Here is a 72,089-nt window from a genome sequence, read left to right on the forward strand (position 1 = left end):
GTGAAAAATATGAAAACTTAGAGCTTAGCCCGAGCATTCTCTGTACTCACATCGCACTTGAAAGCGATAAGGCCGCCCGTTGCCTTATCGCTTTCAAGTGATTTCTTTGTTACCAGTTTTTTTTTGTTATGTGTATGTTTTTTAATAAGGTAATAAATAAATAAAATAAATAAATAAAAATCATACAATCGTGTTTGCGCTACCACACTATTGCGTCTACAACCAAAGTTGTGCAGTTGTGAATTGTTTTGACGCCAAGATGTGCAAGCGAGCTGTCACTCTGTTAAGGTGCGTGCACGGGAGGCTTAACAGCATCCTGGGGTGATAGCGGAAAAGCTGAATTGACCTAAAATGACCCAAAGGACTTCATATGCCATTTATAACTTTATGATAATAGTTATGGCAATATTGTATCTCACACATTCATAACCATATGAATATATGACTGTCAGCTTGAATGAATAAATTAATTTTATTATATAAAATCAAATCAATGAAACAGACGAACTTTTAAATATATACGTGCTTATATTAACATTGTTGTAAATTTTCAAACACATAATCTTCATCGCAATGCAGGATATTATGTAAATATCTACATTCTACGTGCCTCGCTACCATTACCAAGTGTTACCGCGCCCATACAAGATACATCATTAAGATTTGGGGTGAATTAAACAAATTTTCTTTATTCCAAACACTCTTCCAGCTACGATTACAACATACAACACTAAGATACTTGAAGAATCAACTACGAGGCAAATATGAAATATGTCTAGTAAAGTATGTATGGTGTCTTGTAAACCGTACCGAAACTAAATGTGTATAAAAAATAATTTATATGTCTACCTACATTTTTGTTGCTGTTTTGTTTTGTAATTTTATATTATACGTAGCTACATCTGTGCGCTAATATTAATAATTATGCGCTCTAATAATTATTTATCTTAGTTTATATTGTTTCTCAGTAAATGAATTATGTATGCAATTATTATGAGAAATAAAGTTATTCTTAACCTTATTTATGTAAAATTTGATGCAATTTTTTCATGTTGCTTTGATAAAAAAACCTAATCAGGATCGTAATAAAATATATCGAACATAAAATTATTTCTTTAAATAGCAGATTAAATTTTTAGGGTGAAGGATAAATTGAGTCTTCATCTCGCTTCTTAAATGAAACTTCTCATGATATAATTCTGCATGAATGTAGTATCTTCTGTATCAACTTCAAAAAGTCTGAAGGATGTGTATTTTTAGCAAACATTTTTTTATTTCTATTCGCTCAGTCAACATTCGGTAAAGTCAAACATCCGAATATCGACTAAATGCCAGCACAAAAGCCTTCTCTATGAATGGTATTATAATCAAAGACAAAGATGTGCAATCTGAGACTATAAGGTACAAGGTTGTAGCGCCACTGGAGTAGTAAATAGCAGATTAATCATAATTACTACAAAGTTCTCGCTATTAAATGTGATATACAGATGTTAGTTATTTCGACTATGATTTGCGTGGTGTTCCCACGAAAATGTAAGTGCGTGCTCCTATTTCACCGTGCCTCCTGATGATAGAGGACGAATTTAAAAAAAATAATATTTTATATGATTAACTATTAATTACTGAAGAAGTCATGTGGAACTGAGCTGAGCTGCAACTATTAGACTATCTAATAGTTGCAGCTCCCTTCATACATTGTGTAATTTTTTTTTTATAGAACAGGGGGCAAACGGGCAGGAGGCTCACCTGATGTTAAGTGATACCGCCGCCCATGGACACTCTCGACGCCAAAGGGCTCGCGAGTGCATTGCCGGCCTTTTAAGAATCGGTACGCTCTTTTCTTAAAGGACCCTAAGTCGAATTGGTTCGGAAATACTTCAGTGGGCAGGTTCAAAAAAAATGCGCAGTTGTTGAACAAAAAAACTTGGCGATTAAAAAGAGTGGCGGAGAGTCTATTATCACGTATTTTCTTCGGTTCGACGCCCTAGATTTGAGAACATGTTACGGCACGTTTTGGCGGTCAACATTAAGGTCATTAAAATTATCCCAAAGTGGTTAAAAATAATTTGTAACTCCGTTGAACCTCGTTGAGAAATTGATTTACTTTTAACAACGGAATTTAATTTGATTTGTGGCTACTTGCACGATTGGAAATTTCGTACAGAAATTTTACAAAGCTGTATTTGGAAATTCCAAATTAATTAAAAAATACTTTTGTTTTAAAGAAAACAATGGAACTCTGGCAATCCCGGACAAACATGAAGCAATAAAATATTTTGTATTACTCGTTTGGATTATTTGACTTTAATTTAATTTATGGCAACATTTTGTGTTTGCTTAATAAGACATAATTTCGTTTGCCGTTATTTTATACCCTTGCCTTATCTTTTTTAGTACGTGGGTTTTCTCGTAATAATAATAGCCTTTATTTAAAAAAAAAAACTTAAAGATTTAGGGATGTTTTATCATTTAGTTCAGTTTTGGTTTGTCCACCGTTGGACATAGGCCTCTTCCATCCGGTTCCACTCGCGTCTGTCGCGACCCAGGCGCGGCCAGGTAACCCCAAGGGTTTTCTCTTAGTATGAATAAATTGGCTTCGAAAATTATGAATTTGGTGTTACAAATGAAATTTAACTTTTAAAGAATTGTGAGTCGTTCAACTGTCCAGAGGATTTAGCAACAGTATTAAAAGACGAGATCGACAAGAAAACTATGCACAAAACCGAGAGATTAGCGCTTTGCGGTGAGGCATTGAAAGGTGTCAAGTGTGGACCTGAATTAAAGTCTCGAAGAAGTTAGTTTGTGGAATGCTTCAGTTTGTTCAAAACTGTGCTTCATGTCTTCTGAAGGATTAGAATAAAGTATTGTTTTCTAATGAAGCTAGAATTGTGGGTAGCAACAATCAACGACGTCAGTAATTGCTGCGATGTGTGTTTCGAATAAATCACTCCATTTGGCGTAAACTCCGATTCAAACTTTGTGTGTGTTAAGTGTCTTATTATGTTTTAAAGATGTAAATGACTAATATACACATTTTCACAAGTCTCTCAATTAGTACAAAAATTATATATGATACCACGTATCATGCAACACCCGTCAAAAAAGTCCTTCTGTATTTTTAAACGCTTTAGGAATAAAAAATAAATCTTATAATTAATCAGTTTGATATAGATATATACCTCTTGTATTTGATGTAAAAAGGAAAAGTTAGAATGCTTCAAGTAACATGTCAATACATGAATAAAAACCAAACTCTCTCTTGTAATATTTAAAAAAGCGTTTTGCAAAAGATATTATATATTCTGTACTACTCGCTTAAACCAAAGAAGAAAAAGATTTAAACATATACATTATAAGAATCGCAGATGAGTAGCATAACCATTTCTGTGCATAAATACACTAAGAAAGAAATAATAATAATAAAAGTCCTTTATTCGCTGACCTTGTTAACTTACATGCTATTCTTATGAAACAGTATTATTCTTAAATCTAATTAACATAGCGAAAATAATAATTTATTATCAACCATTTTCCTCCCCAAATTGTTTCCACGTCTCCTCTATCCTTGGCAGACCTTCTCCATCTGTTTGGTAGATCATCCTCTCATCTTTTAATTTGACCTACTCGTTCTCTTTTCCCGTTCTTCATTGCACCCTTAGTCCATTTTTGCTGCCACTAAGAAAGAAAGAAGAAAATATATTCAAATCATTTCAGTTATTCTTTACACTATAGAAGTATACCATATACAGTCGGACCTTACAACAGTACAATTAAAAAAAAGATGTGTGTGTCAGCTCCGACGCATGAATATGAACTGGTAAATTAACAAATTAATGAAAATAATATACATATATAAATATATATTTATTCATTTTATATACATTTATTATAACTAATCGGCGAAATATTTTACATTAAACTTTTCACGATAGTCAATTTCAGATGTGCACAAATATTTCATTAGAAATGTTAATAAATTATGTAATTATAATTATCTGACAATTATCATTTATTTTTTAAAATAATCCAACCAAATTAGAAAGTTGCACACCTCAGTAGATTTTACCTGTCATATTTTTCTCATACCGGGCGCCTTATATATGAAAATCGATTCTTAAGGAGTAGACTCAAAAAAAAAATGTCAGAACTATTTCGATCTTTTTTTGGATCATTTGAATTAGTAGCATTTACGACGTTTTATCTATATATCCCAACCAACGATTATTCATATTATATTTAACTTATATGACGCAAGAAATTATAATATGTCTATTATAAAATTCTTATAAGATAGTGAAATATTGTTGTATTTCTCGAAAATCTTATTATTACTGATTTATCTCATAAAAATTCAAAGTGCTATCTATTCGGGCTCAGCCTTCGAACATAGTCTAGATACCTAGATGGGACCCAGAGGATACGCGCAGAATATACTGCTCCTTTTGAAAATATATTTTCTGTATTCAACGACATCGCACACTACATAAATAATTCAAAACTTTGTCGAAAATATGTTTTTTTTTCAAAGTATTACTTGAAATGTTAGCACTACTTATAAATACAAAGTAAGTTAATTGTACTTAATGAAACCACAAATATGGATAGTTTTTTATAAAATACCTGAAGTAAACTATGCAAATCGTATGAAAAATCGATATTTTTTGCAATCAAATTGTCTTATTGTCTTAATAATAAACAAATCTCATTTTCTTATTAAGATAATAATATTTACAATAATTAGTGACTTTTATGCTTCACTTATCATGGAAAAATAAACATTTGCGGAGAACCAGTCGGATAGTTAAAATGTTACTTACATTTTATATTGATAAATATAAACCTTATTAGGTATATTCTATTAAAAGTTATCTTATATATTTATGAATTAAGAGATACAATCATTAAAGAGGTGAATTTAGTTAGAGAAAGCATTGAAAAAGCATATAAACAACTTTGCTTCGTCAAACGTGTTTGCAAATCTTTCAATATAATTGACTGCCCTGAATTGTTATCGCGTTAACTTTTTAAGACCCCTTCATCACACAATAAAAGGCAAATCCAATAATTCGAAATTCCTCGTTCTAAGACCAACTATTTACGAAATTCGGTTATGTATCGCATACCTACAGATAACAACATCAATAACCAGCAAATCGATATATTTAATGTGAATAAAAAAAATTAAAAAAAAAAATATTTAAAAAACTGTGGTATCTTTTACTAATAATAGCTTTGTTTGTTCCTTCATATTAAATATAATATTTTAATCCACCAATCAATCAATCTTACAAATGTGCTTTATGTTTCTGTTTCAATGTGTATTCCGTTTTTGGCTTTTATGTATAATGTAATTGTTTGGATATTGCTAAGTGAATAGCTGTAAGAATACTTAAATCAATAAAATAGAATAGAACAGAACAGAATAGAATAGAATAGAAGAGAACATAATAAAACCGAAAAGAACAGAACAGAATAGAAGAAAAGAATAGAACAGAAGAGAAGAGAACAGAACAGAACAGAGAATAATAGAATAGAAGAGAACCGAACAGAACAGAAAAGAACAGAATAGATCAGAACAGAATAGAACAGAATAGAATAGATAAATATTTTAGGTCAAACCATATTATTATTTTTTTGTAGAAAACCGAACACTAGAGCAAAGGTGTGTATTTTACTACGACGACGCCAATGGAATGTGTACACTTAGAAGAAAATATGTCTTTTGTTATAAAGAAAATGTAATTTGGCTCATACTACGTCAAAAGGCGAGAATAATAGATTTAGCTCACTATAATATTTTCACACGTAATTCACATTGATATTTACTAAAAGACATTTAAGAGAGAAAAAACATCAACCTAAAATAACATACGTTTCATCCAATACACTTTTGACGCAGTTTAACTTAGCGCTGAGTTTTGAAGTATTATCCTCCGAATACTTCATTAAATTATATCTAATCGTTAATATCTACAGAATAGTGTAGTTGAGATATGAATTGAGTGGCCGATTGAAGAAAGCAGTGTAATAAAATTTAACTTTTGATTTACAGTGAAATTTATTAAATCTTTACTAAATCACCACCTAACTTCTTATTAACACTGCGTAACAAATATATTATAACGTACGTAAATACCTGTAGTACTTTAGTTATCACAAATTGTAAATACAATCTACATAACTCCTTTAATTATTATATATTCAAATAAATACATCCAAAGCATATTGAAAAACAAAGCATAATATGGCGTGTAAGAAAACGATAATTGTGCTTATATTTACGCATTGGTAGCGGATTTTATATTAGAAATACAAATGAACAGACCCGGAAATGCAGTTGTCCCATGCCCCATCAACTCGTAACGAGGTTACTTCAGGTTAAACTGTGATTTCTAGTAATTTTCTAAAACTATTATTAGTTATAAAAAATCTTAATCCATTAGATTAAGTTTTTTTTATGAATAGTTTTTACTATTTATCAAATGATGTTGAAACTTCAAAAATAATTTAGTTTTTTTTGTCACGTATACGAAAAGAGGCTCAGTTAATTAAAAACATCAGTTAGCTTTTTATAGAGAGCGGTTTTATTTGGACCTTGTGTAAATTGTGAAAATCTTGTAAGCCGCGTAAGCCTTCAGTGTTCTAACAACCCTCGCTCGGTTCACGCGTCTAGAGGGTGGGTTTCCCGCGCTTTCGAACTTCCTGTCGAAGTGTTGTGAATTTTTCGTTTCAATTTTTCAATGCAATTTTAAAGGTAAGGCATTTAGGGACAATAAAATTATATACTTTTACGAAAAATTCAACTATTAAAAAAATATCAAGCGTAAGCTAAACGATTCGTTATCAAATAATTTAAATTATATCGAAATTAAACTCTTTTATAGACTAAAATATCTTGCGTGGTCTTTATAATGTGGTATATCAACATACATATTATTAATTACGTACCTACAAATTTATATACAAATTTTACAAAGAAAATAATTTTCTTTTGGTAAATTAAGTGTTGTATTCTAAAGTTCATCATTAATGTCGTTAATTTTAAATATGTTTAATTAGTATACTGCCGTTTATTAAATATAAAACTTAACTTACATAACTAACGAATTTTTGACCCCTGCTTAGATTTAGTATACTTTGGCAAGGCTGGCCTCTGCGAACAAAATCATTTAAGATAAAACAATCACGAATACATCCTTCAACTAAACCCTTTTTTCGGATTTACGATAGCTGTAGGTGAAACGTAATAAAGTCTGTTTAGTACTACATATTTAACTTTGTTAATAAAATAAATAATTTCTTTTTACTTGTACGAGATAATATAATATATTGAAATTTTGCTACATTTCAAGGCTTATTCGAGGATTGCTTAAAAATATATTAATTGCTTATTTATGTAAATGTTTAATAAAATCTTTATCATTCACTCATACAACGGCACAAGGACTAGGATATTGCTCGAAGCCCTGAAAGTGAATCCAATTGAATTCTATAGAACTCTCAAGTTTCACTAAGACGATTACTTGGTTGGCTTTAATTAACTAACTGAATGGAAACTGAAAGTCACTCTAACCTTGAACTCCTTGTATATTATCTTGTTAAAATACTATCAAAGCTTTATTACTATATTTCTATAGTATTAAATTCTATATAAAAATTCTATACATTTAGAATAGCGTTGTATAGTGTGCAGAGTTAATAAGGTTCCTAGGCCCCAGTGCTGATCACCAGGGAACGAAATGGATATTAAACCTTACACACAAATTATAAAAAAACTTTCCCTTAACTTTAATTGGTAAGTCTAATTTAATGATCCGTTACGGCCTTATTATACTAAGGGGATCAAAACACAACGATCTAGATGAAAAGTATAATGTCAACTGTAATCCTATGAAAAAGTGGAATTGGATTAGAAGAATGTCGTTGGATACATCTGGTGTTGAGAAATGTGTTGAAACAGAAGTAATTAAGCGAAAAACCGCAAACCAATCAGCCGAATGGCAGCTGTGTGCGGTTGTGTCTTGATTTCAGACTTGATTGCAAGAGCTTACATACTTAGTTTTTTGTTAGATAGATCTTTTTTTACATTACTTCCTTAAACCTGGTTATGTAAGTACGATAGGTGCCTATTTAAATATTGTTTATTCTGGCTCAAACTCAACTCAAAATATCTTTATTCATATAGGTAAACATGTACACTAATGAACGTCAAAAATTTCATATAATGGCTAATTGAAATATATGTACTTTAAAATGCTGCCTACGTAACTAATAAAATCATTTGAAGTTTTATCCTAGGATTATCGGTTGAATTCCTACCAAAAATATTATTAGTTTGGGTTGGTATTAATTTTCTATTTTTTTTTAATAAATATAATTTAAAATAAAGGATATAGATTAGGGTATGTAGATTGTTCTGTTCTACGGCTATGGAAGTTCAAGCAAACAACTTATAAATACTAAATTTAAGGTAAATAATGAATAGACAATACTTGCTTACTAATGAAATACTTTGTACTTATGACTGACGTGTTGTTTTTCAAATATATAAGCGTGACGAAACCTCATTAAATACGTTCACAATGATTGTTTTACTAATTAAATATGTACTTTAATTAGTTAAAGAATTTTTCAAACACATGTTATGTTTATTAACTAAAATATTTAAATTAATCCGTCAAATATCTAGAATAAAATGAATTAATTATTTTAATAAATATAAATTAATATTCTTTATTAAAGAATGTGTAGCTAACCTTGCGTCTGGAGATATTAGATGAACTTATACTCCGAACAACAATCAAAAATTAGAAAATTTTTTTATACACAACGCAATTATGTTTATAAATTGTATATATTACAGTGTAGACAAGAATAGGATACCAGACACCAGTTTCACTAAAAACACCGAAAATTTAAAGAAGTGATATGGGATTCATAAATTGCCACAGATAAAGTTAAGGGCATTAGCAAGTCATGCATACTAATATGTATCGTACAGATTAAAGACTTTCCGATAAGCTTTCAGAAAACGATAAACAGCGCAGCGCTTGACTTAAAGCTCTGCTGAGTGGGTTCCGCTTCCGGCCGTTTAGCTTCTACTCTCAACTTTCCAGTGTTTCAATAGACTTCGTAGCTGCCAACATCCCTTTGTTTACATAAAAAGGCGTTTTGTGCAAGATAAAGTAATGAGAATAGACCTAATTCTTCCATACTTTTTTCTTACGAATTTATGTTCTAGACTATATTGTATAGTATTTTGTAGCGTCATGAGATAAGCATAAAATCAATCAAATTAAACTTAAGCTCTATAATTAGAAGTACAGTTAAAATATCAAAGATATTAAGAATCCCTTCAGTTATATTTAATTCCAAAGTAATTGAATACTTAATGAAAAATAAGTCATATTGACTTATTAAAAGGCTATTGACAAATTGAATTCCTTAAGCCAATAAGCTCTTAGGAATCTCTTAAGTAAATAATATATTACTAAAAACACAGCTCCAAAGAAAATTCCATTAATTCTCTCGTCTTTGATTAGGATATAGCGGTATTTAGCAAAAGAAGTCAAGTTTTGTAAATAATGTAAAAAATGTAAGTACAAATTAAGTGTATTTTAATTGATAATTATAATTGACACAGATAATAAAATTAAGTTCTAGCTGCCCCCGCGAACATCATTTCCTCTAAATATGGATTTTTTTACTTAGCCTACCTTTTTAGTAGCCATACCAACACCTGGAACAGTTAATTATACTACCCCATAGAGACTGTTCGCTTTTCCGGAATAAAAAGCTAAGTACTAAAAGAACCAAAATTTCAATTGTTTGATATTCTTCTCAACAAATACCTTCCTCAGAGTTCAAAGAATTAATTTAAAAAAAAACAACATATTTAACGATTCATTTTTTTTTCATCAATATATATACTAATTAATTCATTCTGGAATGTCGTGTTATATTTTGGTTATCAGTGTCAAGTAATTTAAATAAAAAATATTCAGGGGATGTAGATGTGCATTGACACTCCTACGCCGCTTTTGAAAAAATTGGCGAGTGAAAAATTCAAATACACAATACCGGCAGAACTTTATTTTCATTACTCCATTTACCTGGGGACACTGTATTAACTCAATTAAAACGCGGGATAATGAATACTGAAAGGCTTTTGTAACTTGCGTGAATATTTAAAACTATCAGGAAACTTCATTTGCGGGCTCAGGCATAACAATAAAAGGTATTAAAATTTAATCATCCGACTAGTGAAGTGGTCACGTACGGATTCTATTCGCTTTAACTACTCTTCGGAATTAATTGGAACTTCTGTTAGTCTAGATCCAGCACAAAAAAATGTTTCCAGTACAAGTTGTAAACATTGTATTAGACCTAGATTTGTAAGACTGCGACTAGCTTTCGTGACTTATATTAGTGCCGGTTACCTTACGGTGTTTTACTTTATTATATAGGTAAGTTTTACTATTATATAGTAAGTACTATTTTTATTAAATAAAGTAAATCAGTGGCGCTACAACCTCTTTAGGTCTTGGACTCAGATTTCTGAATCTGTTTCATGATCATTTTTAAATCTGTTAGGCAAGTAGGTGATCAGCCTCCAGTGCCTGACACATGCCGTTTCCTCACGATGTTTTTCTTCACCGTTCGCAAATGCTAAATGCGCATATAGAAAGAAACTCCATTCGTGCACAGCCGGGGATCGAACCTACGTCCTCAGGCATGAGAGTCGCACGCTGAAGCCACTAGGCCAACACTGGTATTTTTATTAGTGCTTAGAATTTACAAGCCCAATAAGTTAAACATTTATAAAATTGTATTTGTTTAATTTGTAAGACTTCTGAACAGTACTTCTTACGTTAAGGTATGACAGAAATATTTTAGTTATTGAATCATGTTTACCTCTCCCAACTATTAATGATTTATTATGCGCTATATGCTGTGTGCTTATCTAGTTCCCACCTGGTACAGAACAAACAAATCAATATTGGATTAACATTATTGGTGGAGTCCATAGATTTACATTTCTATTTGGCGGAAATTAATTTCAGCTTTTGTTCCACAAATAGCAGTTGAAATAGGTAATGAAACACTGCTATAAGAAACTATATTTATTTTTTATTGGCTATTACTTATATTATCATTTAACCCACCATTATTATATAAGTAAGGTGATTTTTAATTTGTATATATAATCTTCAAGTAGCAATTTTAAGATAAATGTATAAAAACTGACTAGTTCTAAAATGAAAACATGTGCTTTAAATGATATCAGATATAACTAACCCTTCTAATCAATGCCTAAAGTGAATCCTCGCGTCGTTAACAGGGAATGCGTAAATGCATTTCCATCTTTTGTTAACAATAGTATAAAATCCTATGTAGATTTAGTATATACTACTTGTTATGATTGATGTGGAATTATATATTCAAACTCAAACATTCAAATTCAAATATATATTCAAACAACCAAACATACACACAATGAACATATTGTATTCCCGGCATTCGGCATTCTTAAAATGAGTTTCGACCATTGCAAATATACAAAATTTTACAATTTCCACAGCGAAAGTAAGCCAATTCATTCCTATTATTTTGCTAAAGTAAAGTAACTGTAGCTTTGTATGTTAGGCTTAATAATTAAATTCTAAAGGTGCTGTGCTAATTAATTATTTATGAAATAATGTCTGCAGTGTCCCTGAATTAACGCTTACACTATGAAATTATGAGGGACCCGTAATATACCTCATTTTGTACAACCTTGTTTTAATGACGCCTTCGTGGTTAATTCTACAACGCACACGGCTGAACATAATATTGTAGATTTAGTTTCCGGTGAAACAAACGGACAAATTTGTGTATTCAACAAAAAACCTTTTCTAAAAAAGTTATGTTTTATATTAATTACGACTGCCATTAACAATGAACACGTATTCGACGTCTTTTGGAACCTGAAAGACCCTGAGATTGTACAGACAATGGATACGATATTAATTTTGATTACGTGTTATTCTATTGAGTATCAAGGGATATGAAATATTTGATGCGTGAGAATGGAAAACAAAAGACGAAATGATGAAGCGTTTCGCTTAAAAGTGATTTGTCGAAGGCAGAGACAGATCTAGTCAAGTGTCATTGGTTTAGACATTCTGTTGATATAATCATCATAATCAACCGCTGAGATGGACCCAATGGTGTCAATTAAAGGAGCAAATTTAATAAAAAGTAAATTTAATTATATGTTCTCTCTTTTTAATTCATACATTAAATTTAAGCTTTTTTAACGAAACAGTAATCTCTCGTTGATCACGACTGTTAGTAGTTTCTAAGTACTAGAAATGTAATTATATTTACATAAAAATTTTAATTTTATCAGTTAAAGCATTAATTTTAAATGTGTATATTTATTTATTTACTTACAGTCCATACATGGCCAAACTCAGACTATAAACATTCTAAAATATAAAATAACATAAAACAATAAAATACAATAAAGTTATTAACAAAATTGCCAGTAAATGTTATCCTCTAATCCCCTCCAAGTATACCCTCAAATCAGAGTACCCCCCATACGGTTCCCAAATAGGTAGGTCACTGGTGAAGACTTGAGAAACCAATTAAGCAGCTAGAGTACCCGAAGAATGGGAGCTATATGAGAGTAATATACGGCCAGTTTATTAAAATATTATTGAATTAGAGCGAAGTTGTCCTCAATAATATTTTCAAGAAAAATAACTAACAGTAATTCAGTAACTGTTGCGTAAAATATTTAAAAAGCCGATTCTTAAGGTACGAGGTACAAATACTCGGCTTTGCTCCAACTTGTATTAAGAAAGAGTCGCAATTTCAAAGAAAAGCAATTAACTTTTTTTATTAAATTCTTTGAGAAAAAGAAAATTTTCTTGCAAGGTTTTGATGCAGTTTCATTTCAGCTGTTTGCGGTAGCATGTCGTTGATTCAGATGGAAAAGTTGTATTTTTTTTTGTTTAAAAACTTCATTTCAGTCACTAGGTACTACCGTACCTACATAGATATAGATACCAGGGTTACTTTTATTTCTTAAAAACAATTTTAATTTACTTTGACAATTAAACTCAGCGACAACTGTTTTGAGTTTTATATACTTAATTCATAAAATATTCAAAGTTAAATTTGAAAAATATAATTTTGAAATGAAACTTCTGTACGAAAAATATTACGTTAAGCGTCGCATTTTTACGTTATGCACCACATTTTTCGATTACGCACCATCTTTTTCTTGTCCCTACCACGGTTAATTCGAAGCCATAAATGACAAAAATATATAATTTAACGATAACAAAGATAGTAATAATTATATTACAGCTAGCTGACCCGGCAAACGTTGTTTTGCCATGTATATTATTTGTAAGAAACATTTTTTAGGACAATAAAAATAATTATCTACTATAAGTGTTCAAAAGAATGATTTATGTAGGGTAATAAATTAATATTTATTAATGTAGAGAATATACTTTAAATTACAATTCTTGCTAGTTATCTAAATATAAAAAATAAAGAATCAAAGAAATCAAATTAAAATAGGGGGTTGAAATTTCAGGGTTATATGTATTTACTAATGCTGTATCATAAAAAAAAAAATCTAAAATTGAAAAAAAATAATTTCGGGGTTGATTACCCTTAACATTTAGGGGGATGAAAAATAGATGTTGTCCGATTTTCAGACCTACCCAATATGCACACAAAATTTCATGAGAATCGGGAAAGCCGTTTCGGAGGAGTTTAACCACAAACACCGCGACACGAGAATTTTATATATAAGATTTATCTCATGAGACCAGTTTTTAGAACCAAACACATAGTCAGCACACAAACTTAAACTTTCAATACTTTCTCTGTCTGACATTTTTATTTCACTTCTCAACCGCTTATGAACTGACGTTTTATCATAAAATTAATTAGGTTATATAAAAACAAATGAAATTAATTAAATAAAAAAAAACAATTGACTTTAACCTTTTCTATTTAAACAGTAAAAAAAATAATCATTGGAGTCTGTAGAAATTACAGTTTGGAAACATAAATTTAACATTCTCACACCCACCCCCGCAATATTTGAGATGATTTTTGCATGACAAATAAAAGATTACTACCAAATTTAAAGTATAGTACTATAGAGGTTACAGTTTGGAAATAGAAATTTCACATTTTAACACCCACTAGCGCAATCTTTTTCGGCGGTGGGTTGTTGTAAAATCCGCTTTTAAATCATTTCTGCATCACATATAGACGACTCTAGCTAAATTTGGAGTCTGTAGGAGCTACGGCTTAAAAAATAAAAATTTTCATTGTTAAACCACCCCCGCAACCCCCTGTGGGGTGAGCTGCCGTAAAATTCGTTCATAGACTATTTCTACATCTCTTACAGAAGATTCCTACCAAATTTGGAATTTATAGGAGCTATAGTTTAAAAACGGGAATTGTTCATTATTAACGCCCCCGCAATCCCCTTTGGGGGATGAATTTCTTAAAATCCGTTTTAGTTGACCTCTACATAACGAAAGTAATATTCCTACCAAGTTTCACATTTCTAAGTCCTATAGTTCCCGAGATTTCATGATGAGTAACTATAGAAATTGGAATACTTCGATTATCATCGAAATTTTTACCGTTTTAGCAGACTTTTTAAAAATTCATGACAATTCTGAAGACAATAAAAAGAAATTAACCCAATCGGTCCAGCCGTTCTCAAGTGATACTCGATCATAGATACGGCATTTTATTTTTATCAAAAAATGAGAGTGGGTGTGCAGGGGTGCGTGGGAGTTGGTGGGTGGATGCGTGGAAGTTTGTAAGTAGATTCTTAGCTGAATGTAAAAGAACATTATCCGTTTCGTAAACTCCGTTGAAATCCATGAAAACAAAAGAATCAAGAGAAAACGCTTGCAATTAGCGGGATAAATGTTCATAAAAGTAAAACAGCAATAAAAAATGAAGGAACGTTAGAATTCGACCATTTTCATTATATATATATATAGAAGATTAAAGATTAATGACATTCTGTAATAATCTTAGTAGTGACAAGGTAAAATGAGATAATTATATTATTTGTATTGATGTCTATGATAGTAAAAGCCTTTTGTTATTTAACTAATTTAACTTTATTTAACCAATTTCTGTAAAGTTAATTTTTCGAAAAATAAGGTTATAACGTATTCACTACCTTATGTGTGTACACGAGTACACACACACATTTTTTTGTACATGAAATATAGATAGGCGCTACCATAACATATCAGTATAGGTTGAATTACATTAAGATTGGACACTCAATAAATGTTTCATCAAAAAATTCCTTTCTATCAAATCAAATCAAAAATCATTTATTCATATAGGTAACATAATGTACACTTATGAACGTCAAAAAAAAAAGAAATATACATAAAATTATTCTAATTTTACATTTACTGCCAGTTCTCAAATCAAGGGCGTAGAACGGAAAAGAAGAACTGGCAAAAAACTCTCCGCCACTCTTTATAATCGCCAAGTTTTTTTTACACAATGTTTGTAAGGAGCTGCAACTATTACACCATGTTCCATATGATATCTTGAGTAATAAAGAATAATAAAATAAAATAATTTATAAATCCACACTTAGAGTAAAATTACCGATTATACAGTATATGTATAGATTATATTCTTAGGAAATTATATAGAAGTAATATACCATATTAAAAGTATCTACTTTTCACAAGTAAGCTAAACATGTTATATCTAATCTAACTTGGTGTTAGTTTGATACATAAGTTTGTGTTTGACAGTAAATCGTCCATTACGTTATAATAATCCCGTTAATCCGACCAAATGAAGGAAACCCCACGTCTCTGGTCTCTTGATTAATCGCACTCATTTATAACATGTCCCAGATATAAGTTATTGCACTTATCTTGCTCCACTAGCAAGAATCTTGTTTCTTTTGCTAAGTGGAAATTGCATTATAACGATATAGTATCTCGTTGTTTATAAAGAAACTGTATAGACATACAGGGAATCGTGAAAATCTCAAAATATGTTTTATTCTTAAATTTGGTTTGTTGATCTACACGCCTACTGTAACAGAGCAAACCAGTACTGATTTTATTCTGTAGTTAGCTAGCGACAGCTAAATAATAAAATTAAATAATAAAAAGTAAGTAAAATTTAAGGAAGTTGAATTGGTACTAAATTATAATACTAAATCTAAATTTTCAAGTTAATAGTCCTGAAAATTCCGGTACATTTTTTAACCATAACATTTTTATTACATGCTTACAACTATGAATTATTGTTTATGTTAATAGAATCCGTAATTTTATACTCGTAAAATTTTAATGTTTTCCAGAAACAACGATTTAAGGACAGGTTATCTTTATAAAACCATATGTTATCCGCACTCGAATTACCATAAGGGTTAATTTTATTCTATGTAAATAACTGAATGTACCTTAATATAAGGGGCGTGGGTAATATATAAACAACAACTGTAATTAGAATAACTTACAACTGACATTTAAGTGTAGGCCAATGCAGATAATTTTCAAAAAAAGAACGTACAATAAACTATCGTTTACAGTTTACCGTTATATCCTGCCAACTACGAGTATATCCATCAACAGGAAATCACTCAAATTTTTGCTTTTATTTTAAATGATTGCTGCATTTTTATTGTTCGTGGAAATGAAAATGTAAAACATGGACGTATTGCTGCGTTCCATGATCGTTGTTTAACAGCAACTAATAAAATGTAATATATATATATGTAAATTAGATTAATTACATTAACATGAGATTTTATTATTATCTTTTGGAAGTGCGTTACAAGTTAATCGCAGCTCCTGTGTTCTTTCAAAAAATATAAAACCCGCATCTTATGCTATAATAATACGATTAGAATCGGAGAAAAGGCAAGTTTATTTTGATCTCATCTAAGAGTAAAATTATACAAATTTACTTGACACCTAATAAATGTCCTATTTTTCCTTTATATTAATATTATAAAGACAAGGATGAATTTTGATCTTTTTGTTTTTGTTTGTTTGTAACTACAACCAAAACAAACTCAAAAACTAATCAAAAGATTAGTTTTTATCGAAAGAAAGAAAGAAGAACACACACAATATTTAACTATTAGAATAACTTTGACACAGGTAATTGTTTTTTCTCAAATATATTATTAAGAAATAGTGAATAGTAAATAATAGTACAATATTTAAGCTAAATAGAGATACGTTGTAACAAAGTATGCGTTGGTGATACTTTAAAAAAACAAGTGAATCGTGGCATTTTATGGTGAAGATAGATAAACGCTAATCTTGAGCTTACGGGTGAACAGGCGGTTCCAAAAAGAAGCTATTAAATTTTACTTGAGTCACATTTGTTGTAAGTCGCTGTAAGCTGTAAGTCTATATAAATTTAATGAAAGATGCAATTGTTATTTCTTAAACAAACAGAATATCTTTATAATATTATTGTATTTTCTTTATTGCATTAACACATTTAGTTCTATTAACGTCTAAAAAATGTAAAGAAAAAAAAATGTCGTGCTATATGTATATATTTGTATGTAAAAACTAAAACACTAAATAAGCATGAAAAAAGTAGTAGAAAACTTATCTACAACTTTAAAACAAGGAAAGATATTCTAGACAGCTTCTAGCCTTTACACCATAGATTAGAAACATATAACCTTAATATAATTTGCATTCGAAGGATTAATGTATTTGAATAGAATTTTAGTAGAATTGCCTACTTCATTGCTCCAAGATTATCCCCATGCACAGTCTATCTTTTTCATTTTCCATGTGAGTGAGCGGGTCATATAGACTTCCCGATTTTTGGTAAAGGTCAATGGTTATAGATCTCGGGTAATCGAAGGATACGCCTACATGTTTAGGAAAATTGTAACTATAAAACATTTTATTAAAAGACTTGGTAAAATAGCTTAGACATTTTGCTTAGATCTTCGGAAAAGCTTGATTGATTTTTAGTCTCTTGCTTACGAGATGTCTTATTATCTTTCCGACGAATATCCAACCTGGGACTCAGATTTGTGTATCTGTTATTTGATTATTTGTCTTATAAGCTAGTTGATGATTAGTATTGTACAGTATTGTACTCGTACTCGGATACTAACTGAAGCAAGGACTAAAACTTGTAAAACTATATTATTATTGATTTAATAAAATTTACGTACCAGATTATTATTAACATTTCATACTTTGTTTGCTTAGGTTGTTTAGTAAGAAACAAACTTAATATTACGTAATACAACCTTATTGTCGATCCCATAGAGGTGAATACCAATCATATCAGTATAATGGAGAATGTAATTTTTGCGTGAATAGTTTGGAGCTCTTAGTTTTTCAGGGGACCAATTTTTCCTTTAATATTTCTGTTTCAGAATTATGTCATGATATTCACACATCTTTATTTCCCCTGTGACTTTCTTATATTATAACGATTTATTACCCTCAAAATGAAGTGTATGTTTTCCGAAAAGTTTTCTAAAATAAGACATGTTTTCCAGATGGCTAAAATACTAAATTAAGTTAATTTATATGTGAAAGTTTCATATTATCGAAAATATATACACTAACAAGTATTATACAGTAATTAATCCCAACGAATCTAAAGTAATTAATGTAATTAGAAGTCGACGAGAGTGATCATCACTTTGACGTCTCATTATTTGTACCTTTCATAAATGTATATATGAGGATTACAAAAAAAATTAAATTCGCTTCGACTAAAAATGTCACATTTCGAGCCAACGCACGTTTGGAATGAAACGGATAATGGCGCTATTAAAGAAAGATATTTCTTTTGAAAGATCTAGTTTTGTGACAAATTCTCTGAACAGATGTAGACTGTTGCTTTGAAATACAATGCGAGGAGAAAAATAATCGTTCTTTAAAAATAATATTTATTGTAAAAGTAAGAATAGTTTTTTAATAGTTGTTTATAGTTATGTATGGAACAACTCTTAACAAAAACATAAAAAATAATAAAACTAATACTAGGTAAGTCTTGTCGACTCAATTACGTATACTTATTACACAACATATCGTTATTATAACTTATATGTTGAATTAAATTTAATTTTAATAAAATATGATAATGTATTGAAAGAATACTTGAATCAGTTCTGCAAAAAATGCAAACGCACTAAGAATTAATCTTCAAAACAAAAGAACTGTAAAACTAATTTACAAGCATGTAAATAAGGTATAAGTTCGGTAAGACGTTAATAGAAGATTATGTAAATGTCCATTATATAAACAAGTATTCCGTAAACTGTGAACTTAATGTAAAAGTGAACACGCCTATTATGATGCAGATATGGGCGCAAACTTGTGCATTGTCTGAGCAACGTTGAATACCAATGTTAAGCCTTTTGGCCAGAGATTATATGAATAGAAGTTGGATCTTGCGTGGTTAAACTAAGTAGGTCTTGGGGTTGAATTTTATACCAACTATTTATATAAACGAACGACTGTCTTCGTACGAATTATATGAATGGAGACACGGTTAAAAACTTCAAAACATACTTGCTTATTAAGAAAGAAGTGCAGAAAGAGAGATTAGGTTTTTGGCGTTTTAATTAAAGTTTCGTTACATATGTAGATGTAGTTCATATTTGTATTACTACTATGACTTTACTTACGACCACTATCCTGTAAGTATTTTTGATGAGAAATAAAGTTATTCTTTAACTTAATTTTTTTTAGGATATATAAGATATAGCAGTCTTTTTACGATAACAATTGTTATTCAAAAATTATTTTATAAAAAAATCGGGGAAAGTAAATTAATAGTATTTTAGTTTAGTAATTAGTGTTGCTTGATATTAGGTTGCAATAAATTTGTACGATATGAACCATTAATAAACGAAACCTTTCTAACGGTTTCCCATAATAATAATAATAATAGCCTTTTTTATCGGACATTTCGGCGTATTCTTTATTTTTATTTTTCGTAGATTGATTCTTTCTTCCGTTTCTGGTTGTCCGCTTGCCAGGTGGCAAAGGCCTCCAACGGTTTCCCATAGTTCAGTATAAAAGATATTTTCCTCAAAATCCACTATAATTCATTCTTCCATAAATTACGACAGTAACACGGGCAAGAATTCGTAGGTATCGAAAAACGATTTTTATTATATTGCTATCGGAAAAAACGTAGTAAATTCCGCAGAAGCACATCTGGTTTGTTTGATGTAGCCCACATCGCGGGAACTGGGTCAGTCCGGTTTCAAGTATCAAGGCGCTATTGGACCGGATATTCTAGGGTTGTCAATATTACATCAGAAATTGCCTTCAAGAACCAATATATTTTACTAAGTTTTATGTTAAAATATATTTTTGTTTCATCAAACAATTAATTTGTAAAACGGCGTAAACTTTAAAAACTAAAATGCCTTTAATAGATTTATTATTCCATTGCATTTCAGTAGATAATAAAAACCTATTCTGGATACTAAAATCTCAAATTTCCCTTTGGATAAAGATCCACATTATTGTAACAAACCAATCCATATTAACTTATAATCTACAAATAATATAAAATTTGGATCAAATGCAACTGTTTGTCAGTGAATTTACTAGTTGAATGTCATAATACTACGTGGTCATCATAAATCAATATCGGATTGAAACGTGTGCATGAGAACTTTTAAATTCAAAATACAGGCCAATGATTTTGCTTACATGTCATTCTTATTATGAAGTACGAAAGACATATTCAAATAGTACGAGAATTACTTCTCCTATTTTCAAGGACGGAAGTATTCCAAGTTATCACCTTAAATATACAATAAAAACGTTACTTACAGATGTTGGTACTTCTGTAAGGTCCTTTTTGGGTTTTATATAATGTACATAATATAAAATTCCTCGAACTTTAAATTGCTCGAAAGTTTAACATGTATAGAAATTGCTAAGTGATGTGTAATAGCGATAATGTTACAGGAAAATAAATACAATATATTATTTTGAATCCTTTACTAATTAAAAATTTCTAAATTTCTTTATATTACTAATATTGTCAAACAGCCTTGGTGCTACCACAATTCAGGTTATAAGAAAGAACTTATTATCTTTTCGGTGCATACGTAAGCGTAATAATAAAAGGCTGAACTTCCTTATAGTTTTCCCATTATCAATTTATTAAGGTCATTTAACAAACAATTATGTTTGCCTGTCATTCTTATCACTTTAACTAAAACATCTGTCTCTTTAAATCACAGCGTTTATAAAATTTGACGGAAAGAGACGAAACAGTGAAATCCAGAATGTTTAAGAGCGTAAATGTATGAGTATAGATGTTATGATGTTTAAGATTGTACGTTAACATAATCTTACGAATTGTAACAAGATACATAATTCATCCACCCATGTTTCTTAATCTTACAACATGATGCGAATAATCGGGATATAAATCCTGCGCCGTAGCGTATCTGATAATTACACGACATGCCTCTAAATTTAGAACAATATACAATATCAGACAGTAATTACATTAAACATAAATGTAATAGATCTTATCTGAGCATATTATCTCATTTGGGATAGGGCACAATATTATAGAAAAATCATAAGTGATAAAAAACATATTATGTGCAAGTCACACGTGGTAGAATTGAAACCTTCAAAAACAACGTTTTTATAATTAATCATATATAAATTAAACATTTTTCACTATCTAAATGTGTTAAACTTTTCATTAAAAACAGTATATTTCAATGATAAATTTTAATTTATGGGTTTAATATAAATCTTTAATTTGACAAAAACTAAAACAACAAAAGTTTGAAATTCGATCAAATGAAAAAGCGGCAGTAAAAAGAAGCTGTATAATGCCTCCTATCTCATTTTCTCCCACGTTAAATCTTATGAATATATGTTTCCGTCTCTTTTTACTGTCGGTTTTTCCGTTGCATCCGGTTTGAAATCACATCGATTCTAAAGAAGTTTCACTTCAATAATATTTTGAAGCAGCCACACAATCACGTGTATGTACAGAGAAACGATTAATGTGTTACAATGTTTTACTGATAAATGCTAAACGACCAAGTCTATCTCTCTTAATTGAGTATTGAGTCAAAGTATTTCCATACATATATATGTTAAAAACCTGCATGAGCAATGGTTTTGTATTGATATAAATTTTATCGAGAATTAGAGTCCTGATCACAGGAGCCTACCGTCTATTAATTTTTTTTTTAAATTTATCTCCTAATTTATTGAAAAGTACAAAATAGTCATTAAAACTGCATTAAAACCACTCGAAAAATGTATCTTCGCATCACGGTTTAACTTGTTGAAACATGTGAAACTTTAATCTCGCACTTGACACATTTTTACACTTGTCACGCGGATGTCACTCCGTCACGTAAGCCACGTCAGCGTGACAGGTCATTGCCGAAGAGTTTTATATAGCTGAATTTAAGAAAAACGAAAGCTGCGATGGCCGCCAAAAATCCAATGAAACCCCTAAAAATGCACAGCTTTAGATTTTTATACAAAATTGTAGTACAAACACAAAATGATTATTATTTATCGAAACGTTTTAATCTGTGAAACCATTTACGCTAAAACATTCTTTCACTTTGGAATTTTTATTTTCATGATTTGTTGTATTATAATTAGAAAAAAAATCCCCGTAATATGTAGGTATTTCCTACTAAAATCTCATTAACAAAGAACCAAGCAAATTTGACCGAAATTTAATGTTGTATCCAATGGATGTTGCATTGTCTTATTATTTATATTTTATTAACTTTACTTCGATAAATTATTAATTAATTAATAAATTATCGAAACAAAGTTCAAATCATCAATCACATAAATGTGTCCTTTAATAAGGAAAATTTTATTTTATTTATTTATTTATCACTACATTTTTCTATCTTAACAGTAATTACTAATACGATAGAATTCCAAAATCCCACACCAACTATTCTAGATAAAAACATTAAAAAATTAAACTTATATTGCTAAATCTATCTATTCATAACTAACAATATAGCTAGCAACTCTAGTGAACTCAGCCAGTGTACAAACAAATAGGTCCACCTCAATAGCAACTCTGTTCACTATCCGTATTGCCCGCGTGAGTGGCGCTTTGCTAATCAAGTTAATATATTATATTAACTAATATAATATATTATTATCCAAAAGTTTAGACGTAAGTCTCAGGTTTCTATTTGATACCCGTAGACCCAGCCTCTCCATTATATCCGGATTATGCACCCTACCCGTAAGAATCTAAAATAAATAAACTGACACAGCTAGCTCTCTTCTGAGGCCTAGCTGGTCTTATCCCACCATACCCAGAACAAACAGGGTCGGGTACATAAGCGGATACACTCCAAGTGACTTCTCACTAGCGCATTGTATAAGATTTTGATCGCACCGATGTTCTCAAAGCCACAAGCTGTTCTTAATACGAACCACAGATTTCTGTAGGCCTTTTTGCATACCATCTCTACATGTCGCGCGAAACCAAGATTCGTATCAAAATAAACTCCTAAATCCTTGACCTCTGAGACTTGAGCCAACGTTATCCCACTAATGGTATAATTGTACCGAGTGATTAACCGTGCCCTTGAAAAAGATATCACTTTGCATTTTGCCAAATTAAACTCCAATCTATTTCTCATGCTCCAATTAACCACTCGGTCAATGTCTTCCTGCAGCCGAATGCAGTCATCTATACTCTATATAGGCATGTACAGTTTGAGATCATCAGCGAAGAGCAAGCACTTTGCATTCTTGGCAACATTCGGTAGGTCATTCAGCATTATCAGAAATTCCAACGGTCCCAAATTGTTGCCTTGTGTCACGCCTGATCTCGTAAAGTAGGCCTCTGACCTACACCTAGCGTATTCCACGTATTGCGTTCAATCTTCCATAAAACTGGCCATAAAGTTTAATAAGTGTGGAGTGAATCCTATATGTGCAAACTTCTGCAAAAGCACGTCATTATCGACCAGGTCAAACGCTTTTTTGATATCGAAATAGGCAGCGTCTACCTGTTTTCCACTGTCCACGGCTGGGCTAATATTAGCCATATAATTCAAGAGGTTGCTAGTGGTACTCCTCATAGGCCGAAACCCGTGTTGCGCTTCTGATAGTTGGGAACTCACTTGATTAAATATGCATTTTTGAAGTGCCGCTTCCAATACTTTCGCCGGAAAATAATAATCAACCCATGGCCATAGTCCTTATAAAGCATATATTTAGAAGATTTAACAATTCAATTGAGAAACACCTTTAGATTCATTAAAATGCAGCAGAATTTAGATCGTTATAATGGTAATTTAGGCGAAAAACTATTAAAATTATTTTTGTGGTTTATTTATATAAGATAATGTTTTTGTTACAAGAATTCGATATTGAAGTAATTATGATCAAAAATCGCCAAACTCTGTATCGAATTCGATTTTGAATTCGATTCCTAGCGTTTCTATTTCTGCTCACACATTCAAATAGTAAAGATAAAAGAAATAGTCGAATAATCCTCAATCAGAAAGTTATCGGACTAGAAGTATGATACCGATGAATGTATTTAACACTACACCTCCTTACCCAACTATATCAACACTGTCATGCAAAACATTTTAAATATACAAATGAAGTGTATTGAAGTGTTCCCTTGCTCATATTTTGCAATAAAATATCCGATTCAAATTCAACAGCAGGTACGTAGTCAAAGATTCAGTACGTGCCATTTTCTATTTTCACAAGCGTGGAAAATATTCGTGTCATTGTATTTTATATACAGGAGTGGAAATCCGGTCTCAAAGAGGCAATAAGTTTTCAGAACACTCGCAGAAATGTTTACTAGCAATATCGCGATATCTTCACATATTGTGAAACTTGATTCCTTGTGTGTGTTGTGGACAGTTTCAGAATTTACATATAACAATGTAACATTTATGTCTGCCATATAAAAAGAACTAGATCCTTAGAGTTCTTAATTTTTAGCACCAATTTATATTGCAATTATCAACTTAACAATGCGATATGGATATTGACACAAAATACAATATGAACTTGCTTTTGGAACTTGTTATATTTTATTTAAATTGTTTTCACTGGTTTAAACGTGATGTGAAGAAATTTTCTAAAATTGATGCCAGTCACCGAAGTAATATTCTATAGACATAACTTAAAATACATATAAGTATAATAGCTGAAACTGACTTCCAAAAAAAACGAAAATGCAGTTACAGTTTGATGTTGTTTTTCATTAAATTTACTATTAAATTCTTATAAGGCCGGCAACGTACTCGCGAGCCCTCTAGCATCGAGAGTGTCCATGGGCGGCGGTATCACTTAACATCAGGTGAGCCTCCTACCCGTTTGCCCCTGTTCTATAAAAAAAAAACTTTTATTATTCGTAACTTGAACTTGTTAAATACGTTCAGAAATGATCAGTTCTAAAAAATTGTACAAAGTCAAGAAATAATTATGAAAAAATATAATGCTCGTATATCCTCATACAATACAGTATTTTACACAGATCCTTTTATTTTGGTAGCATTCATATCAACGCCGAATAATTACACTCGGTTTCTTAAAAGCTTTCGCGTATTAAGAAAGGTAAATTGTGCCATCGAGTGCGCAGCTCACATTACGGCATAAGATGTCTGGAAAATATTCCAACAGCAAGTGAAAAATATGTAGCGGATAAAGTAATGTCAAAATTAAAATATTTATTTTTATCTAGAATAAAGTACCACTAATGTATTTGTTTATTACTTAATTTAACATGAGAGTCCTAAAGATTAAACGCTCAACGGTAATTAACATAAACTTTAAAAACTTAAAAGGCCGGCAACGCACTCGCGAGCCCTCTGGCATTGAGAGTGTCCATGGACGGTGGTATCACTTAACATCAGGTGAGCCTCCTGCCCGTTTGCCCCCAGTTTATAAAAAAATTATAAAGATTATCAATAAATGTTGTATCATAAAAGTTAAAGGAATGGTTTTGTAGTAGTTTATCATAGATATTTAATACGCATTAAAAATATTATACTCCGCGCTTTTCACTTATAACTTAAATCAGCTATTAAGAGGTTTATGAAACAAAACAAACAAACGTGGTATATAATTCATCGTTTCATATTTGACGAGATATATGTTTTCGTATCGTACGAAAAAATATGTTTTATTAAATAATACTACATTCGTATTGACATATCTGATATAGGCTGTTTGCCGGGTTGGAAGTTGAGTGTTTCTTCAGACGAAAAGGCAATTTCGTCTTAGTTTGTATAAAACATATTAAATGACACTGTTCTTTTCGGTATGGAAAAATGTTTTATCTAAGATTTTGAATAATTAAGATACAGTTATATTTTAGTGTGGATGCATCTATTTCAAAAATTAAATGCCTACTAATTTTTGCGGAGGTAATAATGTATTCTCCGATGTTTCGAAAATCGAACTCAAAACAGTCAGTATAAAATAAATCATTCTTTGGATAATTAATGTCAAGAAATTATAATATTCACAAAAAATTGTCACTAATCAAGTGATATAAAATTATATTTTTTATATTTACTGCCTTTTTTAAACCAAGTATTTGTATTGTAAAATATTTGTAGTGGAACCACATGACACATTGTAGCTCTTGTCTCAATAGTGAAATATGAGCCAACACTAAAACCAATGCGCATGTAATGATAATTAATAATTTATCAGAATATAAATATTTCCCATAATAAAATATAGAGAAAATAATTCATTTACACATTTTAATCTCGTTACTGGTAGGTTGATCAATCACGAAAATCACAAAGCAGATTACAAAGTTGGATATAATGGGAAAGAAAACGCGGGGGATGCTTTGTTCGGTGTATTCCGCGTCCCGACTTTAATTTTCACGCGAGATAACAATTTTTTCCCCAATACGTGTTGTATGGAATAAAGGTTTTCGTATTTGGTGTGAGGCTGTAAGAATAGATATCGAACGAAATTCTGGCAAAATGTATGGAATTTTCTTCGATCTGTAATAAATTTATTCGGGTATATTTTTTCAAATATTCGCTCAGTTATATTCTGAAATGGTTACATTTTTCGTACACGTCTACCACGTCTGTGGTCTAGAGCTTTGCAACATTGATCTGCTCCTTAATTGTAATCCTGGCGAAATAATCACCTATTGATTAGCATAGTTCACGTTACAAGAGTGTTGAGTCATTGAACAAGTTTTACAGTAGATGGAACTAATTTTTTTATTATTAGAAGGTGAGGCGACGTGCGGCAACACTTTTAATTGTACCGGATCACTGAAAGGCCAAAGAGGAAAAATTCAATAATTACAAGAATATTTTAAGTTTCATTTACCAGCACAGTCATTCCCTTACGAATGTATTCTAATTAATTCTACTGATATTTAAATGACAGTAATTTAGGGATTTCAAACACAAAACAAATAATATTAATTTCCATATGTTATATCGTAATATTAAATGAAAAATACCTATTTTATTTTTAACCTTGATATTTAAAATGTATACATTCAGTTACGACCTAAAAGTTATCAAAGTTTGCTAATGGAGTCCATTAGAGACGCTCAATAAGTGTAATTAATCATTTATTTCAGTGAGATATAAATATTTTGTGTTAATTTATTTACAAGGCGAGGCTCGTTTTATAAATGTATATCATTTAGTACTTTACTATTTATTAATGTTTTAAAATATTTTTGTATTAACTTTATGTTTTATACACGAGTACAAAAAAATGGTACGTTTCTACCTTCATGGCGTACACACATCGCACACAATTACACTATTTAGCGTAGAGTGGAGTGTTCCCGTCAAGCTATTTTTCACAACTTTTTTTCACAATACACACATTTATCTAAAATTTTTTGGAATAATATTCTCTATTAAGGGTATAAAAATCGCTATACCAAACCTAATTATATACTTGGAAAATTGGAATGATAATGGGAAATAAAAGAGTTTCGCTTTAATAAAATTAACAACATTTACATTAAATACTGACAGTAATAAACAAAATAGCGTGGAGCACTGGCACAAATGAATAATAGTCTGTACACCACACGGTCAGCTGCTGCGAACTATAGGCGCCGCCATATTGGCCTTGGCTGCTATGACGAGCGCCTTTCACATTATCCCTACTCCGCGGTCAACCGTCACGCGACATGCAACACACAGACGAAAACGTTTGAGACGATGTAAAAGTTTCACTTTAATAATTATTCTGATTACTGCTAAATGTTTACTTTACTTAATATAATATAACACTAAGCAAACTCTTTAAATAATAAAGCAAATAAAACTTGATATAACTTATTCAAGTGAGTATGAATATACAAAATGTAAATTTCTTTACCCTAAATTAAAGTAAGGCAAAAGTTCCCTAAACAGCTCTCATACCAACAATATCTTCTTAAAGAAACTTCATATGAATTTGTTAACATTTTCATGTATTCTTTAAGAATTGCTGCTATTGTTTGCTTTTACGACTTTTTATACAGCTCGCTTTACAAAAAGGCAAATCACCTTTTTATGTTTTACGTCACAATTCGCAGAGATTACGCAGTGATATCAGTATATTGTCTCAAGTTGCGTATTTCAAGACTTTTTGATATACTTAGTTGTTGTGTTTGACTGTTTGAAATATGAAGAGAATAATAAGCTTCAAATTTAATTTTTTTTTATTTTTAAATTAAAAAAAAGCGTCTGACTGTTTGAAATACGAAGAGTATAATAAGCTCCAAATTTCAATTTTTTTTTAAATAAAAAAAAGTGTGTGACTGTTCGAAATATGAAGTATATAATAAGCTTACAAAATATAAATCTATTAATAAAACTTGTCTTTTGAAAAAATGCTTTTATGAAGCATACTTATTTGCTATGTAGTGTCATATCCACTTTCAAAATTAAAAAAACTTACAAAAACATTCTCAAAATGAATTACTTTCTATTACATTTCCACACGTACGTTTAATTGCTATGAACTACGCCTGAATAACGCCGTAGCAGGTAACGGGACAGCTACGAATATGCTACGTGCTACGATGCTAATTTCCACATTGGTATGCATTTATTCAATTCTAATTGCATGTGTTGTAATTGTAGATAACAATCTAAGACAACGCGTTTCATGAAATACATTTTACCATATTGATTCATTACATTAAATTTAACATAAATCAACGTAAAATTACGTTTAAATCTGTTTAATTATCAACTTTATACAAGTTTTTAGGTTTTAGGTCATTGATAGGTTAAAAATGCTAATAGAGCTAGTTTGTTCGTGTTTGTATTGCATGCATGATAGGATTTTACACTTGCGTGGGCAAACATTAGCGGGCCAACGATTTTTATTTCTTGCTCATATCAAAAATTTTAATAATAGTTTTAAAGTTTTATAAACAACACACAAACTCGAGGACCAAATATATTAAGAAATTCAGCAGTCCTATTTGTTTAAAAAATTTATTTTCTAGTAGGAGCTTTTTATGCTATTCGAGTTGGAATATTTTTATTCCCCCAGTACGCTCAGTTTCCACGCTCAACGGGTATAAATCGTGACTACCTGAGTAATGGACGTTTAACTGCAGAAAATATGGCTAAATATTCGTTATATACCTTATATATATTACAAGGCTTTGTTCCTTGTTACTCATGTTAGTTACATAAATACAAAGGCCACAAAGGCTCTACGATATTAAATATCTTGAGATACAATTTCGTGATAACGATGGGGTAGCAATTAATAACGTCCCCCTGGTTATGTAGTGTAAATCATTGTTAAGGAATACAACTACATGTATGCATGTTTATCTTCATAGATTAAATTTTTCAAAGACTTTTTATTATTATTTTATAACTTTTTTGCGTATAAAGCTTTATTATTATTACAATCATTTACTTATCACATATATTGAGTCTAAAATAACATACAAATTATGAAAAGTATTGAAACATAAAAACAAGACGTTTTTTTTTTATCTCTTTCTTTCTTTTGTTCTTTGTATCTACCGCGCCACTCGACGTTTAACCGTATTAATGAAAGCATTAGTCGTTATCGATTGTATACTGTTTTGAATATTCTGGGCCCAGGATCTGGAATTCGGGTAACTTGATCGTATAAGGAATACTGATTGTTCGGTCTATATTCATTTTTATACATTGCCTTTACTAAGTTTTACTTTTATAAAAACAATACCAATAATATTATTTATTATTTCAGGTTAAACAATGAACGTTTTTCCTCTACTTCCTCTACGTTTTTAAAAAGTCTTGATAGTTATAAGGATAAACAATTAATAATTCATTATACTTTCTTTACTATTATAAAAATTACTAACATTTTAATTTTGGCCGGTTTCGGTTTTGCACGGCTGGAAGTTATTTTTGAGCTATTGCATAGGTTTAATCACAGGCATTAAGTGTGGCGAGTGGATTATTAAATTCTGTTACGAAAATTACCTGACACACTATGATGTAAAAGGTGCAGCCAAATCGCGTTAGAGCAGGACAGAACGCATACTGCATCTTACATCTTGTACGAGCCAAGGCTGTACATTTTGCTCACTTAGGTTTTCTTAGTTTTATAAGCGTGATGTTTCTCTATATACGTGCCAAGGCTCATACATCATTCTCAGCTACAAACGTGAAGATTTCCAATGTATGTACGTGCCGTGGTTGTTCACTTGGATTAGTTATAAGCAGGACGATTTCCTAAATCGTCGGAGTCACGCCCCGAGAGTATAGCCCGCCGCAGGCACTCTCTTCGATTGTTTAATTATAATTTTATTATATCGCTCATAGTCTATTGTTATACGGAAGTGGTGAATATAAGGTGATCTACAAATCTTCTATTATTTCTACCACCTGATGACCCAGGAACCGTACACATTTCTCGACGAGATCGATGACGTTGCGTAAGCGCGGCCGGTACGCGTTAGAGTGAGACTGACTATATTAACTTGTTAGTCTAATTCTGGTAGATTGAATTTATGTGAAAGAAAAAAATACTGCATAAATAAAAAATTATTAAATATTTAACTTTTAACGCAGCTGGCCCCGAGTGCCACACGTTTCTTTTTTTTAATTATGCCAAGTATAAGTAATTATGCAATAGGAGAAAGATTTCGATATGTCATAGTCGTCATAGTAAAATGAGAATGAAATATTTCAAAGTATTAAAATATGAAGTATATTATATAAGCATGATGTCATGAAATCATCTTTAGCCACGACAGTAAGTTCAGGCCCTGATAACCTACTTGTATGATAATTAAACTGAACCAGAAATGTGTTTCCCGTGTTCCTTAATGAGGTTACGGCACAAACTCATTTAGGATAAAATTATTTATATTAATTATTAATACAATATATTATGGTTATTGGAATATATCGGTGACAATGAATAGGGAACATGTAATGTCTAATAAGTATTCCGAACACAAAGTACTATTCCGCGCATTCGATGCTGGCTTTCATATTTTTTCGAAATATTTTGAAACACTGTACCTTCGTATGTCTGGCTACATAATAATTGAGTTAAAAAAACATATTACATATTATATGTTTATAATTTCAATTTTAATAGTGGTAATAAAGAAGAAATTATTTCTTCTTGATTTGAAGATTCATTCTAAAACATGGGTATATCATTACACTAAAGTTATTCAAAAATTAATTGTATATTATACAAGTAGACACTCCTGAGAATATTTAAGAAATACTCCGTGATAGACATCCATCTGTGGCGGAATGGATGAAAGTCATCGAAAATAGCTTATATACAATAGTATCTTTACACAAGGACAAGTGCTACTAAAATATCTCCTTGCCACAGTAACAGCAGAGATTAACGCGCTGCGTGACCGAAATATCCGGGAGAACTGTTATTACATTAGTGAGTCCAATTATTAATAGAAATAATTGGGCCAACTCTAACCGTTGCACTTAAATTATTACTTGATCTGACATTATTTATCCAACCAACTATTTCGTATTTATAGGTACCTACTTGAACATGTACTGTGTTTAAAGAAGAGTTTTATTAAGTTTTTCAGATGCAAATTAGAATTTTCTGAATTAAGACAAAATCTGTAGTTGCAGTTGGTTTTATCTCCAACTTATATAAGAACTGAAACATTTGTATTTCAGTACATTTTATTGTTTTAAAGTATTTTGCCCTTTGTTTGAAATGTTACCATAGATCATATCATAAGAGAATAAAGGCATGTAATCACCAGACTTGATTTTTGTAATATTGCGTTATACTATTCACTCTTATTTTATTTCTTCATTGTTACTATACATACGAACATTTATTGTTTGGCACTGAAACTACATTTTTCTTTAAACTTCTAAAATATAAATATTAAGTATTACAACTTCTCGAGACTTCCACAATATTATACTGCTGAGTGTATGTTATAAAGTAAAAAGTTTAAGAAAATTATGTTCATGGTATAAACATAAAGAAGTCAGAAATAAAACTAAGAAGATATAATTCTCAATGCTGAATCTATTTTGGTTCATGTATGTTTTTATTATCCGGATTTCACTTCCCTCATTATCCATACATATACCCTCAAACATATATTGATATTCAATCAGTGTCAGTTTCATTCTTGCATCAGTTAAAAACTACGTCAGTGACATTGTAAGTATCGCTTTGAGAAAGCTTCTAATTAGTTTGTGAAACTCTAGAACTTCCAGCACCAATAGCAATTGCGATCCCAACTTCATAGTTGAGTTTGTGCTCGATTCCATAATTACTACAGCAGTGGTATGATATTCAGATCACATTGAAATTGCATACAAAATCATCAGACTTCCTGTCATATCTCTTACAAAGTAATCAGTTTTATCTTTAAACCAACATATTGCCAACTCACCATTAGACAGTAATATGTGAGTCGACTAAAACGTCACCATATTCTAGAGCTAGAAGACCTGCTAGAGACAGAAGATGAGTAGATGCTTCCAATGGGAAGTCACTCCACATGACAGCACCACAGAACAAATACGCTCATAGCCTTAGAGGATTGCAAATTACCGCAGTGAAAAAAATATCTAAAAAAATATCTTTCAATTGAAATCTAGAAACTAACCCAATATTCAGAAAGACGTAGTATGTCTAAATGCACTCTTCTACAACAACTACAATACCTGAACTCTTTCTGACAAATTGAATATCTCAAAAGGAATCATCGTTATATGCTGATAGTTATTCCATTCTTGCAATTTAACACTTGAGCTTCACAGAATATAAAACCAAGTATAAGGAACAAAGGGTAAAAGGCTATTTTAAAAATAATCGAACATCAAAGGTTTATTCCAAATTTCCAATTTCCTGTTTTACGTTGGCTGTCAACGAAAAAGGAAATTTGTAATAAGTAGGGTCTAGTTGTTATTAGGACGGAACTAGACGAGCCACTTTTTTTACTATTAGGATAATTATGAACACGACGCGGTGCCGTGACCAAGGGAAATAATAGAGATTCATTAAATATATAAAGATAGGATAAACAATTGACAGAAAAAGAGTGTAAGACTGGTTAAGAGAGGACTATAGGAAAAGGTGACGAAAACAAAAAGAAGAATACCTGTCACCACTGACAGATATTCAGCTTCAAATAAATCAGGTTTTTGCCAACAGCCTGATTTGTTTTTCATTTTATAGAACAGGGGGTAAACGGGCAGTAGGCTCACCTGATTTTAAGTGATACCTCCGCCCATGGACACTCTCAATGCCAGAGGCCTCGCGAGTATGTTGTCGTAATAATTGTATATTAATTTAAAACATTATATTGATTATTTTTAATTAAGTTCAAAGGTTTAGAGTGCTTGTAAATTACTTCTAATAATAACTGAAAGAAAGAAAGAAAGAAAGAAAGAACGAAAATACTTTAACACAAAATTCAGGATGTAAATAAAGTACACTGGCTCCAATACACCCACACTAGGATTCCCTGTGTTGTTGGCAGTCTCTTCCTTTTGACGTGTTAACAGTATTTACTTTAGGATAACTACACACACAAACACCACATAACAGAAATATATAACTATGCAATCCACTAGGATTATTTTCCTTTCTCGCTACTTGTTGCGTTTCACGACTGTCAGATTCGTCATGACACACGAAGTGTCTTATACGGAAATTTTATCTTCCGAATAATTTATGTGTTGCATAACTATTTGGTACTTTATCCATACATTGTGAAACAGACCCTTATACTTCTATTTTCGTAACTTTATTTGAGAAGAAAAAACTTTAGCACTCCTTGCACTTACATCGTAGTATCCAGTTTCATAAGGCTTGCCCCACTAATTCAATTAACTTACAAAATAACCAGGAATTTTATAATTGTGTATTGTGTGAATTGAGTTTTTAGAGTTCGCTTATGATTCTAAAACCTGGCCCCTTACCAAGAAAGACGAGATCTCTGTCCTTATCTTTGAACGGAACGGAAACCACGACCCGGTGGCAACAGAAAACCCGATAGACCGAAGCTGTGTTGGTAGGATTAAGTATTTATAGAACTCGAAACACAAAAATAATGTTTTCTATGTTGTATTCGCAGTTTTTCTATTGTGAAATGTCCGGCGAAGCTTGCAGTACTATTGCAACAACATTGTTTAAGTTACATCAAACTTTGGGGTCTGCGGTCCTTTGTTCACTTCGACACATTTAGGATGTAGTTTTAAATATAATCTGTGGAAGACTTTCCGTTCTTTTAATGTAGTTATTGACAACTATTCTTGTATGATTTTTCAATCGCAGTAAAACGAAACCCAGAAGTTAGCTATAGTTAACGTTTTAGGTTTTTTTTACTGTGACTGTCATTTTTTCTACAAACGTAGAATAAGTCGAAAGATATAATTTTTGAAAACATGTTTATCTTGTAACGCCGTAGAATTATAACTTCTAATGCGTGTACATAAGTACACACACGTTTTTTATTTGTGTTAGACTGCTAAATCAGTCAAGACTATTTTAGGCAGACTTAATATTAAGTATAAGTTTATTATATTTTCTTTGGGGTATGTATGTATGTAGTCCTGTAATCCCCTTACGGATCATGTGACTGATACATTTTGTAATTGTATGGCTGTACGCTTCGATTTCTTTGAACTTGCGTAAAGAAGATGTACGGCCGGGGTAAGAACACACGACCCCGGTGTTATATCCCACTTCTGTAATCTGCGATAAAACTGCTGTAATCTAAGATTACTTAAATTAAATATTGCACTCGTTAACCAACATACACGAACTTACTTAACACAAGTTAATTTTAGGCAGCATAAACTCTTTTCAGCAAAATTTAAAATATTGTAATATGGCATGACAGGAAAGTTATTAATTTACCTTTCAATTACATTATAGGATGTAGATTTATGTTGTAGATTTCTTATATTAGTAAAAATCAGTCAAGTATTCACTCCACCTTCCTTTATTATCGTGACGACCTTATCAGCCACACCCAGACCTACTTAGTGGTAACGTGAAAACACACGAGAAAATATTCGATATATTTCAATTTAATATATAAAATAATTTAAAAATAATTATTTTAAATTAGTATACATTAAAAAAAATTGTGATTGCGGCATACCGCAAACATTCATATATAATAATAACTAAAAAAACGAGATAAGACCTGTGTTTTTGTATGTATACTAAATTATCTGGAAACTGTCGGAGTGACCTCAAACATTTTTTCTCTTTTTTTTACAAAATAATATATATTACAATATGTTACATTAGATAACCGCTTTGGTTTCCACTTTTCCAATGCTTATAGGTTTTATTTATTCCTAAAAGATTTTAAAAAAATTCCAGCCGTGTAAAGCCATACCAGACGCAGGCCATTATGATAGGAACTAAAAGTGTAACATTTATACCTTAAATTATATATACAAACAATAAATAAGTGTATATTTACGACTACTCACAATATAATAATGTCAAGTAAATCACAATAATTGGCTGTCTTATGAGGATTTAAAAGAAGGATAGGCATGGCATCTGAATTAATTAATGATTTTTTCCTAGTCATTTAATTCCGAGCCACTTTGAACGAATTTAGGGGAAAGGTTTTCGTTTTATTGAACTAAGTAAAACGTATACAAATTATCCTTGACGTAATTAACCGTAGAATGGGATGAAAATTTAAGAGTTTTTTTTGTAGAACCTTACAGATTCCATGTTTCATGTTTTTTTTTATAGAACAGGTGGCAAACGGGCAGGAGGCTCACCTGATTATATTTTATTAATCTGTTTCATTACAATATTTCAGTTGTTACTCGCCGATGATAAGTCTAGATCTAAGATTAAGTATTTAACTTATAATGGCCATAAATCTAAAAGTTTTATGATTTTTATACATTCCAAAAATGAAACCATTCAAAGTTCTATATGTATCGAACAAAAATGTCTTGGTAAACTAAACATCAGTAAACACTGGCGAAACAAGTTTTCTTCGGATCAAATATTATCCAATTTACAAAACACCGAACAGTCAGTGAGTTCTATTATATACATCGACAAAGCAACAAAATTAATTCGATCCCTAGTGTGATCTTGGCCAATTATCCTGAAACAATTCTTCGTACCAATTAGGATGGCCTCTTGTATCGAACCAATTGTATGTTATACAATTCCAATGTAGACTTTTATTCTCAACTCTAAGATAAGTGAATTAGGTACATTTTATATATCAATTAAAATCGACAAAAAAATATGTATTTTAATTTATAGTAAGTCTTGTATTAATAAAATTATTTACGTTATTACGTCAATACTAGCTTTAGTATAATCCTGGTGATGTTAAACATTTTATTAAGGCAAACGTGATTAAAATGTATAATTTCGCTTGATTATTTAATATATTTATTTATTTATTTATTCACACTTCGTTGCAAAGAAACACAAATAACACAATACATTTAAATTACAAGGGATGCAACGAGCGGCCTTATCGCTAACAAGCGATCTCTTCCAGGCAACCCTACTATTAAACATCAATATTATTATAACTCTGTGTCGCAAATTAAAAAAAAACGCTTCACCAGATACAACACGCAAAACTATAACTTATATTTACATACTCTGGGTCCAAGAATTAAACTTCCAGAACCTGTAATGTCCTTACAGAAACTACTAGACATGATATAACATACAGCATATAGTCAATTAAAATAATTTCGGTAGCGTTTCAAATTTATATTTTCTTATAAAAATATATTAGTGAGGTAATTTGTTGAACAAACAAAACCTGAACCAAATATTAAAATAATATAATTTAAAACTCCAGACGCTTTCAAATAACTTCAATTCCCAATTTAATATCACTTCTATTTGTTCTTTGACAGTTAATTTTTCATAAATAATTTACCAAATTTATCACGACCCCCGAGCATTAGCTAAATAACCTGCTTCATAAATAAGCGTTGTTATTATGATTTATTTCCTCTTTGTTTTAAAATACTTCAAAGAAATTAATGAACGTAGATCACGTCTTTTAATTTTGCTCTTTATTGCTATTATTAAAATAATTGGTACGCTGTTTTCTTGGTCCTTCAAGAATGCGTACCAATGTTAAAAGGTCAGCAACGCACTAGCGAGACCTCTAGGATTGAAAGTGTATAATGTGTGCTAGTGATGTGTATATAGTGTGTTAGATGGTTGCGGGCGTTTCGGCATAATTGCGGAAGAATGTTATAGTTCATTTTAACTGCTGTCGCGTGCGCACTAAGTATAGACCGCAATGTTTACCGGATTTTATTTACCATAACTATTTAAGGATCCAGTGCTTGGAGAAGAACCCACCATTTTACCCAGGGTGTAGGCCCACACAGGCTTCTTAAAAGTAATTGTTATATATTAAACACTTCTACCGAGGTTTTTTCCAATCGGCTTTAAAATATTTTTTATCATCCTTTCCGATCTCGTTTAAAAAAATAACTTTCACTGGCAACACTACTAAACTACACTCAATAAATAATATCTAATATTATGATATTTCAGTATTTCAGTCGTTACATTATTATTATTGATATAAAATCACACCACAATCACACTTTTGTATTCATTTTTATCTGTATAGTTATACTATATAATAACCTAGACTACAAATACTAATAAGATAGCCTTTCCTCCGCATAGTTAAAAAGCTGTTTTACAGTACGTTAGCCCCTACCCATCACTCCACAAAAACATTACTTTAACAATACACAAATCACAAGAGAAGAAAAAGGGAACGAAATCTAAGCCCTAAAAAGATTTTAATAGCCTGCAACGTGAAAATTTATGGTTGGAGGCGATAGGATTTTTTTTCGCAATCGGTTATATAAGAGTGAAGCCAAGTAAGTAATCTAAATATTCTATCGAATGCTGTCTTGAACTTTGGATCCGTATAAGTTTCAAACAAGTATCTACATTTTACTAGTATAGTTCGGCGTCATTTGCGTCACATAAAACTCATCTTTGTTTTTCTGCTTTTGGTGCCTATTAATACTATGTCATACTTGATGGGGGAAATCATCAGACTGTACGTTCCGGACAATTATTACCGCTGCCGGAAGCATATCCTCTTTGCTGTGCGTTCGGCTCGCACTGTCCAGCGTCAACAAGCTCCCATTCCTCGACTACTCTCGATGCTAAATGGGATTTTTCGACTCTTCACCGGAGAGTGACCTATTTGGTGAGCGTATGGCGGCAGTGTACTCTGATTTGAGGGTATACTTGGAGAGTATTAGGGGTTAGAATAAACTGTGTTTTATGTTATTTTAATTAATTTTGTATTGTATATATTATAGTCTATTTTATTGTGAGTTTAGCCATGTCTGTAATTAATAAATAAATAAATAAATTACTAGGGGTTGGCCATCGCTCTCGTCTTGTGTGTCTTCTCCTCCTCGTGTTGGATGCAGCAACTATACCGTAGTCTGAATAACGGTCCGCTTCAGAATTTAAAATTCAGAGCAGAGTAGAGAACTGCTTACTCTAAATTTTACAAAATATATGGTAGCGGTAATGACGCAATACGTTGCCCAGATACGCATCTTTGTGTTGTTCGATGTTCTGCATAAGTTTTATCGAGAAATATACTCGATCAAAAACTTTATCGTTCAAGAGAATTCAGGTATGTGTGAATTATATACAGTTAATTACAGAGAATGATGAACCAAGCCAAATGTGACCATAATAATTTGAGATGATGCTTGAATACTAATTATTTAATTACCACGAGCTATTTTATTGGTTTAAGAGGTAATGTTTTGTTAGTAAGCTAATTTTAGATAACAAATAGTATAGGTAGTAATATTTTACAGCTGTTACATATGAAAGATACAATAAATAGAACCCTAATTAATTATAAATGTACAAAATTGAGTTGTTTGTTACTTAACGTACTTTGTTGGGTAGACAAACTGAGTTTTGAGGCTAGGGAGCTATTAGTTGTTTTTGGTACATAGTCATTATGATATAATGGTTGCAGCTCCTTACAAACATTGTGAAAAAGAAACTTGGCTATTAAAAAGTGTGGCGGAGAGTTTATTGCCCGTTCTTCGCTTACGTTCTACGCCCTTGATTTGAGAACTGGCAAATGGTAAATGGAACTGGTAAATGTAAAATTAGAATCATTTAATGTATATTTCTTTTTTTTACGTTCATAAGTGTACATTATGTTACCTATATGAATAAATGATTTTTAATTTGATTTTTGATTTTGATATTTCATCAGGTTTTTAATGAACATATTCAAATAAGAAAATAGAAAAATATTAAATTCTTCACTTTTATGTATAGTTGAAACTTTTTAAACTTATTACGAAATCCTCTGGCGCTGAGACTCAAGTGATCCTTGGTGTGCGAAGTTAGAGAAATCCACTGTTTACTGACCACGCACTACCGCTTGCCAATCGGCTTACCACTTCTAGCTCGCGTAGTTCCATCTTCTAGCGATATCGGTTAGTAGGTATACCGAGAAAATCTTTATAACTAACGTTACACATAAATGAAAATTGGTAGTCGCAATCAGCCAAAAATATTTTTTATGGGGCCGCAGGCACGCATCTAAACCTAACATCGTACCCTCAAAGTGACCCTACTTTAAGAGAAGTGATAATCGCCACCCATTGAAACCTGCACCGCCGGTGGGCTTGTGTGTGTGTTGCCAACTTTTGATGGAATATTACGCTCTTTTCATGAAATCTTCTAAGTCGTATCGGTTCAGAAATGCCTCTGGTAGCTGTGACTTTTAATTAATATAGTATTTTTAATATTTTACATGTATTTAATGTTGTTTCTACAAGCATTTTTAATTACTTTTGTCGATGTTATTCCTGTTTAATTGTATTTCTTATATTCGTATTATTCATATATCTAGAATTATTTCGAAGGCTAGCGTAATTAAAAAGAGCACAGCGCCCCAAAGCCGTTAAGCGAATAGTATATAGCTTCATACTATGTTAATTAGAAGTTCACGCGTGATTAGGTTTCACGTTGCTTCGTATCCTTTATTAAGTCTCTAATTTGTACTCTAAGTAATTTTAGAAGGGCGTTATATAACCATGAGTGTAATAATGGTAATTGTTACTAATTGTTTTGAAAGGTTTATATACATATACAAATTTAACGTAAAATTATTTAATTTAATTTTCTCGTAATATTAGCTTTTAAGTAATTATGAATGTTACTTTTACTGTGTACTAAACTGTTTTTTTCAAGTCTAGTATTTACAGTATCTTTTTTTTATATTCGAGGTGGAAATGCATTTGCGCATCCCCTGACCTAGAAAGTTTCAGGGGTATGTGGGACTCGACCCACAACAAATCTCTGTTATTCAGAGACTGGGTGAACAATACCCACTAAAATACTTCGAAAAATACCTACAAAGCCGCGTTACTGAGGCTCCGGGGTCGCTATCGCATTCTACCGGGACCTCAACGCCATATTACACTCAAAAACCTTCGGTGCAATATACACTGCATAGGAGGTAGGAGATTGGCATATCTTCTCCTATTTACTCCCCGTCTTCTACCTCTAGGATTCGTCCTAAAGCGGTCCCTTTCTCGTTCTACTGACTCCTTTTGTAGCATTACATGCTCACAGAAGGAAACCACTGCATTCCATACCTCGTCACTGCCGAGCATTTTATGTACAACACAAGGCAAAGCAAGGTTGTAACCCACCACAGAACAAAGATTATGACGTAACTGAGACCACTGGACAATCCTCCAACAGGATCTCTTGCTCTGCAGTGTCATCATTTGCGCCACAGAGTATCTATAGTATCTGGTATCTAGTATCAATAATCTGAAATTCAATTTCTTAGTTCTGTTGTTTTTTCTCTTATCGCTGTATAACGTTACAGCCATTACAAACATTTCATTCGTACGAAGCCTTTTACCAAATTCGATTAACTTGTTCTGTATTTCAACATCAACAAAGCTCTCAACAAGTAGATCGATGAGAAGCTTAACAAAAGCTTCCTTTAACGTGCTAATAAAAGAAATTCGTGCCTATCTCGTTTGTATGTGTTAAGGTGACCAGTTTTTAAAACTTAATCGGATATTCTTGATGTTACGTATATAAACGAGGTAATAGGTAATTATTTATTTTGGTAATTGTTTATCGGAATATCTGTTAATATTGATAGGGTAGTTTAAACATCTCAAGTGTAAAATGTGATTTAAAGTGCAAATAAAGAATATTTTTTTGCACTTTAAATAGATAAATTAGTTATATATTTATTATAATATTATATACAATACAATACAGTTATAATTGTGGTGTATTTAAATTTGTTACAACTCTAAAGAATTTATGCATAAATAAACGGATATTGTATAAAGAAATTATTACTTTTGATTGGCCTATATCTTTAAATCATACAGATAATAATATCATACTCAAGAAATAATTTAGAAAAAGGAGGAAAAAAACATATTTATAAATCGAACTAAGCATTTGCCAAGTGAGGCCAAAATAGTATGCATAAATTACTAAAGCAGGGTCACCCTAATCGGGTTTCAAATGGCATTATCGTATTTATGTCCCATTTATATGCAAATATTGGGGATATTTGAACAAAATTCCTATCAATATTGAAGATGTTCTAATTCAGAGCAAAATAAAACATATACTCAATAGGATTTTCAATGTTTTTATAGTTAACACGAACTTAAGTTGTTTATACTTGATTCTCGACTAAAACATCACCATATTCTAGAGCTAGAAGACCAGCAGTAGCTCTAGGCAGAAGATGAGTAGATGCTTCCAATGGGAAGTCACTCCACATGACAACACCACAGAACAAATTCGCGCATACCCTTAGGGCTGATTGCAAATTACTGCAGAGAAAAAAAATACTTGACACTATACATATACTTTTTTGTCTTTGGCGCTTTTAATTTCTGTAAAAAAGATTCCACTATGATGAGATACATGATATATTCATCTCTAAAAATACATGGTGTATTGTGTAGGAGTGCTGTGTTCTATTTCTAACCTTTCTGGTGTAACACTAAAGCCCCAATTACATTAGGAAAATAATCAGCGTAGGACGCAGTAGCTAAGGCAGGTTTCACTTCCTATCAAGAGTGTATATGTGAAAAAGATATTATAATCATTATACTACTACAAATTACGAAATGAACTGTAGTTCTAAAAAATAAAGAATTCAGTGAATTATAAAAGTACTACGCGCTATTGTAATCCTAATAGTTATTAGTCTCTCAAAATTCACTAATTACTTTGAGAGTGTCATGTCATAATACTTATATAGAATTGTGCTGTTGGACGTAGACTATCTTTTATCGTCACAGTCATGTTAAAATTTATGTGTAGATGAAATTGGTACAACCAAATAATTTCATAATTAGTGCTTTGAAAATTACAGTATAATGTAGCCTTTTTGCCTTAATTACTACTCTTATATTTATTCATAATACCTATAAGGGATGTGTGATAAATTGAATTATATCAACGCTCGATTATCACCCGTTATAGTATCACGATTTGGTTGTTTTGGGACCACCTAACGATATCGTTTTGTATATTAAAATCTAGTACAGTATTGTTTTAATTACTGCATGCAAATGGTGATTTGGTGGTGTTATGAAGATATAATAATAATAATAGATGGTTTATATCAGATTAATTTTCGAACAAATCATTTATTACTTAAAGCTTTTAATTACATATTAGGGATAAGATTTTTAGACTTAACAAATTTTTTTACATAATATTCTTTCTATAAGATTTTTTTTTTGTTTCAGAACAGCGGATACGCGGCTAAAGGTACGTACCAAGTCTTTTTTTTTGTTTGGAAGTGTTTAATTACTTATAACAAAGATCCCATCGACCCGTCGAGCAGCCCGTTGTATATCCTTTGTTAATGGCTGAGCTCAATAGATTAGCGGTCGTGGCACAAACGGTCGCCATGGCAACGCAACTTTATCGCCTCTATAACGGACACGGCGTACTGGAAGTTTGCAAGCACAAACTTCAACTTCAATACAAAACTGATAAATTCAAGGAGACTATATAAGATTGATAATATATAACTTTTATTGTTAATCGAAATTGTACCTGTATTTATTTTTACTTAAGGCGAAATATTTTTCAGGAAGAAGATACCCAACCGACTTATCTGGTTACGGAATTGATTTATTCATAGAGAAAGTTAACATCTCTTGACTTGCGGAATTTGTTCTAAGTCTCAAGTATCTGCAGTTATTATTTAGTTCATTATCCTACGAAAAATATATTTCAATAACTTTCCATATGATTTATTGCTTTTGTTTATTGTGATGACGTTATCAAAAATTTTGTAGAAGTTCTATTGAAAAAAAATGGGTCATATTATGAGGATCAAATATTAAAATATTTTTTCGCATAATAAGTAATAAGTTCCTTTTCCTTTGTGCCATTTAATTCAGTTAAAGTTGCCTTACGCAATATCTTCTAAATTGTATAAAGACGTGTCGACATAAATTGTGCAGTTTACAAAGTCTTAGTGCACAATTTTCTAAAGTGCTGTCGGGAGTTTCTTTAAGTGATATAGGCTAAGTGCTCCGGGGCAGGGTGTATTCAGCCAATTACTTTTATCAACTTTGAATCTTTGACTTTTATTAGTGTAAATATTTTGTTACCTGTATAAACATTACTTTTTGTATATTAAAATTTCCGGCGTCTGAATAATAATTTCGTTTTTTTTATTTACACATAAATCTAAAAGGAGGCTTTATTTAGGCTAAACGTAGCCTAAATAAAGCCTCTAACTAATTTGTCAATTTCAAGCACTTGGCTTAGTATCTTCACGTGAAACTTTTTTTTTCTAAAGATCGCGATCATGGAATGCCTCGCGAGCCTGTTTAAGGTTTTTGCATTGCAATTCGGACTGATAACTACCTTAAACCATATACCACTAAAGTATATCACAACACTACATGGACTATGAAAGGATAATCACCAAACCATCGATCTGAGTTTCATATTTTTGGAAAATCTCACACATACATTTTTTAATATAATATAATCACAATATATTACATTAGAAAACCGCTGTGGTATTATATTATTATTTATACAGTATGATTAGGTTTAAGTCCAAATAATATAAAAACATATATGTTACTTTACTGATATATTCTCAATTTTCATCACTACATAGTATAAAAGTCGCTTTCTCTGTCCCTATGTCCCTTTGTATGCTTGAATCTTTGAAACTACGCAACGAATTTTGATGCGGTTTTTTTAATAGATAGAGTGATTCAAGAGGAAGGTTTATATGTATAATAACATCCATTAAATAGTGGAGAAGTATACGAGTTTTATCAAAATAATGTACTCACTAAGTATTGTACACATTGAAAAGGTCTACAGAAAAGTCCGTCATGGTATATGTCTATATGGTATATGTCATGTCATATTATCCAGCGCCGGAAATAACAATACATAATAAAAACCTGCTTTTCATCAGCATTGCACCCGTGCGAAGCTGGGGCGGGTCACTAGTAAAAAAATATTTTAATTGTAAGACATAATAATAAAAACAAAGTATAATCTTTTTAAAAACATTTGAATAATATGTATAAATAAGCTCTAAGCATCATGTTAAAATATTTTTTCACATAATAATTTTTTATTTCACTTACAAAACAAACGAAACTTTAAGATAATTAATACTTCACAATTAAATTTCATTCCAAACGAAACGCGTAGCGATAACATAATTCTTTGCCGTCTCAGTGCAACCAAAACATTTGTACGAGTTCAACAATACCTCACACATTCATTAAATTCTATTCTTTAAAGTAGGGCGTATCACAATACACGAGAAAAATAAAAGCAGCATAATTCAACCAGATTTAAACAAAAGGGGCATTCTTTTACACATGGTTTATTTTGCTTTCTTATAATAAAGTGCGAACGCGAAATGGATTTGTATAGGGGGAAAATCGTTGCAATTTCTTACCTTACTGTGTGCTTGTTTACTTGCGCAATTACTTTGCGGTTGGTTTGTAAAAGAGTTAATAAAATAGCACAACTCTATTTTGCAATTGAAAGGTAATGAAAATCAATTTGTTTAAATAAAAGAAAAAAAGTAGGTACTTTTAATTACTGGAGCTTAACGTGCTTGTAGTTTTAATTTTACGAAACCATAATGATAAATAAATTAGAACTGGTGGAAGAGAGAGAGGTTGGATTTACACATTAAGTTGCACCTGTGATAAGTGGTCATAATATATTAAAATTAATACGTATTATGTATCGTTATATAGGTATATGTTTATGGCCTTACTGAAAATCAGTTTTGTGATGATAAGGCTTGACGTAGTGTCTGTAATGGCAAAATAATATTTCTATATTTAGTATATATAGTTTTCTCTTTCACCTTCTACCTATTTCACCAGACGAAGGATAAGAACAAAAAACAAAAGTAAAGATCCTAGGTATTATATGACTATTCTGGGTCTTTTCTATAATAATATGAAATAAGGAATCAATGAAAACCTTCAAATATCAACGTCGAGTGAACTTTAATTTATCTTTATCTAGACAGCGTTGAATTTGCTTTAGCATTGAAAATAAATTAAAAAAAAAAACGTAATCCAAAAATCAATTATCATTTTTCATCCGTTTTAGTGCGGCAAAATCTAGTTAATATTCATGCCGAGTAAAAATAATTCCAGTAACGCGCCCCTCCGCATGAGAGCAATATATTTGTCTAACGCAAACCCATTACGATGTGTCCACACGATGCCTGATAATTTAATTTTATGATACCACATACTGAGATTCATTACTAGATTGCATTAAAATGTATGAAAATTAAATAACTTCAAACTATTAACTATTAATTAAACACCAACATTTCTAATTGCATCACCTCCTTGTGGAACTAATCACTTAACCGTAGAGAGATATAATCGATACGACGAGGCTTAAAAGGATTAATTCCCCTAAAGGCCCCGTAAACACCTAAAACTCTGGGTTTGTACGTCTTCGGGACAGCATTAAGCACCTTCCTGAATGAGAATGAAATTTTTGATTTAAGTGCATATAATACTTCCCAAAAATCAATGACACGGTTCAGGCACAGATGGCTGATGACCTACTTCCATTTTCAGAATAATTTCAAAGAAAACAGATACAAAACATCAAGCTCTTTTGGACTTGGGTTGCAGTGCTGCTGTTTAACTGTCATGTCTTAATAAATTTTATGCAAAGCACCAACTAAATCTAAACCATATTTGAAATTTCTGCGAATACAATATAGGTATTGTGCGTAACAGCTCGCTTAGTCCGAAGTGTAGTTGCGCCATTTCCGCATGTCATTTGCGTACCGAAACTCGTTGGCTAACGTATAGATCAGCTCTCCCGAAGTCTCTTGGAGATCTGATCCCACCGCTGCTGTCGGCGTTAACGCCTGAAATTAACGTATCCAGATTCCATTAAAGCTGTCATTAAATTTTTGAAGATAATGACGTCAGCAATACTAGCGTCATAGATTAGTTTGTTGGCATCAGCCATTTAATTTCGACATTAGAGTCTATATTTTAAAGGCTAAATTAAAAAATATTATTTTATTGCTAATATTTGTTTAGTATTTGATACAATTCTAACAGACGGCGATGTGTACTAACGTTTTTTTCCTTTAATCGTTTACTACTATGTAGTATAACTAAAACCTTAGCCACAGCAACGCTTGGTCGAGTCCGCTAGTCATATATAATAATATCCTTATTTATCTAGATATTATATAGAAATGCATTCTATTCTATTCTATTCCTCCTGGTTAGTTAACTTGATCCTAATTAATTTAATGACGCAATTTCCATGGTCTGTGTTAATGATGTGAACAAAAGCGTCATAAAAATAACATTTTATATCTTATACGTGACGATGAGGTGTTTCATACATTATTTTAATAGCCGCTTCCATCAGCCAATGATTAAAGTAAGATGATGTATATCTTCCAACTAAAACATATATTCTAAACTACTTTTACTTAAACCACAATTTGGAATCACGGCTTTCCTCTCCTTAGGCTTCTAACATAATATTTTGAACATTATAATAAAGAACTGGTAGCTACCTCTCACAAAAAATTAGTCTAGCTATTCATAGGGGGAACGCTGCCAGTATTTTCGGAACTTTGCCTAAAGGGTTAAAAATGCTTTTAATAATATTTTTTAATTATCAAATTTAAGGATAGTTATTATGTATATTTATATCCATTATGTTATTCGTTTTGAATAAAGCTTCAATGGATTAATAACTTAAGTAAAAGGTAGTATGTTCGTATGTAGCTCAAAAGATATGACCTGCAGCAATGAGAGTGAGAGTTATTAGATTGTACTCCTCCCTCAAAGGCTTTTTGGTGGGTATCCATGAGATATTTGCTCTTTTAGGGCATCCCGTTTCGTTTGTCGCCCTAATATAAAACACCTAATAATATATAATAATAACATACTCTTGTTACAAAAACTTTCTAATCTATACTGGCATACGTAACGTCGTAATCATGGGAGGAGCGTTGTTGATATAATTATGGATCGCGTTAACTAATTAGAAGACTTAATACAATTTGTCGCTGCCTAATAGAATGCGTAGAAGCTCGCAAGTTGCTCCAAATATCATCAAATTATTACGCACTTTAAGGTCGTGTTATTTGTGTATATGTTTGCGCATCAGAAAAACATTTTTTTTAAACAGTGATATGATCTCTGATTATAATTTTAGTAATAAGTCTTGTTTCTTGCCCACTATTGTACTTTTTCTTACTAAAGTAATTCACAAGTGATTTATAAGCTAATTTATAATTAATTTAGCTAGTGCATTTATGTAAGTGAATATTAAAAAAATCATATATTAAAATTGTAAAAATGTAATTAATTATATTTCCTATTAAAAGAGATGGGTATCTCAAATAGGGTATTTCTCATAGAACGATGGAATGAAGGAATTGCCATTTTATTTTTATTTTATTTTATTTCAAGTATGTTTAATATCCGTAAATATCGGAAAACCGGTTTTCTGACGGTGAAATAACGACGATTTGACAACTGTATAGCCATTACCTGTTGCTACCAAAGTGCAGTAACTGTAGAAAAGTAACATAAGACACGGGTGACATTTGGATTTGACACTACGAACGTAACCGTGTTTAGGATCAGAGTGGAAACCACCAAGTAGGAAACCTGTTTGTGAAACGTATTGGATTTTCTCAAACGGGAATCACAGTTTGCGCTCCGTAGCTGAATTAATCATAGAGACTGTTATGGGACATATTATGTATATACCACAAGATAAAGCCTTATACCTGCCTTTAATAATATGATACACTCACAAATTTCTGTGGCTAATGTTAGCGTTAGTTAGTAAGTGTTGGCCGTAAGGTCGTATGTTCGATCCCCGGCTGTCCACCAATGGACTTTCTTTTATGTGCACATTTTACATTTGCTCGAACGGTGAAGGAAAACATCGTGAGGAAACCGACATGTCTTAGACCCAAAATGTCGACGACGTGTGTCAGGTACTGGAGGCTAATCACCTACTTGCCTATTAGATTTAAAAATGATCATGAAACAGATTCAGAAAACTGAGGCCAGGACCTAAACAGGTTGTAGCGCCACTGATTTATTTTTATTTTAATGGCTATGTCCACATTGTGTCTGTTAGATTAAAAGACATGTACAATGTGCCCATCTAAGTACGTTTAAATTCAAGAATAACGGTTGAAAAGTCACCTACACTAATTATATTTAAATGCTTCAAACGTATGATCGTCATTAAAGATAACTCTTGTGATTACACACACATGAGATGTCACTGAGTTGCTCATTAAAATACTCAAAAGAGAAAACTGCCGTTTTCAAAACTTTTAATGATCCACCCTGCTAATGCTATATCATAGCAAAAAGTTGTCAATAAGAACGTGTCACACGATTAATACCTTTTATACGAGTTTGTTGAATTCAAATACAAAGTTTATTTTTGTCTGCTACTTATTTATACCGCTCAGTGTAAGGGCCTGTTTCACAATGTCCGGATAAATTCCAAATAAGCTATTTATTACTTATTGGTAGGATAAATAGTATTTTTGCGTTTCACAACTGTCAGATAGCGCTATACGTCATGAAATGCGAAGTATCTTATTTTGAACTTTTATCTTTCGAATAATTTATGTGTTGCATAGCTATTTGGCACTTTATCCATACATTGTGAAACAGGCCCTTAATCTAGTAGGCTACACGCGGGTCTTAATCTCGATGTCGGGTGTCCAAACTTTAACTGTTCACCAATGCAATCATTTTAAAAATAAAACAAAGAATTAAACGATACTTATATAAATAACAAAAAAAACTAGTCAACAACAATGTAATGACTGAATAAAACTAAACTATATCTTAACATTTATTTACTTGAATAAAGGGCATGAGGATTCTTGGACTATCCCACCGACAAAAAAAATGTTTTTCTATTACCATAATATAATATAAACGCAGATCAACAAGATGTACTATAAACCTTTAGGGCGTTTTACATGGCAAAAAAAATACTGCCAACTCTACTGTCCATCGACTACGTTGCCTGGGGCACCCTGAGCTCATGGTCAGGATCGGATGGTAAATTACGCCTGAGTGCTCGGAGTAGGCCTAGCTACCGCTGAATCGACAAAGTGGAGGAGGACCTGCTGCGGCTGAAAGCCAGCAATTAGCGGGAGTAGAACAGGGCAGGGATCGCTGGATGATTCTCATTCGGAGGATACTTTACGGTCATGTTTTCAAGGTGACACGACGGATAAATGATTCCAATAAATATTATAATATTGTAAGTGTTGAATGTAAGGTAAATAAGTGTTTATTAGTAGGCGTAATTTTAGCGTATAAAAACTTGTAAATTTGTTTGAAAAAATTTAGAAAACTATTGTATCCATACATATACTAAAACTACAAGAAATCTTACTAATACAAACACTGTACGCGTAATATACGTTATATGACTTAACATATAAATTTAGCTTGTCTGAAATACAAGTTAAATATATATAAAATGAACAGCCTCCTAAAATACACAAGTAGGCATTACGTAAAGCACCTGCTCTTGACGTTTGGACGCACATTTCAGTGAAGATAAGATCGTAAAATCGCTTACAGCCGACAACGATACAATAATTCACAGACGTAGAGAATACTAAACAGTCATTGGATTAACAATTTCTTTATAGGACGTCTAGATTTCTTAATTAAGTCGAGAAAAATAATTAATTAGAACGAACATATTTATTTATACATTTGTATTTACTACAAACGATAAACGATATATTAATTATTAACAGATGTAACTGGATTGACAGTCGGCCCTGTCACAAAATCAGTTTCGAGAGAAAGTTTTGAAAATAATGAATGGTAGCAAATGGGAAATTTACAACAAATTTAAAACATAATTTCAAATATGATAGTTCGTTATATTGAAGTTTGTGTTTGAAAATGCTCGAATAATTTTAAAAATATCTACAATTATTATTAATTGAAATTAAAAATCAAAAGTCTTCAAAGAGGAACTGTAAACCAAGTTTGGTATAATCCATCAAATTGCCCGAAATTAAAAGGCCGATTGCTCCGGGTGAGAGATTACCGGCTATCATCCGCTTCGATGAAATTTAATACTATATAGAGTCGGAATCTGGTATAACGACATCGAATGGACTAATCGTATTTGGTTGTAAAAACCGATAGTCATAACAGTCGATGACGTTGTTATTAAGTACACAATAGAAAACAATTCAGCCGGGAATACTGATTTTGGTCCATATAATATTATGTTGGTTTAAACAATCGTCGTGAACGTTTTTTGACTATATGTACTAGATATAAAAAAACAAATTCTTAAAAGGCCGGCAACGCACTCGCGAACCCTCAAGCCTCCTGCCCGTTTGCCCCGCTGTTCTATAAAAAAAAAATTAAGAACTACTCTTACTACTATGAAATAATGTTAGCTACCTATGGCCTGAGAATTTTAAATCTTAGATATGCATATTCTTTATCATTCCATTCACCGTAAGAGTAAACAGTTTGAATTCATAAACGACGCACACGCTTCTCTTAAAATCTATAATAAATATTCAAAAGAAAGTCTTTATTTAATAACGAACCATTTTCTTTAAAACTGCTGCCCTCTGACGTCATTTCTTGCCAAATTTAGTATTCAGCTTTATTTTGACCGCCATTACGGAGATCGCATTCCCAAAAACATAAAAACACCTTTATGACATCTCGCCTTAGCCGTTTTAAATATTAATCCTATTGAAAATTCCTATCACGTACCACTTATGCGAAATAGAACGTCTTACTCAAGGTTTTCAGGATCCCTTACGTCAAATTACTGATGTGATATATCAGTTTTGCTGTTACTGAAATAGGCCCAAGGAAAAAACATTATTCAAATTTATTCTTCGTCTCGGTTTAGATATTATTCTGCCAGTTACAGAATATCGATAGGCTGAGGGATTTTGGCTTGGATTAAAATGAACGAAGTTATATAGCGCTCTTATTACGACTTGGCGCGCAAACTCGGTGGACGATTTAGGACTTTAAATGATAACTTTAGCTAGTGCGATTTATAAAAAGAAAAAGAATTGAACATATAAAACTATTCTTGTATATTCTTAAATGTATATTTAATGTAATACTAGCTGACCCGGCAAACGTTGATTTGCTGTATGAATTATGTCTTGGGAATTTCTAGTGTAGAAAAAAAAACTAACTTATTAAAAGAATGAAGTAAGGATGTGGTATATGAGTTAATACAGTTAATCATACATACAGTTATCGAGCGTGATGAAAAATGATTATATTAGTAAAAAGGCTATAAAAAATAGGAGTTAGTGATTAAAAAGTAAATATTTGAACTGTATTTTTAATGAGATATTATAAAAGAATAAGAACAAAAAGATTTTCCCAAAAACTAAAAAAAACTTTTAAGGGTGAACAACCCTTATAACTTAAGGGTATGAAAAATAGATAGTAGCTGATTCTCAGACCTACTGATAATACAATACGTAACTAACATTGTACCTATGGAAATTTTATATATTATATAATTAATAAAAAAATTAAATTGACAAAATTTGATAAAATTACATTGTTTCATAAAAATTCACTTTATAATTAAATCTATAAAAACGAATGTTTCCTTCCCGAGAGCGTTCGGTTCAAAACAAAGAAAACTTAAAATTAATTGACATTGTACCGGAAGCAATTATCTTTTCTGATAAAAAATTATGTTAATATATAAAAAGTGACTGTTTTCTTAACATTGACGGAGGCATGACATTATATAAGACAGCATGAATAGACAATATCTAAAACAAATTCGAATTGGTTTTGAAAATAAATAATTTGTAACAGGCTGTACCGATCTCAGATTAATATGGACTGTGCGACCTAGGTTCGGTCAAATTCAGTTTGCGTACAGGCGAAACAACACGCTATGCCTCTAGATTACTGTTATTCCTAGAAACGACAGTTGTATAATATTTGGAAACACAAATACTGGCTAACATTTCTGAGTGATTCTTATATAAATTTCGTTATGTATATAAATTACTTTCACCACATGTATTTCTTTTATCTTTGTTGCTTTTTATTTTTTTTAATTCTACATTTCCTACTTTTTATTAGTTGTTGTGTCCTTCTTTGGCGTAGAGGGCAGTAGTTTGCCGTGTCTTATAATTGATTAGGTACAGAATATGTTTCAATAATTTCTCGATAAACCCATACAGTAAGTAAAAATATCTTAGATGTTATTCGCTTACTTAAATCAGTCGATGTTTAATAATAGAAAATTTGCAGCTGCATCTTTAAATATGTCATTCCTAATCAATCACAAGTCTTTTGCTGTAAAAAAGACTGTCGAATTGTTTACTTATATTCTACAAGTCATCTTGAAGCAACAAATTTTATGTATCAATCCTGTTACGCGCCATTATGAAATGGCGTCTGACACAGCTATTATTTTAGTAATATACGATATGTAAACATATTGGAAAACAAATTTCCTGGTTTATTCAGACAAATTCTGTTTGGGAATATGATATCCAATTATAATTTAGTTTAAACTAATATGAACGGGTAATAAATTAGACGATAGACATTTATGAAACAAAATAATATTTACTTATACGAAGAGGATTAGGAAAACTTGCTGTTTGTTTGAAATAGATTTGTTTAATCATTTCATTTTCGATTAAAATGAATTATAATTTTATTAAACCTTGTATCGTCATTTGTTTCTATAACTCAAATAATACAAATATTAACGTTGTAGGAATACACTTCTATATTATATTCTATTTCTATATATCTATTTATCTTATTATTATATATTATATAATATATCTATTTCTAATATCGCTAAGGCGCCGCAACTCAGTTTTTGTGTTTTTTCAATACCATGAGTTTATTTGCTATTATGTTTTCTGTAAATAAATAGTTAATACAAACCTAGCCCGACCTTTGGAATATCCATCATCCAAAACTTGCCGATAGCTGAAAAAGTTTAGTCCCACAGTAAAAAAAGGTTCTCGTAAAATCTAAACTAAATTACGTCGCAAAAAATTAAGAGGAATGACTATAAACTTAGATGAAAGGATTCTTTGTAACTTTAGTGCAAAGTCACGTTTATATTAACAGAAGTGAGCGTTGTCTATAAAGAAGGTAAGATGTATTTTTGATATAACTGACAAATTTCTGTTCGTGTATAACCGGTATTATAAAGGCGGTGATCATCGCTTTGAAAGTAACAAATGTAATCGTTATTTTAAAGAAAACCAATTTCTTAACGGTCAGGTCTCAATTTAGAAAATAAATCCACAGAAAATTATCTTTCACATGACCATCGCATCTAAGCGTTTTATTTAAATGAAATATGATCACAATTGTACAATCTCCATTGCGTGCCTAATGTAGCATGCATGTAAACTCATCAACATGATTTTTAACGCAAAAACACTTGGAGATTAAATTTTTACGATTCCAAGTACTAAATAATTTTTCTAAATCTATGAGATGGGACTAAATATCGCCGATACTATGTTTATATTGTTGTGTTATTTTAACGTAGATGCTCTACAGCGTAGTGTAACTGCAAGTTTTGCATTTAATACAAAAGTTCAGTTACTTTCTGTTTAAAACCTATTAGTTATAGGTAAGTTAGTTTTCTTCGCATTGTGGTTTTACGTATTTATATATACATATATATAGCCTCTTTTCGGACATGCCAGTAGTTTCTTTATCTTTCGTAGATTGTTCTTTTTTTCCGTTTGGCAGGTGGCAAAGGCCTCTTTCTCTTCTCCATTTTACGTAAAACAGGTTAAACGTACGTTAAACAGGCTGTTTGTCTCCGTATTATTCAAATACGGAATAAATATCCAAATAAATCCAATGTTGTTGTCATCTGTTTCTTCCTTTTACGTTTTATTTACTGGCATTACTTAAGAACTGAATAAAATGCCTTTTACAAGTAAGACTAAAATAATATTGTGACAGTATAAAGAGACTAGAAAAATATATTTGGGACCAATTTTAACATTTAACAGGGACTATCCCTGTTACTTTAAACAACCGGCACCAAAATAATAAACAAAATGCATGAGTATATTATTAGCATTGTTCCGCATTTAACATTAATATGTGACTATTACAATCGACTAACACGTTTTTATTTGACATAAAACGCAAGAAAAACAATGTTATACCATTCTCTTTACTGTCAAAACAATCACTGAAGTCATCCGCAGACTTAAACAAGAGATGATTAGTAAAGTTATACGGAGAGGAAAAATTTCGGTCAACTTAAAATAAGAGCCATAAAAACTTTCCCTAATTCCAGTGTAATTATCCAACATTCTGTCATTTCCTTAAACGGAAAATTTGGAACCAAGTTTTGCTGTAATTTAATCAATGACAGATAAGGGTACTATTTTTTTCGTATTCATATAATATAAATCTTACACTATGAAAAGAAAGATGTACCTACTAAAATGAATAAAGACTTTTTTATTAAAAAAAAAATTATTTTTCTTTTTATATGTAAATATTGTATCCGAACCGAGCAATATGTTCATCTCACCCAACGGCGGATTCAGGACTTAGGTGGAACATAATGATAGTATTTCAATATTTTGTCACCATACAGATTTTATGTAACTACATAACTTCAATATTTAATTAATTTAATATAAAACAATAACTTTGTATGATAGCAAACGTGTTAGTTATTGATTTGACCACGACTATATGACTATACGACCTGGCGCCAAAACTGGTTCCGCCCTTGGTCTCACAATTTTAAGCATTATTTGAAATCTTTATTGTAATTATTACTGTATACTAAATTTTCACAAGTAATATGAAAAAAAACGTTATCTGTAAAGCTTTTTGCTTTTTGTCTAATTATATGTCACAGAATTCATAAATTAAGAAATTCAAAGCAGTTTCCATCGGCAATACTTGTAGTTTATTGGATTTCCCAACATTACTAGATCTAAAAATTAACGACTATTTTTTTTATAGAACAGGGGGCAAACGGGCAGGCGGCACCTAATGTTAAGTGATACCGCCGCCCATGGACACTCTCGATGCTAGGGCTCGCGAGTTCGTTGCCGGCCTTTTAACAATTTGATATCAGTGATTCCATAATTATTATTATTATTAAAGGTAATTTATTACGTCAGAGCAATGGCGTTACTGTCAGCTGTCATTTTCATTGTGTAACAAGCCTTGTCGATCAATATCGTCGAATTGGTTCAAAACCGTCAATGGTTTATTTGATTTGCCAATGTTGCCAGATCTATAAGCGACTATTTAATGGTTGCTATATAGTACCTATACGAAATATCACGAAACGTATTTATCACAAATTCGGATTGCTATAAATATCCTTAGTTCGAAGGAGTCCTTGAACCAAACAGAAGCCTTTAAAGTACTAAATGTTGAAATTATACGGCTGCCAACAAACTAATTTTGACGTCAGCAACGCTTTTCATGGAGCTATTATCGTCAATAATTTATTTGCAGGTCCTCCTTTCTTGTCCCTTGCCAGTCTTTCCTTGTTTTTCCGACGGTTAAGTTTTCGGTACTTAATATTGTACCCCTCTCACTCCATCATATATTTTATATTAGTGATATTTATAGTTTATCAAATTGCTTTCATTGTGGTACGACATCTGCCATTAGACATGAAATATAATTATAAAAATAAAATAAATAAAAAATACTTTATTTGACTCAAAAACATTACATTTTGGACGTACATTAATTATAGGTTGTAAACATACACTAAGCAACGAATGGTTGAGATACAATATTTATTGTACCTTATACATAATATACTTCTATGAGGACTACCGTTTAAACTAGGTCTAGCCTGTATCTTTAACGCTAGTTCCTTCCAGTATCATTAAGAATTTGGTTTAGTTGTTTGTCATTAGATGTTTATTCATTTTTATTGTATATTAAACTAAATAAAGGTAGAATCTATTTAAGTTGTTGTAATTGCTGACGTAGTATATGTGAAGTCATTAGTCACAAAATGCACAAATTCTTTTATTTTCAACTTATAAATGAATTTTAGTAGTTATTTTAACCTCTTGGGACGTGATTGCAAATTGTGTTGATACTTGACATCTAAGGCGATATTTACTATTTATTTAAATGACGGATATGAATATTGTGACTTATAGTAGGGGAGCCCAAGAGGGGATTTCGGGATTTACTCAAGCGCGGCAGATTAATATACAGGGGGATACCTTGTACCCGGTTAAGTACCTCCACCAAATATGAGGCCCATATATAAGGCCGCCCGTGAAGGATACAGGATCAGATTAGTAAAAAAAAATTGATCATCAGACATTCTCAACTTCAACTTAATTTCTTTGAGTCGTTTAAAAATAAATTGTTGCTGAGCGAAGAATGCCAATTATATTCAATATTTTGATACAAAAGTATTTTAATTCTATTCGACAGGACAACGACTGTCTAGTCAGCTGAAAACTGTATCATAGTAAAGACTTTATACCTTGTAATTGAAACAGCAATTTAAAAGCATACTAACGCTATTCATATTCACGCGACGTCCAAAAACTGAACAACTCTGAAGTGTTGAGTTTAAATGGTATTTTAATGTCGAAGAGAATTTGTTAATAATGATTTATGAGTTGAGAGTTCAGCCCTAATCGGATGTTAATAGCGAAGTTTGGCAAGACAAATATTATAAGATTATTCGTAACACGGAGTGAATATTTAGTAGCATTTGTTAAGATGTACAAGTTTCTGACTTATGTAGTTTAGTTAGGTTTGTAAGATGATAATGGTATAAAAAATAGTGGGGAAATGTAATTTATTTAAAAAAAATATAAATGACACTACATCGACATCGTTATGTCACAGAACAGAAGCTAGCTATGAAGCATGTTCAATTATGAACGTATGACATTTAGAAGGCGCGAAATTTAAATTGTTATTTAATAATTACTTACGTCAATGTTTCCTTTTTTTTTCAAAGCAAGCAAGCTAAGAAAAACTTAGCGCAAAACGTTTTTGGTTTTAGATTTAATACCAACCTCAAGTAACTTTATTTAAATTCAAATAGATGTTTCCATTTATTGCTAATATTATGGCTTTCATATAAAATTTACTATCACTTTGATTTAATACAAAATTTAAGTAAAAAAATACATAGTATTTAACGCAATTCTGGGCAATTATTCTGATTATTAAGCTGTTACATTTTATTTAAATAATTAACAATTTAATTATGACGCTGACAAACGTCGATTATGATTCCTTTCGATTGATGAGTCTCATTAGCGTTCAAAAGTAGCCTTTATTTAGTAGGAAGAAGGTATAGTTTGAAACGAAATTTTCTTAACGTTTGTGGGTTTAATTGATATTGTTAATTAGGATTCGGTATGACCCTCCATCAATCTGAAGTGATCTTAAATTGGGAAATGTCCCTAATATACCAAACCCTGTTATTTGGTGAACATTTATTTTAATAGTTGAACTCATAAAAATATTTGTTAAAATATATTTGTAATAGAATAGTTCCATATGAGTTTTAATTACAGTATTTAATCGAGTTATTGTGTGAACTACTGTATAACACTAGACACAAAAAGCTAGTCATCTTCTAGGGATTAATTATGTGAAATCTTAATGAATATATAATATTTACATAAATTAATATATCCAGGAGATTGCTGGTTCAGCTCCAATCCTAAATGAATCCTATAATATATTCCCCTCAGTTTATCTAGTTACACTTTTGAACTAAAATACTCTTTCGTCTGTTTTTATTTAATTAAATTAACGCTGTAACGAGAATACTAAATTTTCTTATGTTAAAAAATAAAAATAAATAAATCAGTGGCACTACAACCTCTTTAGGTCCTGGCCTCAGATTTCGAAATCTGTTTCATGATCATTTTCAAATCTAATAGGCAAGTAGGTGATCAGCCTCCAGTGCCTGACACACGTCGTCGACTATTTGGGTCTAAGACATGTCGGTTTCCTCACTATGTTTTCCTTCACCGTTCGAGCAAATGTTCAATGCGCACATAGAAAGAAACTCCATTGGTGCACAGCCGGGGATCGAACCTACGACAACAACCTAAGACATGTTAACCGACAAGTCTTAGAACCAAAAAGACGACGGCGTGTGTCCGGCACTGAAGGCTGATCACCTACTTGCTTAATAGTTTTTTATGATCATGAAACAGATTCAGAAATCTGAGGCCAAGACCTGAAGAGGTTGTAGCGCCACTAATTTATTTTATACGGTATATTATATGATGTGAACAACTAATGGACACCACTCTACATTTATCATTCAATCCCTACACATCATTCTTTTGTTAATATCCCTTTCAGCGAACGCACCCAAAGCATGAATGGCTGAAACGTGAGAACCATTAATTTTACTAAATTCCTTTCATGAAACGTGCTATCGTGTAGAATACGATAATCACTTTTTATAAAAATAATTAAGCGGCTTTAGTAACTTTTAATCTTCCATATCGGCTCATATCTTAGGTAAATTTACCTTTGAAAAATAACTTTTGTAGGAATCGCATAACGTGACACCGCATTACTTCCCGGATATTTACCGGGAAATATTATTATTGCGTTTAAAATATTATGATATTTTGCACATACAATAATCAAGTATCTTATTTAATTTATTATTTAAGTTATCACAATTTATTTTATAAGATAGTTCGCAGACACAACGATAATCAGTTTATAAAATGTAAATAAAATCAAAAGTTTTTAAAATAATGTAATGTCAATAATTGAAGTACTTTATTCATAAATACTTATATAGAACATGATTTATTGAGAACATTATCTATTATTCATATAGGTAAACAAGTACATTTATTAATGTCAAAAAAAAATTAATTAATTGTAAATTTACATTTACTACCAGTTCGCAAGTCAAGCGGGCAAGAAGAACTGGCAAGAAACATTCCGCCACTCTTTTTAATCGCTAAGTTGTGAGTCATAAAAATTGTTTGAACTGGAGCAAATCAATCCCAAGGATAAGAATCATTTTAGTATTCGTCACATTTATAAAAGGCTTTATTAATTAATTTACTTTTAAAGAGGGATTTGAATTTATTTAGTGATTATTCTCTAATTTCGCTTGGGAATTTGTTGTAAAAACGAATACAACCTCTACGAGGCATTATCAAACCTAGGCATTGTCAGCTAGGGTCAGATAGGGTTTATCACAAAAACATTCGCGCCGTTATTTGAAGCATGGCTAGTGTAAAGACTGAAAAGAACCAAATCGTTTGAGCTACTTTTGTTTTGTAGTTATAAGTGTAATCGAAAATAAACTCCGAAGCTTAAGTGCTGCGAACATATTTCAAAATTTTTGATCTATTGAGAGTTTATTCTCTATTGAGTATTGGACTTGAATACAAGAAAATATTATAGTTTTTTGTGTTCAACTAGAACTTCAGAAAAAAACGTACCAGTTCTTAAAATTAAAAGATTACATTATAGTGTGATTCTACATGATGATATAAGACATAAAATAACGTACGAGAATTTAACACATTTAAATATTTTAAAATATTAGTATAAAGTGCAGAAGCAATATATAATTATCACGCAGCACGATATCCAAGTCATGGGGCTTTCACAAATTTAATTTTGAACTTTATCATTTTCTCCACAAAGGGATGCCGATTTTGAAAACCGTTCGCCCTTTGACGCCCCGAGCATATTCTACACAAACTTCCTTTCAATTTTCAAAAGGATACAAATTTCATTTTCGTGTTTAGTTCTATTACTTTAGACATTAACAACTTTTAATTAAAAAAAGGAAGCTAGAATGACGTGGAGTGTGCTGCCCAGAAAGTATCAGGTTTCCTACGCTGTATGCCCTCTGCCACACATGAGAGACACTGTACTTTAAGTTAGTCATTTCTTACATTGTGAACACAAAACATCTAATAATTGTATGATGACATAAGGAGTACAATTGTTCAAGAATGAAGTAAAACTAAAATACGACATCATGAGTTAAACTCTCTCAAAAATAAACATTAATTTAAAAAAACAAATAAAAGTTGATAAAATATAGTATCCTAAGCTATATCAGTTATGGTAATTTACGCGGGAAGCTAAAATTAATTATTATACTGGCTGATGCATCCAGCACAAAATTAAATTGCTGTTGGGTGTGGAAATTTGACGACAAATTGTATTAACTAACATTACCTGCAAGTGGTTTTACACGATATCATTTAAAATTAATACCCGCTACGCGAAACCAAAATTGTACAGCGGTTTTAACCACACAAATGTTAGTATCGCTTAAATGGTTTACGGCTTAAAGTGGTCTACCAATACCAATCGATTTTAATAATAATACTATTATGAATATTCTAAGCTATCTCTTCCAGGCAATCCTAAATACTGTAAACTGTGATAAACATTCTAATAAAACCGGCATACGGCATACAAACCTATTTGCTCTAAAATGTATCACGTGTATCGCAAATTAATGAAGGAGTTGGAGCTGGAAGATTTATATATGTAATATATGTTTGTTAAAAAATTTATTAAAACACCTGGGTTGACTGAATTCGTAAATATAATCTTGAAAAAAATCTATCAGAATTTGAGAAAATATTTATTTTTGCGATAATATTTAGGCTAGGGAATTCAGAGACAACACTAAGCTCTGTCATATGTGTAGTTCACATTTTAAAGATGTCACTCCTATTTAATGTTACCGCCTCTATCGCTGATATCGTTTGGCTGATAAATAAGCCTTTAGTGTATTTTACTTTACACTTTATAACTTGATAAATATGAAGATAATTTAAACCTTACAAATTTTTTTTTTTTTTTTTTTTTTCTATATACATGTGTCTTCACTGAGACATCATGGAACATTACGATCTAGCCTAACTTAAGACTAATAAGTAATTTAAGTCTAACCTAATTTACTAAAAAGGATTATTATATAAGTGAGTGTCCAATAACACTACTTACAGTCTCTATTAAAGGGAAGAAGACACTCTGTTCTTGTGTTCTATGTTGCAGACACTCTTTAGCACTTGATATTTACGTACATTATCACTAAATCACTAGTTCAAATGGTTTTGTCCTTTTCAGTCTTCTCACTAAGCCCGTGGTGTCAAGGAGTTGGATAGCCTCGACATTCACGTGATGGTGGAGCCTATGTTCGTGTGCTCCAGCAGTCTTTTTTATTACTGTAGCGACGTCCTCAACATTAAGGTCCCGGTGGAGGTCGTAATTGCGAATGTACCAGGGAGCATTGACTATTCCCCTGAGCACTTTGTTTTGGAAACGTTGGATCACTTGGATGTTACTATTACTGGTGCAGCCCCACAGCTGGCAACCATAAGTCCATACAGGTGTCAGGACTTGTTTGTATATCAATAATTTATTTTGTACTGATAAGGTGGAATGCCTTCCGAGCAACCAGTACAATTTAGTGTAACGGAGATCCAACTCTTCGCGCTTCTTTTTAACATGGACCTTCCATCGTAGTTTAGTGTCCAGCGTCATACCTAGGTACTTAGCTGAATTTTCGAACGGAACTTTGTCGTTATCAATGTATACTGGCAGGTAATTTAATGTCTTGTTGGAAAAGTTAATGTGAACTGATTTCGACTGATTTAGTCTTATCCGCCACTTCTTGGTCCACAAGCCAACAATATTTATAGCTCTTTGTAGTTTTGCTACCGCTTCCTTTTCAGTAGCTGCCGTAGACATGATAGCAGTATCATCGGCAAAGGTCGCGATTATGTTATCTTCTAGTTCAGGGATATCGCACGTGTATAAGAGGTACAGGACCGGACCTAATACACTCCCTTGCGGCACCCCAGCTTTTATTTGTTTCAGTTCTGAATAATCATCTTCTTGTCGTACCCTAAACGTTCTTTGTGTTAAATATGACTCGAGGATATTTGAAAATTGACGAGGCAGTAGTTTCTTCAATTTGTAAACAAGTCCTCGGTGCCACACTTTGTCAAAAGCCTGAGCTACATCTAGAAAGACCGTGGAGCAGACTTTTTGTTCTTCTAGTGCTATTTCAATATTATTTGTAATTCTATGGACCTGCTCTATGGTAGAATGTTTATCTCTGAAACCGAATTGGTAATCCGGTATGAGCTGCTTTTTGGCAATAATGGGGTTAAGACGTTTGAGAAAGAGTTTCTCAAATAGTTTTGCTATAACAGGTAACAGTGAGATTGGCCGGTAAGATGTTACTTCGTGTGGTGGTTTTCCTGGCTTGGGAATCATTATAACTTCCGCAACTTTCCACATACTCGGAACATATTGAAGTCGAAATGTGGCATTAATTAAGGTTGTCATTTTAACTACGGCTTTACGGGGGAGATGCTGTAGTACCTCACCCGTAATTAAATCAAAACCTGGCGCCTTTTTCTTAGTTAAACATTTAATTTCTCTTATAACTTCTTTCGGTGTGACTAGACGGATGTTTAACTCTTCTAACGATGTTTCTTCGAAGTCAAGTGAATCTTCTTCATCGATTTGAAATATATTTTCTAGGTGATCAGCAAACCTCCTAACTTTTTGTATGTTACTTGCAGCCCAATTCCCATTAGACTCTCGTAAGGGAGGAATATGTGTTGTAGGTTTTTTGATATTTCTTATCGCTTTCCAGATGGAGTAGTTGGTGGAACCATCAGATGTTAATTGGCTTAGGTATTTATTTATTGAGGTATCTTTATATATTTTTATCTCTCTCCTTAGTTGTTTAGTAAGATTATTCAGATGTTTTTTGTCTTCAGGACATCTTGTGGAATGCCACCTTTTTCTTTGAGCTCGTTTTGTCTGTATGAGATTTAACCTTACAAATTATGTTTGTAAGATGTGTTTCCCAAGCAATATTAAATAGTACCATTTCATTGATAGAAGCGTTTATTTAAATATAAATATTTTTTTATATAAAACACTTTTTCAACGGATGAAAACTATGTTTTATTATCTTAATATATATATTTCTTGTGTGCGTGTGTATGTGACTGAACTCCTCCTAAACGACTGGACCGATTTAGACGAATTTTTTTGTGTGTGTTCAAGGGGATCTGGGAATGGTTTAGATTCACAATTTTGTCCGCTGGACAATGTTTTTTTAATTAATTTTCAATTTATTAGTTGTTGTTGATTTTGGAATGTTTTACATTGGATCCGACAGACGGCGCTACCATCGCAGTGTCAAATTTTAAATAATATTCGAATTTTAATTTTAGTCTGTCCCGAAATTTAAAAAAAGTTTTGTTATCATTGTGTTATATCGTGTGTGACCATGTGCTGGATCGTTAGATATTGTCATAACATTTGAATAATAATTTTCATCAAAATGGCTTATTAAAAATTGAAATTTTGAAATTAAAGACGTGTAGACAGGACAACGTCTGTCGGATCCGCTAGTAAATTTATAATTATTTTACATAATTCACCGTATTTGACATAGTCACTGTGACCACGCACGCTGTAAAGTACGCGAAACGTCGGAAAAATAAAAAACTATGTAAAATAATTTTAAGTTTATAATAATACATAGCTTCAATCCGTTGAAAAAGTGTTTTCTTAGAAAAGTTAAGTTAATAAAAGACTGTTCGGAATAGAATCAATATATTTTAATAAAATTTAATGAGGGTCATGAGGGTGATCCCAAAAATATTTTAACTCGGCTGATCCGCGCATTGTTAATGAGTCGTTGTTGAGCATTCGTTGGGTTAAGTTAGATGCAATTATATATATACTGTTTTTATGCTTTTCTTGCTAATAGTCCTCCATTAAGACTTATAGTGAGTGTTTTTGTGCCTAAACTATTATTGTAAGGCAAGTTCAATATCAATGTAACCTCTCTTTGTTCCCAAAGTAACAATTTCTCCATCCTTACGGCTGACGTCATTTTGTGCCTTTCGTCCGAATAAGGAGCACTACATTGAGGTATGTACTCAGGACTTAGTATAAGATTATGCATCGACGGCCACCGAATATTCTTGTTTATACTGATGTAATTTAATAAAAGTCTCTTTAAGTTTAACATTGGATGAAATTGACATAGAAGTATAAATATTCAAGAAAACAGAAGCAAACAATGCAGCCCGTAAAGTTAGATTTAATTCAATCGCAAAGCTCTTAATCACGTCTGAACTAGTCTTTTGTTGTAAAACTTCGCCTGGACTTAACTTCGTTTTTCTTAAGATTTGCTTGCATATTTAAAGCGAGCTGATGTTTGCGAGTTTATCTCCAGATTATTATTATACATACCTGTTGCCTCGTACTTTATCTTGCTCATAAGGACAATAAATCTTGATACTAATATTTGTTTAAATTAATATATAGCCTGTACGTAATAGGTTGCAGAAAAAGTTTCTTATTTTATTTATTTTAATTAACTTCTTGCCATCTTGCAGATAGGGACATGATCCCATTGCTATAAAAATTTTGGGGTTTCAGATCAAAATACCGCGAAAATTGGTTTTGGCAATTGGCGAAATTTTGCAGTCCTCTCGTAATGTAAACCACTTTCTAATGAATTCTGACAGCTCATAATAAATAATGCTCTTCCAATCCCACCACACACACACAGCATCACCTTGTTGCGAGTTAACCCAGGTTTTGGCACAGTCTGTGAAGCTTGACCACAACCTTTCTGTCGTATGTGATCCACTTTTCTTCTTCTTTAAAATCTAAGTATTGAATGAAACCAAAAACCAACCAGATACAAATAGTATAGCCGAAGAGATTTGATTACAAATTCATATATACTATACGTATAATGCGAAAAGATTATTTTTCTATTCTTTACTGTGACAAATTACGGCAAACCCTTTTATCTAATGGTAGGAGCAACCAACTATAATTTTATATTCTAAGAAATTGGTAATTTAAATATTAATTCATTTTAGCAGTTAATTCTAAACTCAATCATTCAGTATATTCACCTTCATAGTAAAGTGAATTCGTATTATATCCCTTTAAAAAGCCGTACGTTTATAATCTATGAATTATTGTTTATATTTGGACTGGATTTTATCTTATTTATGTATAACTGTTTTGAACTTAGAAATAGATGAATTATATTTATTTTGCTAATGCCAGTGAACATAGTGTTTAAAAATCTCAAAAAGCTTTGTCTACAAAGTGCAATTCACGCAAGGCAAATACGTCTGAGTACTGAGTACGTCAAAGCGTCGAATCACTGTCGCACAAATACAAGAAACAAGATTTCTAATTGGTAGAGAAAGCCCCTTGTTTGCTCAACACTAATTTTGTGTAAAGTTCGGTTTCTGAGGGCTTAATTTATACCGTAAGTCGTACGTACCGTTCTAGATTTTAATACCACTAATACTACCACAAAAATAGCTATCTTCTACTTAGCGTCAGAATTCTCAGTGAACTTCGGAAATTATTTCAACTAGGTGAACAGGATTTGTGCCTGACACACGCCGACAAATTTCAATCTTAGCTTTACAGTGTATTGCTTTGCCGTATGACTGAGTATAAATTTCGTGTCATAAGGACGTATAAAGTCCATTGGTATTCCACAGCTGGAATTCAAACGCACAATTAGAACCGAGCATCGCAAGAGAAATATTCCGCTACTCAACTTCAAAATTGTTCAAACAAAACTTTTAACTGTTAGACAATTATACTTAATAGCAATATGCAAACGTTATTGGAAACATACACCCGACACACCACCTTAAACACAACGCAAACGTATATAGGTATATACAAGCAACCCAAAGACGCACTTTCTTCGCCCAACGCTTTTTCTCCCTCCGAGTCCCTTTTATCTTTCACGATTTCCTTTTAAAGAAAATTATCACGAAAAGTAAAAAATTGACATTACATACACTAACTAAAAATCTCAAAGAGTAAAATTCAACCTGTCTTATCTTGATACACAAAATATTCTAATTGTGCAAAAAAAGTTTTAAATATAAGTTTGTGTTGTATAAAATCATAAAGTTTAATACAGTTTACATGTTAAAAGGAAGAGACTGGCTGCCCACAACACAGGAAATCCTACTGTGGGGGCCAGTGCACTTTACCAAAATATCCTATATTCAATGTTTTATTTCTGTCTCCTTTTTTGGTAATTTCACTATTAAGTTTTATTTCTATATCATACCGGCGGTATGACCCATAGTTAATTCTAAATTAGTCATCTAGGAAAATTAAAAATAACCCAAGAGAGGTTATCCCAATAAAAAATAAATAGTTCCTTTCTTAGCCTGGAAATTTCCTTCAAGATTTGGTGCAATTACACAGATGATGAAGAAATGCAATTTGACTAGAAGACTGGAGTAGAACTTTCCTAGAAGGCAAGAACATACCCAGAGTATAGTTTCTTTAGGTCTCTTTTTGCCAGTGTACGTGCAGGTATAAATATATAACTGAATAAATCTAATAACAAACAATTTAAACAATTTTTTAATGACACCATACAATAAAGGAACTAGCGTTTAAGATACAGACTAGACCTAGTTTAAACGATAGTACTGAAATAACAATATTATGTTCAAGAACCAAATTGAATATCGTATATTCGTTCTCTATATCTATAATCTCGATTCGTTGCGTAAAATGTAATGGTTTGCGTCAAATATAGTTATTTTTATTTATATTTTATTTGTGTTTGATTATATTTTAAAACAATTGTGACATTACGATGTGCATTACCAATTCATTTCTAAGCATTTTGAATTTTACACAGTCAACAACAAATCCTTTTAATGTCTAAAACATAGCCAAAAGTGCGGTATATAAAAAAATCTCATCATATTTATTCAAACGAAAAAACATTTCGTAGGCTCAAGTAGTACATAAAAAGATAAGTGTCTATAAACAGCCCTCAGGCAATTTGTTATCGAATACTTTTATCAATAATGCGAATTTATTCGCTCATTTCAAAGGAAAGACTATAAAAATATTCGTCGTAAACACTTGCTCGTAAATCTGACGTTTTTCTACAGTATTGTACTGTTTGGAGATATTACTAGCTAATACGTTCAGATTTATCTGCTTCTTTAGGAGGTGCAAATCGAATAGCTTATATGATTGAATCGATATATTTTGTATGGAAACTTGTACTACGTGGGTATTTAACTAAATTATATGAAATTTTATGCCCCCGATAAATCGTTTTATTGTATAGCGTAAGCATAAGTATCGAATAGATGGCAGTATTGTCTGCAATTGTTATATAAAGAAAGTTTAAATTGGGTTTAATTTGGTTTAATTTTAATTTTAAACCTTATATATATTAAAATAGATACAATATTAATAAGATTCCAATATATTTGTTTCTCACAAAATAAAAACTAACTTTAAACGACTTTGTGGGCCACTTTATGCAAATTCACTGCGTCAAACCAATAACCGATTATGCGCGATATAATATTTAAGCCCGTGGGATGTAACATTTTTCCAGGTAAACAATGACATAAGATGAACAGCTAGTATATAATGTACTAAAGTTCCGCGTTTCGGTTTTGTGTAAAATGAAACTAAAGTTTAGTTTCTAAATTAACGGAAAATTGTTCCGCATATTACCGTGTTTATGTTGAAGAAAGGAAAATGTCCTAGTGGGTAGTTAATTAAAAAGTAAATAACTGAATATAATAATAATACTCTGTCTTGGCCTTTGAAACGAGGAACTTCCAGGGCCTGCCTAGGTTGTCCCTCTGTTAAAAATTAACATCAAATATAAATATATTTAAAGGAAATGTGTATTATGTGTTTCTATTGGTATTGCGGAGGTTCTGCAGTGCGTCATGTATGTTTGTATGTGACACAAACTGACGGTTCTAATGCCATCATTTGGAAATGGACGCCAGCTTCGATGTATCAACGGTATCCTAAACGTGTTAATCACAAAAACACGGAAATCTCCAAAAGTTGGTATTCCAAAGGACTGTTGTTTTATTTGCTAACCAATATAGCAACTTAAATAAATTAGCTTTTATAAAATTATACGAAGTGGTTTAGTATAATTTTTTTCATTATTTTGTATTTTTTAATAGTTTTTACTGTAAACTATTGAAACTATTGAAATTCCTAATGTATTATACAATATTGTTCGAATTGAATTCGACAAAGCAAACCACTAATTCGGTAACCACTCGTTGGAATTAACAAACATTTGCGAAATTGCTTCGTATTAGCTGTTTCTATTATATCTTAAACAGGTATTCTACTGAACGAACATAAAAAGTGTATATATAAGAATATGAACCTTATTTTGTATTTTTATCATATTAGTTACGTTAATTTTAATAAAAAATAATATCTTTCTTTCATCACTATTGGGAGGAAGTGAACGAGAGATCAAGAGAAGGTCCAAAGGGTAAAAAATTCTATGGACAGTTGAACGCGCATTTTCTAAGAAAAGAAAGCCTCAAATACAATTAAGATGAGAACTATGGAAATTTTGCTTTTTTCTATATTTATCTACTGAGTAATGGTTGAGTCGACCGCAAGACAGAAAAAGGTTGGGTTTACTGGAGATGTTATTTTGGAGAAACATGCTTCAAAGATGCTTTAAGACCGCTAAAAGAACGAACCAATCTTGGATCAACTGAGAGTTCGTACTCTCATCAACATGCTATTATATTAAAGGGTTCTTATTTACTTCAGTCATATCGCATGGTGAGAACCAGATAATCTGGCCACGGAATAAATCGCCTACCCGTTGGTGTGACCAACTTATTAACAAATTAGCAGGCAACTTACAGTGACGCGACCTGCAGAAAAGAATTTAAAAAAACATTAATTTTACGGCACGATGAATAAGTCAAACCCCAAAAAATTTACTCTTTTGAATATCAAATAAGATAAATTAAAAATAAATTCATATTTTTTAGAAAAACTTAAAAAGACACGGAGAATACAGAATATAAAGGTTGTCTTAAGTCTTTGGCTTCTCAGCCATCCTGGAACCCTCCTGATAGAGTAGCTTGTACATCAGCACTCCAATGTCTGATATAGGGAAAATCGAATCTACAATCATATGAAGGGCGTATAGAAAATTTTGAGATATTTGCAGAATATTAACTGACACAAACCTATAACATATAACGATAAATCAGTTGAAATTAACTGAACGTCCCAACCGCCGCACTATGAATAATGTAAGTGAAAACTGCGGAAAACGTCGACGTAGTTTTCACGAATTTAGTGGCAAGAATGAATTATCGAATCTAAGATGTCAGATTGTATTTTACTGAGACTTATATCGATTGTTTAAATTACGCGCTACTACGCATGGTCTTAGATATGTATCAATTTCCTTGAACATTTATCTTTATAGGCAAGTATAAATTTCACTCATAGATTGAGAAGTCCCGATGTGTGGTTGGGTTACCGACACCCATGGACATTCTCAAAAGAATTGGACGCTCTTTTTTTAAGTTTGTTGCTAATTCTATATTTTGAGATTGACGATAATATATTATTCCCGCGAAAAAGTATTGATTTTAAGAATGTATTTAATGACATGACATTCACTGTATGTTTTTTCGTATCCACTGATTGATAATGAATCAAATGGGCGCAGTGAGAACCATGTGCAAGATACTTAGCTTTTTTTTAAAATCATTTTAAAATTTTATCCGTCCCATGATAATGCAAAACCCTGAATGTCTGCCTCTTTGATTTTCTTCATTTCCAAAATGTTTGTGAGCATGAACTTCAGAGGCATACATGTACAAATGATTTCATATCCCCCTTTGTTTAAGAACCTTCAATCGGCTGTAACTCAGCGACTTAGGAGCATAATTGACTGTACCAAATCGATTCGTACTGACGTAAACTGCAATCTACCACGATGTGCAACTTGTGCAAATCATATACCTGAATGCTCACCAGCTCCCTAACAACTGGCATATCTATTCGATACTGCACTGGTTTCAGATTTTACACAATCTTACGCTTGTCTACAAAATACTGTATTCAATAATAAATTGTATACAGTGTTGTCCTAGTGGCTTCGGCGTGTGATCCTCATGAGTTTGTAGATTCAAATCCCAGCTGCGCACCGAAGGATGTATAGCTTCTATCTTTGTTTTTGACAAAACAACTGGATTTTTTATTATCACTAATAATGTAATACAATACATTTTTGTAATTAATCAATAATTGCCTAAGGATATTGTAGCTGGTATTACATGAATCGAATACATTGAATGTTTACCGTGAATATATAAAGAAAATCCGTGTCCAATACGCTGGGAACAAGACGAATTGTCTCATACTGGCACATATTTGTCAATGACATTCCAACGGTATCTGCCAGACATTTTTCTTCACTTTTCCTTTATTTTTTCCCGAGATACGACTTCAGACAAATCAATCAATATGCTTCTGAGGTGTTTATAAATGTGCAAGAGCTTTGTTTGAAATCGAAAGAAATAAGATCTCATAGGATGGATCATTCTTCATATTTTAATGGACTACCAAAAGATAAATATACTTTACATAGTACTTGCGATCTTGATAAACAAAGTGAAAGACGTTTATTTACATTTTAAGAAAAGTATTTATTCAAAAGCAAACTTTGAACCGATAAATGAAACAAACAATATTTGAGTACTCGCCGCAGCATAACAAATAAATATTTTTTCACGCTGAAAATATTAGTTCCGGTAGGATTTAAGTTAAAAGCGATTTCTTCATGCAGTATTTATATCCTTGACCTTTAGTGAAAACAAACAATGGTGCAATTTTATTAAAGATTTGAATAAGTGCACAAGTGCTCCATTGCTCTTATCGGTAGTTAATATTGTGTAAGTTATTTGAAGTACAATTTGTTAAAGTATATTTAGATATATATACTTTAATGATAAATAATATTTAGTTTGTATCATCACTACATAGTATAAAACAAAGTCGCTTTCTCTGTCCCTATATCCCTTTGTATGCTTAAATCTTTGAAACTACG

This window comes from Pieris rapae, chromosome 4 (genome assembly GCF_905147795.1).
Source record: "Pieris rapae chromosome 4, ilPieRapa1.1, whole genome shotgun sequence".
Lineage (NCBI taxonomy): Eukaryota > Metazoa > Arthropoda > Insecta > Lepidoptera > Pieridae > Pieris > Pieris rapae.